At 34.9% G+C, this 72089-nt stretch overlaps 6 protein-coding genes across 7 annotated transcripts; 3 read left to right on the top strand and 3 right to left on the bottom strand.

Moving 5' to 3' along the window:
* Positions 1 to 779: 779 nt before the first annotated feature.
* Positions 780 to 2902, bottom strand: LOC137729188 (ubiquitin-NEDD8-like protein RUB2). The gene is made up of 3 exons (XM_068468043.1): positions 2679 to 2902; positions 1205 to 1464; positions 780 to 1029 (listed from the first exon to the last, which is right to left on the bottom strand). The coding sequence occupies exons 1-3, from the start codon at positions 2769 to 2771 to the stop codon at positions 918 to 920; spliced, it is 465 nt and encodes a 154-aa protein (XP_068324144.1). The 5' UTR covers positions 2772 to 2902; the 3' UTR covers positions 780 to 917.
* Positions 2903 to 11931: 9029 nt separating this feature from the next.
* On the top strand, positions 11932 to 13380 carry LOC137730109 (protein CURLY FLAG LEAF 1-like). Its single transcript, XM_068469174.1, has 2 exons — positions 11932 to 12194; positions 12742 to 13380. Exons 1-2 carry the CDS (start codon positions 11970 to 11972, stop codon positions 13279 to 13281), a joined length of 765 nt encoding a protein of 254 aa, XP_068325275.1. The 5' UTR covers positions 11932 to 11969; the 3' UTR covers positions 13282 to 13380.
* A 12908-nt stretch (positions 13381 to 26288) lies between these two features.
* Positions 26289 to 33514, top strand: LOC137729142 (nucleolar complex-associated protein 3-like). 2 transcript variants are annotated; one of them, XM_068467986.1, is made up of 13 exons: positions 26289 to 26518; positions 27006 to 27178; positions 27296 to 27483; positions 28034 to 28242; positions 28723 to 28825; positions 29063 to 29226; positions 29893 to 30031; positions 30445 to 30618; positions 30709 to 30842; positions 31531 to 31848; positions 32207 to 32346; positions 32427 to 32524; positions 32851 to 33514. In XM_068467986.1, exons 1-13 carry the CDS (start codon positions 26352 to 26354, stop codon positions 33358 to 33360), a joined length of 2517 nt encoding a protein of 838 aa, XP_068324087.1. In that variant the 5' UTR covers positions 26289 to 26351; the 3' UTR covers positions 33361 to 33514. The 2 variants fall into 2 exon arrangements, with proteins under 2 accessions (XP_068324087.1, XP_068324086.1); XM_068467985.1 differs by having other exon boundaries at positions 27293 to 27483.
* A 552-nt stretch (positions 33515 to 34066) lies between these two features.
* On the top strand, positions 34067 to 37027 carry LOC137728987 (sedoheptulose-1,7-bisphosphatase, chloroplastic-like). The gene is made up of 8 exons (XM_068467803.1): positions 34067 to 34256; positions 34560 to 34679; positions 34883 to 35068; positions 35325 to 35406; positions 35532 to 35753; positions 35964 to 36064; positions 36163 to 36234; positions 36483 to 37027. The coding sequence occupies exons 1-8, from the start codon at positions 34137 to 34139 to the stop codon at positions 36759 to 36761; spliced, it is 1182 nt and encodes a 393-aa protein (XP_068323904.1). The 5' UTR covers positions 34067 to 34136; the 3' UTR covers positions 36762 to 37027.
* A 15611-nt stretch (positions 37028 to 52638) lies between these two features.
* LOC137730204 (auxin-responsive protein SAUR71-like) lies at positions 52639 to 53309 on the bottom strand. The gene has a single exon (XM_068469275.1). It carries the CDS (start codon positions 53231 to 53233, stop codon positions 52814 to 52816), a length of 420 nt encoding a protein of 139 aa, XP_068325376.1. The 5' UTR covers positions 53234 to 53309; the 3' UTR covers positions 52639 to 52813.
* A 16227-nt stretch (positions 53310 to 69536) lies between these two features.
* Positions 69537 to 70320, bottom strand: LOC137727328 (uncharacterized). Its single transcript, XM_068466193.1, has one exon. The coding sequence runs from the start codon at positions 70278 to 70280 to the stop codon at positions 69672 to 69674; it is 609 nt and encodes a 202-aa protein (XP_068322294.1). The 5' UTR covers positions 70281 to 70320; the 3' UTR covers positions 69537 to 69671.
* Positions 70321 to 72089: the final 1769 nt, after the last annotated feature.

The raw sequence follows: 72089 nt of genomic DNA, 5'->3' as shown, positions 1-72089 counted from the left end.
AATCATATTATTGCTAGCCCATTGTGTGCTTAAACCCACCTCCCCTCCTCCTTAGTGTAGATAATATTGTTTGTTAAAAAAAAAAAAATCATTTGACAACTAATTTAATCACATTATTATCCGCGTGCGGAAGACCTTTTTTATAACTGATATTAAAATGACAAAAATACCCCTGTCTTGTTTGATGCACTATTTTGTGATGCTTTTGAAGTTTTTTGGCTTGAGGGCATTTTTATCCAAATTTTTTTGTTGAAACTTGGTGACACCAAAATCAATATTCCATTTTCCAATCGCTTTATATATAGAAGGTAGATATCATCATTGCATTCGAGTGAGTCGATCTTAAGACCACAACTCCCCACTAGCAACAATTGTTGTCTATAGAATTTGAATTCTTGAGCTCCTTTCGTAAGCGAAAATTGAGAGACATTGGACCAAATTATTATTTGCTTCAAGCGCGATAGTTTATCAACTATTGAAGTCACGTTCAAGTTGGAATGGCAACGGTTCAAATTGGGATCTCGAATGTGTCATATCCATTTCATGGCCAAAAATTGTCCATAACATTAAGCACAATTTTTTTTTTTTTTTTTTGGTAAAAGACTTTTACCATCGCATACTGCGAATAATCATATTTCAAATAATATTAAATTTCTTTTCTGAATACACCCCAATCATTTATAACGTTAAATAACCTACATTAAGATTGTTTTATTCAAGTTATCAAGCCTACTCTCGCTCTCTATTGTAGAACAAAACCCTCCTAGAGGCACAAACACATTGATGAAAAATGCTTATTTTTCACAAATGGAACATGAAATTGACTGTTTGAAGGCTTCAAAAGGTTTGGCTTCATTTTTGACACATAAATTTTTAGGGCCTCCGATTCGAAACCATAGGGCCTTTTGTGCCTTCTGTTAATGACTGCCACCCCTAAGTGCAAGCACCAGGTGAAGCACAGAGCCACCCTCAATGTTGTAGTCTTTAGCTGTTCTGTCATCTCCAAGCTGCTTGCCAGCATAAATAAGCCTGCAAACAATTGTAAATCCACACACGTAAATGAAACGGCAACAGACAATAATTACTCGAAATTGGCCAGTACCCCATAGCTAGAATACCGGTTAACCATCAGAAATTACTTTGAGTGAAGTGTTCAACTTATTAGCAGTTAAAAGCTAGCATAGCCCGGAAAAATAAAAAGTACCTTTGTTGCACAGGGGGAATTCCCTCTTTCTCCTCAACCCTTTCCTTGATCCGGTCAATGGTATCAGTTGGTTCAATATCGATCTCAATTTCTTTTCCAGTCAGAGTCTTCACCTTAATCATAGTTCCTCCCCTCAGCCTCAAAACCAGGTGAAGTGTTGACTCCTTTTGGATGTTATAATCTGCAAGAGTTCGGCCATCTTCCAATTGCTTACCAGCAAAAATCAATCTCCGTTGATCAGGAGGGATGCCTTCTTTATCCTGAAAACAATTATGTAGAGTAACCATGACATCCCATAACAACAATTACAACTTATACTCCCCTCGAAGCATGGAAGGTAAAAATAATTGCAAACAAAAGCCTACATGTAAACTTTGTGGAGCTTTTCATGATGTATAGTTTTTTTTTCGATAAATAACAAAAAAAAAAAAATATATATATATATATTAATCGTGTACCACTTATAAGCCTTTCTTTAAAATTATGTATACTAGTCAGTTCTCCAATCAGAAGAAATTCTACGCAATAACACAGACGCCATAGTCTCAATTGCTTTATCAAAAGCTGCTTTTGTTGAGACACCTCACTGGTTTACCACACAAGCCTCGATAAGAAACCTTTTAAGTTTCTTGAGCTCTGTTAACCATTGATTTTCACCACCTCCACGCTTGTATGATTGTATCTCTTCTTTTCTACGATTACATTCCACATATTGAGTCCTAGATCTGCTTATCTTGATCCTTTCTTATTGTATATTTTCTATCCACAACTATATATATCACTAAACTCCTCAAATCGCATCAATAAAAAGTAAACCACCCGATAATAGCATACACCAATGAAAATCATTACGTGCTAATGCTAATTTGGATGAGGGACTATAAAGTACCAAGAAACTTTAGACTCGAGTATTAAAATGCACTACAAGAACACTGCCAATGAAAATCAAGCTCTGCAAAACTACAAAGCTATTACTAAAACACAACAAATGGACACTAAACAAAGGATATATTGCACCTACTCATTTTCAAATCCCGCTATCTAATTTTCGTAGTTCATTCCTGACAGATTGTCTTAAATTCCATGGAACTTTAAAGTCCCCCGTCCAAACGCACCAAAAGTGTTGATCAAAAACCAAAATCACAACATTCAAAATCAAAATTTCCCTTTTCTCTCTGCAACCAAAAGTATTTAACCACTAAACAGACCATCATCTCCTAATCACATTGATGCTCTTATGCTGTACATACTTATACCCACTAAGCCAAATAACTCTTAACACAAAATACTAATTAAAGATTATCACAAACCCACCAATTCAACAGATACCTAATTTTTATACAAAATCCAGCCATAATAATACTTTATACAAATTTTTCCCTTAAATTACAGATTTTCCTACCAATAAAACAAATAAATAAACAAATAAGCTGAAAATCCACTATTATAATAAAGAGGGAGAGAGAAAGAGTACCTGGATCTTGGCTTTGACATTGTCGACGGTGTCGCTGCTCTCGACCTCCAAAGTGATGGTCTTTCCGGTTAGGGTTTTCACGAAAATCTGCATTTTTTCTCTCTCTGGTTTTGGGTCTCCTCTGAGAGTGAAGGTTTTGTATTTACTTGATAAAAAATTCTTCCTTTTTCTCCACCGATGCCCCCGAAGTATTTCGCGATTATCAATTTGGTTCCCCAACTTTCAATTCCATCATTTTAGTGCCTGAATTATTGTATAGGAAAATCAACGTGGTTCTCCAAACGATATTACTACTTTGAACTACACTATAAGAGTGGGAGATAGTCTGAATTCGCGACGCAGCGAGTTGATGTGAAAAGCTTTATCCACTAGAAACTTATCTCATCCTAATGTTTGATTATGTTTCTTGCCCTATACAAGTGTCCGAGCACAAGACTCTTTCTCTCTTATGACATCATTATCTCATGTGTTATTTATGTCTTAATCATAATTTTTGAAATATTAAGTTTTAAAAAAATGTCGTAAAAGCTAATTAAGATTGAAAAAATTGAAAATTTCACTACCACATGCATTGTTTTCTAGTGAATAAGAGAAGTACATATTCACTACCATCCCAAATTGAAACTTTCATAACTTCTTTCGGTGTTGGGTGTACTTATCAAATGCGTGGGTGTAAATACCCAATTTTGGTGTACACTAGCCCAAATTTTCTAGCCCAAAAGAGGCCCAAGTTTTTAGGCTGGATTAGTTGTCAAACCAAAAGTCCTCCTATTCCTATTTTCCCATTGTACAAACCAACTCAGCAATTTGGTATTTCACATTATTATTGTTTTTGTTTTGTTTTTTCTGATAAATGGTATTTCACAAATGTATTATTAATTGCAGCATTGAAATTCATGTAAGAAAGGCTAAGGAGACTTTCTCAAAAGTGGAACTCTTGGTGTACTCTCTGTCATCTCATGTTTTTTGTACAATATTTATAATATTGTTATGGAAACTGATGTTAAACTGTGAGGTAGTAAAAAATTCATAGATAGCCCTACTTTTGAGATAGTCTCTTTAGCATTTCTTAATTCATATTTAATACTTGTACCTTCCTTTGCCTAAATACATAGACAACAATAAATGCGCTCCCTTGTATTTTTTTTTTCTTTTCTTTTAGGTTATGAAAATACGAAGCTCAAGCATTCAATTCAGTCATGTACTTGTCCACGCAATGCTCATTACTGCAGTGTGGTTTCTTTGTTTGTTACCATACATCATTTCCATTCAAAGCTTGATAATCTACATAAAGAAACCATAGGTTTTAGCTTAAATGGATACAAGATGATGAGTGTGGTGATAGTCGAAATCCTAGGTATCGAACTCATCACACATATAATATCGGTTAATCTAGCCAGATTAAACACGGTGGGAAGAATATCAAGTCTAATACGCTAAGGAAAGTGATTTTCACAAGTTTTTTTAGCCTTGTACACACTCATGTTTAATCATTGCCGTTGATTTTGTTTGATTTATTCAATCCAATAATTATAAATAAGAGGAGGGTGTGAGAAAATAAAAAGAGTGTGCGAAAATCACTTCTCGTATGCCAAATACTTACTTCGAATGATGCTTAACTTATCAAATTAATACAAAATTTTCTAAAATTACCAAAAGTATCATGTATTTAGAATATATGAAGAGATCCTCTTCCGATCTCTCCCACCAAAGCGACCCAATCCATTAATCTGGGCCATTAAAATTTGATTCAACGACTACAATTATTATAACTTTTAAAGAAACTTTCTGTTTGTAACTGTTGGATCAAATTTTAATGACACGGATTAATGAATTGGATGGATTTGGTGGGAGAGATCCGAAGAGGATCTCTTCCCATAACTTAAAACAAACTTCATGCAAAACTACCTCCACAAGCACCTACCTACCAACTAGCTATTAGGAGATTTTCGTTGACGTCTACACCCAAAACCCAATATCTTATTTGTTTTTTTTTTTTTTTAACAAACAATATTATCTACATTAAAAGGAAGGGGGTTAGTTAAGCTTTACAATAAGCTAGCAATAATGTGGTTCAAATTTTCTTTTGAAGAAAGTCGAACTTAAGACCTCATTTATTTGTTGACATCTGACCATTGATTTAAACCTCACTTAACAGTTAACTCTCCAAATTATTTCCTCAATAAAAAAATTAAAAACTAAAGATAAATTAAGTTAAAATGACTTGAACTCGCGAATATATGTCTACCAATATTTCATGGCATTCAATGTTATTATTGCTTGCATGCCCCCTGTCTCTTTGTTCTTTGAATATCTCTCCTAACTCATTAAATAAACCAAAATGCATTTAACGGAACAATCAATCTTGTAGCTAATCACACTTAACTCCTAATTATATCACAAGCCTTGAAATTATCAACCAACTAATCTTTACAACTTTAATTAACGTCGTGATCAACCACCGCGAAGCCCTAACTCAGAAGCTTCGTGGTCGAGCACGCGTACGGCCACGAGGAATAATAAATTTACTTTTTCTTGTGCGAGAAGAAATATTTTTTTTTTTCATTTTACCTTTTCTTGGACAATCTTGTTTAGGGTTTTGGTAATCACCGTCTTCACGTAAATCTTAATTAATTATCAACGTACGTAGTGAAATAAACATCAGCCATACACATAAACGAACAGTTAAGATTCGTATATGTCACTTACCCATTAACAAACGGTTGTCATTTGTCTGCGTACGTGACAATAGTTAGACTTTCTCAATTTCTGGTATTTTTATTTATAAATGTTATTTGTCATAATTCTTGTTTTCTTTTGTTGATGCACTCCTCCCTCCACTTCACATGCCATGCACCTTCAAAACTGATTACGAGATAAAAATTCTGAGGTCAAAAGAAACTGGAATTATAATTTCCCAAGGAAAATGATTTGATTCCATTTGCCTTCAATAACCGCACCTAAATTCCTAATTATTCATTTCAGTGCCCAACAAAACAAATAGATTTTATTTTTCCATCGATATATAAAAGAAAATTCAAATCTCATAGCATGATCAGTGCCCGACAAAACAAATAGACTCTTTTGTGCAAATACACAAGAATATTATTTCTTAACAGAAGCGATAAAGTGTTTCTTTTGTTGGAAAAATAGTTCTAGTATTATTGTTATTTTATTGATTTTCTTTTGTCGGTTAAGTTTATTATTTCTTGCATTGTTTGCTTTCATTTTCTCTATAAATAAGATAAGATGCCTTGTAACTCGTATCATACAATTCAATACAATGTAGTCCTCTAATTTGTAACCCCCATAGAATTTGAATTCTTGAGCTCCTTTCGTAAGCGAAAATTGAGAGACATTGGACCAAATTATTATTTGCTTGAAGCGCGATAGTTTATCAACTATTGAAGTCACGTTTATGTTGGAATGGCAACGGTTCAAATTGGGATCTCGAATGTGTCATATCCATTTCATAGCCAAAAATTGTCCATAACATTAAGCACAATTTTTTTTTTTTTGGTAAAAGACTTTAACCATCGCATACTGCGAATAATCATATTTCATATAATATTTTATAATTTTAGCACAAAAGCTAACATTAAACTTTGAGGCAACAAATAGTTCATAAAGAGTCTGGCATTGAATGAGTCTCATTAGCATTTCTCTAATCATATATACCCTGTAATGGTCTCTCCATTGGATAACGTGTCTATTTCACCAATAAATAAAAAAAATCATATTATTGTAAAAATTCGGAAAACAAAAATGAATGAAATTTGGTTTGATCAAATCATGTCAAGCAACATAAAAAACTAGGGATTAGAAGAAAAAGTATTATAAAAAAATCTAACCATAAAATGTCCACATACAAAATAAAAAAGTTGGATCAGAAAGTATAGAGCGGGATCCTATAAACATATTCAAAACTTGTTTAGAGTAATGAATTCCACGTCAGGAAATAAGATAATTTTACATGTGTTTATAAGTAATTATGTTAGTGTACTTTTCATTTTACCAATTGGTTTTATGGTTAAACTATAATTTTTTTATGGTATCAAAGTAGATTGTCTCATTTGTGAAGATCAAGTACCACCTTTGCTCCACTTCACCAAATATGTTGTCCACGTGCTAGGTTTAAAAATTTGTCACACGTAAAAGAACATGTTTAGAGTATTATTCCTACATTTGAGAAAGAATGAACCTTACATGTAATTATAAGTAATTAAGCTATTTATATTGTCAATTAATTTTACGATAGATACTCGATCTTTTTTCAAAACTGCTTCGAAAAATTTCAGTTTTTCCATATCCATCCCCATATCCAAATTTTCTCAAACAGACGAGCAAATGCGTAGATCGAATGTCGCGGATAAAATTGCCATCCCATTGATGTTAAGATAGATTATTGATCAAACTCCCAATTGAACTAAATATGTAAACAAAGGGGAAGCTAGAGCTTCTGAAAATAGCAAATATATTTTCAGAGAAGGCATCGAATTTGACTATTGAATGTCGCGGATAAAATTGCCATCCCGTTGCTGTTAAGTTTGTCTTGGTTTGGTCATCTAAAGAGGCTTCCCCCTTATTAAATGTTGACTTCGAAAACTACATGCTTTACTTGTGCGACTTCTATGCCCAAAAGAACAATAATAATATAAGGGAAATATTAAGGAGACTATTTTAAAAGTGAAATTCTAATAGACTCTGTTATATTACAGTTTAATTTTAATTTTCATGTCAATATTTTAAAGGTAAATTACAAAAAATTACCTGAACTATGAGTCGAATGACACTTTCATACCTCATGTTTTAAAAATGACAATGTCATACCTCATTTTATGAATTTGTTCCAATATCAGACATGCGTCAGTTTTGCTTTTAATTTCTCTGTTAAGTGCTGACGTGGTAAGAGACGATACCCACTCACTAATCCAATTAGATTAAAAAATTAAAAATAAAATTAATTTTTTTATATAAAATTGTGGGATCCACCCTCTTTCTCTCTCCTCTCTTTCTCTGAACACCTGCATCCCTTTAACCCAAAACCCTTCTCACCCGTCCCTCCAACCTTCCTACACCATCCTGCCTCTCTCGCCTCTCTCTCTTCTCTCTTTCTGGCAACCTTTATCTCCAAAATCCCAAAACCCAGAATCTCATTACAAATCTAAAAATCCAAAATCCCATCAAAGCCCCAATTGGTATCCCTCTCCTCCTTCCTCACCAATCTCATTAGAGCCAAGCAAGAACATAATAAATCAAGGGAGAAAATGCTTACCCGGAATTACTTTAGCGATTGCGAGCTTGAAATTGGCATGGAAGCAAGATTTCAACCCAAATGAATACTGCAGCAAAGTTTCATTCGATTTGAGTATTAGACGTGAAATGCACTTCAAAGTTCAAAGAGTGATAGAGATATCAAGTGAGAGCAGATCATTTACCCATATCCAGAAAATCTACATAATTTGGAATGCGTTCTGCATGTACCAGAAAACTGATTAGACGATTAGTAAAATAAAATATGAGAGAAATCCACACACAACACTCAGAAATTGATACAAATTCAGAAGTTGGTCGATATGCAGGACGGATACAAGATTTACAGAGCGGAGAGGGAGGAGAGGGATACCAATTGGGGCTCTGTGAGCTTTGGGAGGTTTGATGGGATTTTGGGTTTTTAGATTAGTAATGGGATTCTGGGTTTTATGATTTTGGGGATGCAGAAAGAGAGAGAGGGAGAGAGAGAGAGAGAGAGAATCCCATAATTTTATATATAAAAAAAAAATTATTTTTAATTATTTTAATTATTAAAAATATATTTAATTATTTTTTAATCCATTTGGATTAGTAAGTGGGTCTCCTCTTTAGCCACGTCAACACTTAACAGAGAAATTAACAGATAAACTGACGGATGTCTGACATTGGAACAAATTTGTAAGATGAGGTATAACATTGTTATTTTTCAAAGATGAGGTATGAAAGTGTCGTTCGACCCATAGTTAAGGTAATTTTTTATAATTTACCCATAAAATATTGTGAAAAAACATAAGGTTACAAATAATCTATGAAATGTCTCACTTTAAAAGTGTCAATTTCTCGTAATATAAACACAAATGTCAAAATGCAATGTTGCATACTACATATTCTGGTATGGAACTTATTAATCATTGAATACAATTAGACCAATAATTAAAAGAATAATACACTATGAAATGAACCTTAGTCTTTGATGCCAGCTACTCTGCTGCTAAGTAATTTCTTAATTATATAGAGATTTTTGCTTACAATCCTTAAGTAATGGTAATACTCACTGTATCATTAACTACCCCTATATGAGTTTGAGAGTTAAACTCATCTAACGACAAATCAATTGGGAGATAAATACCAATTACGGTGATCACAAATATTTCCCCTTATGTATATTCATGCACACCAACTAAAATTCATTTAACCACTACAAAATGGCCCAGTAGTTGGGACGAATTTCATATCCATATTTCACACGATGATGGTCAAGGAAGACTGAAATGTATATGTGAGTTTTTCCAACCTTCGAAAAAATGGATTGTCGTGCTTGCGTTGGCAACCAGTTGATCCCTTTTTAAGAAAAAAAAGCTAAAACTCATTTAATTTCTTTATCATCATCTAAGTTTAAGTGGTCAAATAATTCTTTCTGTTTCGTTGTAAATTTGTAACAATTATAGCACATAACAACCTCTTTCATATCAATCTATGTGCTACTTTTTACTCCTTTTACTCTTTTAAATATTTTCTAATTTCTAGAATATGGATTATTATTTTTTAATTAATGTTCTTTTGGCTCTAAAGTGTAAGGTGAGTTGTTTTGTTGCTTGTTACACCCACATATTCGCCAATATTGTGGCTATTAGATTGGCTAATTCACCAATTTTTTTTGCTTTGGCTTTTTTTCGTTTGTTTGAATGACCCTCATATTTAATTAAGTATGTCTTCTTTGAAATTTTTACTTTCACTAACGTTCTAATAAAACCGTTATCGTTTCACTAGAAAAATCACAATACATCAAAGATACGCACAAACACAAATCTTGACATGATTGCAAAAAACAAACTTACTTTTGATCTAGTGGTATATCTCTTTACTTAAACATTTTATTTCTAAAGAACATATTTCAAGGAACAATTATCATTCTCATTTATGTCATATCTCGTATGTTTACTAACCACCAATGCTAACAAATTCAGTCTCACATTGATTTTGGGTAATTGAAAGTAAGTAAAAGCTCTATTAGTTTAAGACGGACTCAGTTTTGTGCTACACAAATGATGAGGATAACATAATGAATTCGATATCTTATTGTGCCAAGTCAAATTGTGACCCTATAATCTTATTGTGGCACTATGAGTGCATTATGAAAGTCTTATAAAGATTCTACCATTTACTTTGACCTTATATAATTTCAATTGTTGTGGATTCACTCATGTGGTTAGAGCCATGGTTTGTTAATTAATAAGATATAAATTATGAAATCTTAACAAGTTTCAGTTATAAAGATTGGATAATAGTAGGGAGACCATCTATTTAAATCAAAATTTGTAAACTATATGGCGTGGCTGTTAGTGATTGAATTATTACTTAATTGTTAATTACCGTGCTTATTTCTTATTTGTGACTCATCACATAGTTTACAATTTTGGTCTAAAAACTTGGTCTAGCTATCATTATTCATAAAGATATATATGTTATCTAAGCATAGGGAGTAGTATTATATCTCCCCTCTAGATCTTCTCCCCCTCCCTCTCCTCCTCACTAACTATAAATAAGTCGCCACTCAATACTACGCTTTCGTGGTATTCCTCTTCACTTGGAAGTGAGAGATCTTAGGTTCGAATCTCATAAATGACGAATTTGAAACCAAATTAGGTTGTCTGTTGTGTGGCTTAGCCAAAATCCCCCTCTCTTTAGTGTAAAAATATCGATGTACTAAAAATAAAAAAATATATATAAATAATTCAAGATGTTGACATGATTTAACTCTGACCATTCAAATAAAAGGGACTAGAGGGAGGGGAATTTAAAAACAATGTGTTTAGAACACGGAAAGAAAGTTGAACACATGAAGATTTCTCACCCTCCCAAAGCTTTCTCTCTAACTAATCACAGTTAGCTAACAAAGGTTTTGATGGGATCTCTGCCACCCGATGAATGTCCTGAAAAGTGCAGATAGCGTTAGCAAGAGTAATGTGAGGCCTACGAACTCCTATTATTCTATTGATTAAATCATCCCAACTATTAGATGGAATGCTCCTAAATTCAGTGCTCTCAAAGTCAATTTTGATGTCTCGGTTGAACAGAAAAATTTAGAAGTAGGGAATTATACTGAACGAGTTGATTCTCTCCTCCGTTTGTTTCAGCAACTTTCGGTCATAGAATGCTTTTCGAAATAGCACTTATCAGATGCTTCATCATGATGTATTTTCAAGTATCTTCTTTCTTTTTTTTTTTTTTTTTTTTTTTAAGAATACGTAAAAGAAATGCAAATTTAGTTTTTATTATTTACATTTTTCGATAAAGATGGCAAATTTATATTCTGCCATTAGAGAATTTTCTAATAAAGAAAGGATGTAAAATGCCTTAAAATGGTCATTTTGCATCTCCCATAGGAGATGCCTTTACAAACGCTTATGAGTAGAAATACTTCATATAAAAGCAATCTCAAACAAGCTTTATAAAATAGAAAAATATTAAGGGAATTCTCTCAAACGTGAAACTCTTTATGAACTCTCTAACACTTTATATTTTTTAGACAATATTTTATACTGTTGAAACTGAAATTAATATCAATTTATAAAATAACAGAAAATTTCACTTTTAAAAGAATCTTCCCAATATTTCTCAAGAAAAAAATAAAAATAAAAATAAAAAGAAGAGAGCCTATTCCAAAAGCATTTAATGCCTACCATAACTTTAGGTGCCTCCTTTCCTTGAATTCTCCTCCCACCCCTTCCACAACCCCATCAATTAATATCCCAAACAATAAATGAAGGCATTAACCAAATTCAATTAGATTTATTATTAGCTTAATTCAAATTCAAACTAATATTAATAATAGCAAATAAAATTAGCAATCAATAAATAACATAAATGTATTTTCTAATTTATTTCCAATTTATTTTTTAAATATTACATAACGGGCTATATTTATTTACTACCATATACAGTTGGGCTCTATAAAATCCCAAAGACCCCCTCCTCTCTCTCTCTCTCTCTCCTCTCTCTCTCTCTCAGAAAACGAAGCTCTGTAAGGCCCCAGTAATGGCTGCTGATGTTAGCTCTCTGTTTCGGGTTCTTAGTGGGTACAGCGACGACCAACATCTGAGCGTTGGGAGTGATTCTAGTGGTGAGGAATCAACGGCTCTGATTACAAGAGACTTGCTTGGTGGTAGTGGGTCGTCTTCTTCCAAGCTTCCCAACGACTCCCAGGAACTGGACCTCGACTTGCAGGTCCCCAATGGCTGGGAAAAGCGCTTGGACTTGAAGGTTGGTCGATTTTCTCATCTGGGTCATGTTTGTTTCCAGAGAATCAATCAAACAGTGTGTTTTTACATTTCTTGGTGGGAAAAACTTGGGAACTTGATTCTGATGTGGTTTTGTGTTCTTGTTTTCTTGTTTTCGATTAGGTTGCTTTGAATTCTGATTTCATGACATTCAATTCTGTTTCTTTGATGAATTTAACTGATATTGTCTGTATGTGATGTGTTTTCTTTTGCATAATTCATTGATTTGGAAATATCTGTTTGGTTGCTGAGAAAGTCGTTACAATCTTTTGTAATTATTTATTGATATTGTTTCAACAAAAAAAAATATTTTCAAAAGGGTGTGTAATTAATAGGATGAGGATATATTTCTGTACTTAATCAATTAATTTGGTGATGTTCTTCAATGCTCTGCAAGTTTTAATCCCATTTTACTTTCTTTAAAAGCTATATCTTTATGTCAGTAAATTGATTAATTGTAAGTATTCAACTCACCTTTTTATTATTATTTATTTATGTACTTAATATATTTGTATATTGATTGTTTGCAGTCAGGGAAAGTGTATCTTCAAAGGTGCAGTGCCCAAAATTCACATTCAAACTCAGATCAAAAGAGCCAAACCAATCGAACAGTTCCAAAGATGCAAGATTTGAACTTCCCTCCATCGGCGTCGTCGAAAATCCCGCTAAATCTCTTTGATGAAACCAGCACTAACCTTGATTTGAAGTTAGTTTCATCATCACCACCACCCTCATGCAATTACCAGAGCCTATGCACTTTGGACAAGGTAAAATCCGCCCTCGAAAGAGCAGAGAAGGAGCCGATCAAGAGGCGGTCTTCGTCCATGTTGAAGTCATCGATGTCATCTTCGCCAACTTACTCATCGTCGTCGTCACCCATCAAAGAAACTCAGGAGGAGGACAGTGACAGTGAGGACAAGCAATTTGCATCACCATTTGCAGCAGGGTGCCCTGGTTGCTTATCTTATGTACTCACCATGAGAAATAACCCTAAATGTCCTCGGTGCAATTCGGTTGTTCCGCTACCAACGGTGAAGAAACCTCGGATCGATCTCAACAGATCAAATTGAGAGGAAGAGAAGACTTGTTCATCGTGATTGATATGATAGTCCTATAGAAGAATTAGATCTGTTAGTCCTATAGAAGAGTATATGTACATTCAAAAGGTTGGTTGCTTTTTCTAGCATAATTTTCAAGACTTGCATCAGTTTATGCCTTCATTGTTTTTCCCAAATTTGATTTGCTTGTGTATTATTGATTTTATTTTTGATAAACGGTAGATAATTTACATTAAATTCATCATATAAACACGAGAAAGAATATTTGGAATCGGATGCATAGTGAATGGCACACTAGCTCGGGTACAAAGCTAATATTAAATCCGTGTTGAGGTACAAAAAGTTTTATGAAATTTGGTTTCCGCATTAATGTTGTTGCTTTTGTGGCAAGTTATTGGCAGCATGCTATATATACATCATACATGGCTGTTGGACCACAATGGTATGCCAAAAAGAGGAAGTGTTTTATGTCTAGCATATTTTGCAGAACTTGAATGTATTTTAGCATATCTGTTGGCAAAGAAAAGCAAAGTAATGTTCTCGAGTGATATTCTAATTTATTTAAATTGAGACATAAATTTAGGATTGAGTACAGTATTTTAGCCAACTTAACTACGTCTGCAATCACCTATTCTATTATAGAATTGGATCCCATAAGGATCCACTTTGTGGGATTCCTAGTTTTAACCATCCATCGTGTATATTGCGATCTTAAATCATTTAACTTTTTTTATTTAAAATTAAACAGAAATATAATTTGATGAAAACTAATCGCACGATGTACGATAAACGATTATGATGTGGGGATCCTAGGAATCCCAACAAAGTGGATCCGAATAGGATCATTTTCCTTCTATTATGACACATATAATGTCATAATCAGCTGCAGTAAATGCACTTTAAGTTTGAATAATTAAAATCTGATTTAATGAACCTTAAGTGAGGATGCTTTACAGTTGCCACCGCCCCAAGAAAAATACCATTCACTTCCATCCACCCTGTTTTTTCAAATTTCCTATTAACCAAACTTGGTAGTAGTTTTCAACTTCCATATGATCAAATCAAAAGCCTTAAACTCTTTTCTTTTTTATTTGAAAGTGAGTGCGATATGCATTTGATGAAAAATATATTTGTACGAGGAGAACAACTTATAACGTGTTTATCACAATTGTGGCTTTCAGGTCTAATAATGCAAGGTTTTGTGCAAAGAAACTTCACATGCCATTGTATTTTTAAACTGAAATGGTAGAATGTCACGGTGATGACAAACTTGTTTTACTTAAGTCCTTCTTTGATATAAGAGAATATGGTATGATAATGTTGTCTCGTTAAAACTTTGTGGAGATTTCAGCATAATATATGAATAATAGTTCCACACACTAAAATAGATAGATCAAATATTGAGTAATATTACACCTATCCTCAGGCAAAAACATCGGCAATGAAATCAGGTGGGTCTTCAAACCATGTAATAGATCACGAATATGTATTGCAAAACAAGCATGATGATTATTTTTGGTTGAACGTTATTGGGGGAGGAGAGATTCGAATGTAAAACCTCGAATGTAGTGGCAGAGCAAACATAGGGTCATTGGTTGCTCATGACTCCAATAGCTTCACAACTTCAAGTATATTTATCTGTATACTTGTGTATGAACCCTAAACATAACTATGACCAACTAAAAGAATGAGTCAAAAAACATTAAATTACAAACCGTTGCTTCTTTTGTGCAACCCCATGTATTGTTACTTGTAGATTTTCTTCTTTCTTACCTTTGTCTTTCTTCTCATATTTCTCGTGTTGATGAAAACCTTGACTCGATAGGCCTCGAAAAAATTGACATGATGCAGCAAAACTCGGCAGGTACTCACTAGAAGCTCAACAAAATGATCCAATGATATTTTTCGCTAAATTATATGACCCTATTACCATAAAATTCTGGCTCCCCCACTGCTCGAATGCATAAATAAACACTCATAATAACTTAAGCAACAAGCCTCTTACAATCAGACTAATTTTACTCACCATAATCTTATCTTTGTGGGGGCAAAATATGTGTTCTTCATCAAAATAAAACCCATGATTTTGTTTTTTGTTTTATTTTTTTCCATCTAATTGTAATGAATCTAATGAGTTTTAAGGTTCCTTGTTGAGTGTTGCCATCATCACAATAAGTCCCCCCGGCCGTTTCAACTATTTAAACACGCATCACCAAATTCCCAACCAAAATTTGACCTCAAGGGTTTGCACCACAATATCTACATATGTTTTTTGGTCTTGTTTTGAAAGAAGAGTAGCATTGGGTTCTCACCTACTATGGCGCCCCTTCTTAATTTGATTATAATTCAGAAAGGAAATAATGCTAGTAAAAACTCTTCCCAAAATTAATCAAGGGGAAAGAGGATCATGAGCTACAAATTCAGGAGAAATTTTTCCGTGTGTTGGAAGTACGGCCCGATAAATCAAGTGTTATAATACAAATGGTCGAAAATTTCTTTTTCAAGTATCCAACCACTTGTGCTGTGACATTTGGTATACTGGATCGTATTTCCGACACGCTGAAAAACCTCTCCAAATTCAGGTTAGGCCTATAAATGCTCATGCTAGCATTCATGCCTTATTAAATACACACCCTCCTCTTCCTGACTGTCCTCTCTTGGTATATTTTATCCAAATAATCCTCATCAATACTCATCTACATGTACTTATATTGTATATGTATCATATACCGTATAATAGGGTCATTCATGTACGGGACTCCATTTTGACGAACCCGATTCGATTTTAGTAGACAAGAGACGAGCGGTCGACCATCAACACACCACGGGGGACTGGCAACATGCCGGATCAATCGGTTGCCTATATGTGTATGTGTGTATATCATGTATGTATACATGAAGTCATCATAATACAAGCACATACATAAAGTGTACATAGATAAGTACATACTTTTGTGTAGTTATGTCACCTATGAAAATGTAGCGAGGACCTGCCTAATTAAGGAAACTCATTAATCTCTGATTGGGACTTGTATCCATGTATTTTGAACATTTAAATGTTTCAACACATCGGCCATCCTTCGCATTAAATCACATGAATAGGGAATGTACTGGTGTTTTTTTCTCTCTCCATCATCCTATCGAGAGCACACTGCTACAATAGAGTTTTGTGTCAATGTTATAAAGATGTGTTAATTTATCTTGTATTATTAACACAAGATACCACTGTAATGGTGTATCCATACAATACAAATTGCTCTTTGTAAAGAGAGTAGAGAGATATTTGATGCCGGGGGCGTGTATGTAACTAAAGTAAGGAATAAACTGTCGTTTGACCATCTAAATTACTATCTTAGTTGAAATTGACTCTATGAACTATTTTTTTGGAAAATTAACTTTCTGATCTATTTGAAATCAGTCAATTAACTCCTCACTTTCAAATTTGATGAAAATGCATCCACTTTACCATCAAATACTAGCACACGACGACACGTGATTCACTCTAGAGGGTAAAATTGTCCCAGTATTTGACGATAAAGTTGATGAAATTTTATAAAATCTAATGATTATGGGTTAATGAGCTGATTTCAAATAGTTCAAGAGGGTATTTACAAATAAAAATATTCCAAGGGTAAATTTTCAACGAGGATAAGAGTTTCAGGGTCAAACGGCTATTAAAATAAGGGATAGTGATGTCAAAAAAATATGGTTGTATCCCATAAATGTTTGAAAATAGCATTCAACTACAATTTGTCAAAGTGATATCGTTTAATGGCTTCCTGCGTGGAGCTAATTATGTGCATTTAGTAGACCAATTCATTAATATACCTAACAGACATTCAATGAGAATTTAATTTCGTCACACTCCTTCAAGTTTTGCCTACCAACCTTCTTGTCACAATTTATTTTAATTATTTTATTTATTCATTTTCTCATGCTACATGTTTTGCATGGATAATTCCAAAGTTATCATCTCACTTATTGGCATTATATATAGTATAATATACACATATTACACACATGGATGCAACTATTTGAGATATGTACTTCACATCCAGATAACTAGTTCTTTTTGTGGAGAAAACAGTGTGCCGGAAACATCGTCGAGTATCATACTCTAAGTGTAATAATACAATTGGTTGGAAACTTAAATTTTTTTTTTCAACCACTTGTACTATAACACTTGGTATTTTGAGTTGTATTCTCAGCACATTAAAAAATTTCTCCTTTTTGTTGGGTTGAAACTTGAAACCCTAGCCCATCTTTCTTAGGGGAAGAAATTAAATTATGGCCCAACGTGACAGCAAAAGTGATTCAAATTTAGGTGCAAAAATTCGAATATGGTCCGGCTAGGTTAGAATTGAGACATCTTCCATACAAATACATTTTGTTGGTAGGATTACATAAATATATTGACTATTTATAATAAGTGGGAGTCATTTGGGATTCATGTGAATCCTTATATTGTCGTGAGTGCATTTCAACTTTGAGTGATATATATAGCTAGTTGTACCTAACCCAACCAACTAATCCTAGTTCTCTTTGAGGATAAGAGATTTTTCAGCGTACTCGGAACATAAGATGATACAATATGTGTCATAATATAAGTGGAAATGCATTAAGAAATATATCCTAAAAGTTGGATACAACAACAATATCGTTCACTTAATATAAACCGCCAAATAACCCTCACGTAGTTTGTATCTTTTTTAGAATTATAATGCTTGTGTTCTTTCATGGGAACCTACTTGTCTCATGTATTTTCACCGTACGAACATTGTAACATGAACTGTTTATTATCTTTATTATCATTGAAAGATCATAAGCAAAAAATTATTCAAACAATAGGACTTTTTTCTTTCATTAAGAAGGAATTCTTTTTTTTCCAGATAGACTGACGTATTAGAGCGTCTCTAAAGGAAAAGTCAAAAAGTTCACATCAACAATAACAGTAAAAAAATACAACACTAGTGTATTCCAACAGAAATGTAAATTCATATGTGGTATGATGTGGATTGACAACAACTTCAAATCTATTTGTAGTGATTAATAAATAATTTTTCTTATTATTTTTTTGTTCTAAAAATACTTATTACAATAATGAAAAGTAAATATGTAATAAATAATAGTTTAATTTAACATATTCGGTGGAGAATAAAATTAAAAAACAAAGATGAAACTGCCACATAAATTTTAAGTTTAAGTATATTTAAAATTTGAGATCTCCTTTAAAGATGTTCTTATATTTTTAGATTGTTAAAAATGTTGTTCGTAGATTGTTTATCTAAACTATTGTAGAGTAGAATTGTAAGTTTGAATGCGTGCGTCATATTAAATCTGATAACAAGGCATGCGTAATATTTGATAATTGAGAAACCCCTTCTAGCTCGAGGAAGGGGAAGAGCAAATACATAACCACGATAATGCATGTTGTGTTGAAAAATATTATTATTTAGGATTACTTACTGTTTGGTTTTTTGGGCTTAGTTCGTTAGTATTAGGGTTTTGATTTTTATTTTATTTTTATATTTTAGGGTTAGGGTTAGTTTATTATAAATAGCATACATGTTATTCAGTTGAGAATATCGCAATGTAGTCTTTACGGTTCATGTAGCCTTCTTGGCAATTTCCTATTTCTTTGTTTAATAAAGATTTTTTTTTTTATATTCAGTTAGTTTGTTGCGTATTCTGATATTCAACTTGTTGAGGTTATAAATGAGAAAAGTAAGACTATAATAGTAATCCAACTCTTAAACTAGTGTAGTTTGGCTTGCCTAATTCTTCGATGCCTCGTAGTTTTGTCTACATTTTTCTCTTTACAATGCGGTAGGAAAATAGGATAGGTAAGTGGTGAAATAGCACTATAATATACGTCAGAGTTGGAAAAATATATGACATGGGAGAGTTTCTATTAAATTTATTAATAAATAAAAATAAAACTAATTAAACTCATGAGTTGATGGACTCATTTGATTATTGGCCAACTGAGCTTCTGTTTTTTAGTTTCACATACGATGCTTGGAGAATGGCGTGAATGTCCGTTGTTTAAAAGGAGACCACAAAACTTACCTAAATACGAACTACAACGTAAAACTCACGCAGAGTTTCTAAAATTATTAGAAATTAAAAAGAAGATAATGCTTGTATTCTCTCTATGGGAAACCTAATTATCCCTTATTTATGATTAACGTATTTTTATCGTGCAAACATTATAATTGCAACTGTTCATTCTCTTTATCATCATGTAAAAATCATATATGCAAAATCATTCAATTGGAAAACCGTTTAGTCATCCATACGTGTCAAACCAATCAACAAATTTAGTAACAAGAGTAGAGCTCTTTTGGATGTGCTTTTAAAATAATTGAAAACACTTTTGGTAAATATATTTTTGGAAACAATTCTTAGGCAAAATGCTAGTAAATCTTGGAAAAACACTTAGAGCAACTCCAGCGTTGGAGCCCTCCCCCCTGGCAATACACTATTCAATCCACCTAATGAACAGTAATTGCCCTTAATGAACAGTAAGTAGCCCTAGCAATAGAATTTGCATCTCCACCGTTACACTTCAATAGCCCTGGCAATAGGCAATAAAATATTAGTATTTTTTTAATTTATAAAATTAATACAAAATAATTTTAATTGTAATATCGGATAAGATTTTTAATCGTTCTCGTTGCGCCACGTGTCATTATCCGAAGTATTATTAAATAATACAAAATAATACAAATAAATAATTATAATGAAAATAAGTAACTAGCAAATATATACATACATATATATATATATATATATATATATATATATATAAGTAACAAATATAATGAAAATAAGTAAGAAGGCTTCAAGTTTAGTAAATAATGAAAATAAGTAACAAATAAATAATTATAATGAAAATAAGTAACTAGCAAATATTATAATAAATAATTATCATGCAAATGTATACCTAGCAAATATATATATATATGTCATGTTAATCATAACATGGGGCTAGAGTTCCAAGTTTAGTAAATAATTTTAACCTTAAATATACACATTTTTTTTTCTTAATGTAAGTGATATTATACATTAATTTTAATGAAAATAAGTAAAAAATAAATAATACAAACAACATAACAAATAAATGTAACAAATAAGTAACAAATAAGGCAGATGATAATGAGAAGGTATTTATAGAAAAGTAAAAACAATTTTTTTTACAATTTTTTTCAGATTTTTCAGATATTTTTTTGAATTTTTTTGAATTTTTTACAATTTTTTTTTAAATTTTTATTCAATTAATTAATCTCTGCCGTTGGATATAAAAAAATTTGAATTCTAACACTCCAGATTGTGCCACGTGTCACAACGGTAACTTTTCAGATTTTTAAAACTATTTTTTCATTTATTTTGTAATTTATAAAGCATTTTAATATCCACCGTTGATCTCAGATCGAACGGTGGATATTAAATCTGACTTCTTTTTTTTTTACCGTTGAGATCTAACGGTCCACATTAACTGATCGTTAAGATCTAACGCACCGTGGGAAGCCACGTGGCTTCCCAACGGTAACTGACACTTTATTTTTTTAATTTTTTTTGTGTCGGCGACGCGCCCCCACGCGCGGGTGGGGTGCACGCGGCTGACACAAAAAAAATTAAATAATGCGCTGACGCCACCCTGGCGTCAGCATTGCGTCACCCCCACCTCGGGCTCAAGGCCTGGCAATCCCTCACGGGCCTGGCCCTCGGGCCTCCCCCTTCCATCCGGCTCCCCCACGCTGGAGCCAAGCCACCGGCCCTCGGGCCATTGTTTTGGACCCCTTCCCCCGAGCAAAACCCCACGCTGGGGATGCTCTTAAAGTGCTTCTTTGAAGAACCATATAGCTGGTGCTTCATGTAGAAAGCACTTAAAAGTGCTTTTGGAACCAAAAAACATTTTCTCTAAAAGCGCTTTCAATCATTTTAAAAGCACATTAAAACAAGTGGGTAGTATCCTCATGATGAACCGTCTATTTGTTTTATGCATACGAATGACTAAACAATTTGACGAATGTCAAGTATTGCTAGAGAGACCAAATTTGTACACTAAATGATGTGTTACTAATAAGAAACAAACACGTTAATCGACACTTAGTTAATAATCAAATCATCTACAACCACATCATTTGGTTTTAAAAAATTGGTCTTATTACCCTTAAACAATTATTTGGTGATCCATAAAATCTTGTATCGAATGCAACTTAAAAACACATTGAATTAGTTCGTGAATAGTACTTGCATTCCCCCTTAGAGCAGTTCCACCAAGGAACTGATAGGCCAGCACCCAACCAAAAAACCAGCCCAGCATTTTGACTGGCACCCAGCCCAAGCCAGGTAAGAGACTGACCTAAAATTGATAGACCCACATGCCGGGCCATCTGATGTCAGTCGGGCCATCAACCTCCCGCACAATCAACGCGTCGCAGAGAGATCTTGGTGCAGAGCTCCTCGAGGCTGAGGTTGATTCCGGGTTCTTGGTGCAGAGCTCCTCGGGGCTGAGGTTGATTCTGGGGCGGAGGGAGATTCTGAGTTCTTGGTGCAGAGCTCCTCCAAATCCGAATGGGGAGGTTGATTTCGGGTTCTTGGTGCAGATATCCTCGGGGCTGAGGTTGATTCCGAGCTTACACTTGCAACACGGTGGAGGCACAAAACATGGTGCCTTGGGAGTTTCCGACAACAACCAATGCACAATCGCTAGCAACAGCAACGGCGTGGCTATGAGCCCCCAATTGATCTCAAATTTTGGGGTTTCAACATCAAAGGAGATCAAAGACAACAGAAGAAGAAGCATAGCGACCACCGCCAAGAAAACTAGAACCGGGTATGAGAATGGGGCTTTTCTTCTGCAATAGTAATGATGTCTCATCAAAGATTCAATGGCCTTTCTCAATAGAAGTTGATGTTTCTGCAGAGAAACAAAATGGATGGAATTTGAAATTTGAAACCCAATTGACATATAAACAAGGACTTGTGTATATCAGGGAAGAAAAAGAAGGAGTCCAGAGAGACCCTTTTGAGAAAAGTGGGAAGAAGAATTAAAAATTAAATTATTATTTTATAATAACAATTAATAATATTTTAATAAAATTGATTAGGCTATTTAGTTTTAGGGATGGGGATGCATTTGGCCTATTACTATTCATTGGGGTCTATGACCGTTCACTACGTGAATAAATGCGTTGAGTGCTGGCACTTTTGTGTTATGGGTGGAATTGCTCTTAAGTGATAAGCTCATTCCCCCTTATGAGTAATGTATTTTTACCAAACAAATTTTATAATTGGAACATTTCAAATTTATTAATTTTCATTTGAATATCACCATACAAAAAATTATTTCAATCGACAAATCATTTAATCATTCAACCGTATAGAACAAATCGACGGTGTAAGTACCATCCACTTATTTGAAACATTTGGATAATTGAATAATTCTGAATTTGAACAATTTTTATAGGATTGATCTTCAAATGAAGATTAATAAATTGAACAATTCTGATTGTTGATTTTATATATTATTTGCAAATGGGAAAATTGAGTATTTTTTTTCTTTTTTCCCCCACATAGAAATTCAAGTATTCACACGCGAGTGCGCACACATCAAAAAGTTAATAAGCCCTCATCAAAGTTATCATCAAATCAAACCTTAAAGAATTGGCATAGGGAGCACTTCAAACAGGCTTCGAGACTGATTGAATTATCTTACGTGGGCGGATGGGTAGAAAGAGGCGTCTTACGACACTTAACAGGGAGAAACTTTCCACTTCAAATAGGCTTCCGGACCCCATCCGACAATAATTAGCCATGGGGAGCACTTCAAACAGGCTTCCGGATCCCCCCACCCCACTCCCCCCAAAGAAAAAAGGGGGCTTTACGTATTCTGTTCAGGGGACAAAAGGCAAAGAAAAAGATCCGAGAACTTTATGATCGTAGAAAAATGAAGGAGACGACTGACCAAATTCACATCAGAAATTAACAACATCAACAAAAACAAAAATACAAGGGCTTAAATTAAAGAGCTCGGGTGGCAGCGAGAGTTTCTAACTCGAGTTCAATATCTCTGATTCTAATCCGACCGACTAGATCTGGTCGCATGAACAAAGAACTATTCATGAAGAATTGAATATAGTTTTAGTGTGTCAGCATCAACATTATTGGATTAGTTCAACCAAAAAAACCTTCCACATTAATGAGACTTGGAATTTATGGTTACAATCTATAAAAGAGGGAGGGCAAGAGTTGAAAGGTCAAAACACAACATTAAATCTGAATGAATGAAGAAATGGACCACAACAGACAACACAACCCAAAGCCTTCTTCTTTCATGTCAATATGTGGTGGTGTTTAAACACACTTTTTGTTCAAGAAAATGCACGTGTGGGTGCGCGCGCCAACGAAATGGACAAGTCAAAGGTTAAGTACCTAGTTGCAGCGATGAAAACTTTTGTTACCTGGAAATTGCAAACAACATGGGAGTTTACTTTTTGACATTAAGTTCTAAATTCAAATTTCATGAATAATATCTGTTAAACGATTTATCTTCTTTGGAGTTCTTCACTCCTTGTGTTGTGTCTATATATAATAAACCTCATATCTTTAGTTAAATAATAATAAAAAAACTAGTCTGATAGTGACACCCCAAAATGAAAAAATATAGGGTCTCGAATCATTCCTACCCAAGAAATAGTAGATTGTCATGACTTCGTCATTAGCTGGTTCATTTTTAAAGGATTTTTATCACAAATGGTTCATGAGATTGATCAAACTTATTATTTTGGTCCCTCACTTTCAAATCAATCAATGTCATCCCTAACATTCACTGCCGCACATCAATTTGGTCATTTCGACTATTATGTAGGTTTTGTATGTGGGACCCACGAATCCAATGAAATAGTGACACGTGGATTACACAAAATAAAGATTTTTATCGCAAATGATCCCTGACATTGATCCAACTCCTCATTTTGGTCTGTGAGTTTCAAAAATCAATAAATTTGGTCCCTAACTTTCAATACCGCACGTTAATTTAATCCTTCCGTTAAAGTATCGTCTATATTTTTTATCCCACTAATCCAATCATATAGCGCCACGTGGATTAGTTACAAGAAGCTTTTTTTTTAATATTTTTTTAGAAATTTAAAACTAAAAGTAAAATAAAAAACTAAAGACCAACACTAAAAGAAAAAAAAAATCATCGTCGTCTACATCATGGTATGCTCAAAAAGAAAGGGAAGACACCATGACACTACTAAAGTACTTGGCCTTCTAAACTCACTCCTCATTCTCTCTAATTTGTTATAATCTTATCAAACTTGAATTGAATTTGGATTCGATTTTATCAAATTTAGATTGAATTTTTATATTTTTCCCCAATTTGGGTTGTGGGATGCGAGAAAATGTCAACGCGGAATACTCGTCTGTTGGTTCACTCTTAAAAAAAAAAAGGTTTCTTATAGTTAATCCACATGAAGCCATATGATTGGACTAGTTGGACCACATCAGCACATAAAGGAAAAATATTGATGAAATTTTAACGGAATGACTAAATTGATGTGTGGTAATGAAAGTCAGGAACCAAATTTATCAAATTTTGAAACTCAGGGACTAAAATGAGGAGTTGGATCAACGTCAGAGATCATTTGTGATAAAATCCCTTATTTTGTGTAATCCACGTGTCACCATTTCTTTGATTCATGGGTTCTACATACAAACTAACAAAATAGTTGACGGAATCTTAATATAAGGACCAAATTAATGTGGGGTGGTGAATGTCAGGGACGACGTTGATTGATTTTGTAAGTGACTAAAATAATGAGTTTGATCAATCTCAATGATCATTTGTAATAAAAACCCTTTAAAAAAAAAAATCTCATTTTGTTTAGTCAAAAGGAAATTTAGCAACCTTTATTAGTTGTTTTTTAAATGCAGCAAACCTCGTTCATTTTACTTGAGCTCAAAATCTCTTCTAAATTAAATGAATACAAAGTTAACTAGATTAAACGGTCATTATTACAAAAAATTCTACTCAGCATTAATTTTTATCATCTTTTTATATCTTACATTACCCTGTCCAATGCAAAACTATCCAGTTCTTCGTTTTAATTTTCAATACGGTTCGAGTTAGCTCCATCTTGTGTAAAACCATGTCCATATTTCTTATATGCGGGTAACCGGGCCCATATCTTTTAAGGATAAGCACTAAGCAAACTGTTCAGATTAGCAAAAGACTAAAACTAAGTTTTCCCATAACAATGTTTCCACTGGGGGTTTTGGGAATACCATGATCTGTAGCCTGCTACTGCTACCGTCGAAATTCAATTTTCCTTTTCCTTTCAAAATATTTGTATTTAGTAGTGTTACTATCACTATCATTAACTATTTAGATTCCTACTTTGCTATCAAATATCATGATCACTGATCCAGTATATTGCTAATTTCTCTAGCCTCATTTTTATATTGTTTTTTTTTATGCTAATTTCATCGAACGCCCCATCTGTTTTGACCCCTTAAAAGCTACAATAATTTTTGGCCGTTGGATGAAATTTGAAAGGCCCGAATCACTTCATCCGATGACCTTGGTGGAAGAGATCCGAAGAGGTTCTCTTTCCACATATGATTGAAAACAGATCTGTTCGACTATAGCAACAAGACCGTATCAAACAAATCCAATGAACTGGTTCCATTTACAAAAATACATAAAGTCAGACCAACTGGGACTCGATTACAAAAAACAAGTTGAGTCAGAATCCATCATACCAAAAATCCTAGCTCGACCCGCACCCACCCTACAGATGACCACCAAAAATTTGGCCATATCACATACTCTACAACCTAAAAGCCCATATCTTCAAATGTACTAAAATTCCAATGGACCCTTTTTAGTGGGCTGAAGGTATAGGAAATGGGCTGACAAGTACCAAAATTGGGCCCACAGTTTAGCCAGCTGAGATTTCATCTTCACCTTCTCTATCTCTGAGACTGTCTAAAACCCTACTGATAAACACAAAACCCTAATCCCCAAAATAATCGACCAGGAAGCAGGCAGTTAGGGTTTTAGGTACAGAATGGGGGCGAAGAGGAAGCAAAAGCAGAAAATCATTCTACCTCCTGATCTCCCACCGGAGGTCTCAGAGGACGAAATTGAAATCTCCGACGAGGACAAGGACTTCGTCGACAAGAACAAAGAATACGCTGGCTTCCTCTCCACCTTGGACACCCAATCCATTACCAAGTTCGTTCCTTTTATCTTATTAACTGGTTAATTTCCTTTGATTACTTTTCTTTGTGTATACATTTATGATGGTATATTATATGGAATTTTATTGAATGGGTCTATATTTTGAAAATTTTAGTTTCATTTTTGTTCGTAGCAACAGAGGTGTTCTTTTCGTTGTTAATTTGGTTATGTGAATGATAATGTTGGTTCTGTTACTAAGTTTTGAATTGGTAAATAACCAGTTGAATTGGGTTTCTTTTATTGGTTCTGCGAAGTGGAGCTTTACAATTGTAGCATATTTCGATTCAAAAATGGGTTTTAACTTACAACTGGAATGATTGAGAAAAGGACTTTGTTTTTTGGTTGCAACTTGCAAGTTATGTCAATCTTTTCATACTTGGCAGTGAAGGCGTTTTGTGGTTACATTCTGTTGATTCTTCTATCTTGATTTCTAATTTTGTGTTCGTTATAGCATCTGATCGACATTTGTGTTTGTACAAAGGCATGTTACCCGGGTTGCCGATGTGAAGGAGGATGCTTTGGAAGCTTTTTATGAAAAGCGCTTAAAAAGGAAATCCTTGCAGAAAGAAAAAGAGGAGGATACTGAGCTTCAAGTTGATCGTGTAGATGCCCTTCCTGTTAAAACCTTAGATGGACAACTCTACTATCGAACAGGTTCGTTATTAGTATTTTCTTTTTTCTAGTTCGGAAAAATGTGAAGTGGGGCAGTTGTCTTTGAATGGTGTTTGGATGTATACTGAGTGTGATTTGTTCAAATTCGTGGTGCAGCAGCAAAGACACCAAAATTATCCGGGAATGATCCCACTGAAGAGGAAACCAGTGGCGCTGCAGATAAAGGCATAGTTAAGTTGACAAAGGCTGAAAGGAGGGCAAAGCTCAAGAAAAGTAAGAAAGAGGCGAAAAAACAAGGGAAGGATGCTGAACCTGAAGTCGAACAAACTCTGCAAGAAGCAGTGCTGGTATCATCTGATTGGACTAGCTATTCTTCTATTATGTTCCTGATGTTTTTAAGGATATACATATAGCATCAACTGTCTTGATAATACATTGTTCAATGAATAACCTGAAATAGTAGAACTTATATTTCAAAAGAAAAGGGGAAATAATCCAATACATCCCAAGAAATGGTGATGCTCTGTAAGTTTATGTTACAATATGTGACATTAATCAAGATAATCACGTGTGACAAAGTAATGATGTACATCTACCGGGGTTGTCCATTTACCAATTTCTGTATAGATTTCTACATGCTCATCAAATATGCATTCAAATTTCAAGTTTCATTCAATGAATAAATAATAAGGCATGAAAGAAAGAAGTTACGAGTTGTGTATTGTCAGCCTCAAAGGACTAGAGTTGGTAATAGTGAATGAAGTTATTTGTTTATTAATTATATCTGCTTATTTTGAATATAAGGTCCATCTGATAATGTGGTATGGAGGATATAACTTAATTCTCTTCAGCTTCTTTTATGTGTTTCATGTAAAGTAACCTTTCTTCTTCGTTCAGGCTGAGGTTAAACAAGATCTTACAGCTGAAGAAGCATTTGAAAGTAAGAAGAATAAACTTGCAGAGCTGGGAATGGCGCTGCTTTCTGATCCAGAGTCTAATATAAAATCTTTGAAGGAGGTGTTACAAATGTGTAAAGATAATAATCATGCAATAGTCAAACTTGGACTCCTATCTTTGTTGGCTGTGTTTAAAGACATTATTCCTGGGTAGGACCACTGTTCTGTTCAATGATGTACATTTGATCTTGTATGAGTTGTTGAAATGTTGCTTTGCATAAAAGTTGTTGCCGATCAATTTCTAACACTCCCTTGTCCTTGGGGGAAACTGCCTTCAGAGAAAAGCAACTGTTATTTTATTGATTTCTCTTGAGAAACTTATATAGGGTTGATGTTTTTGTTTACTATGTTGGTTTTTATTGTTTTCTGTTCTTTTCATATTTTTCTTCACTGGAAGAATATTGTTTTATTGAATATACATTAATTTGTCCTAATATTTAAAATTAAAAATACATACTTGTACTATATGTCTGGGTGTTATTTTTGGACACTCCGTGTTTGTGTTGAAGCATGAAACTCGGGTTGCAAACTATTGTGCTTGTTTTACTCATGATCAACATCTTTTCTATCTGCATTCCAATTTTGGATTTGAACTTGATTTTTTTTTTTTTTTTTTTTCATGTATTGCAGATACCGGATTAGGCTTCCTACTGAGAAGGAGCTGGAAATGAAGGTTTCAAAGGATGTTAAGAAAATGCGGCTGTATGAATCAACACTGCTATCTGTGTACAAGGTTGGCAATATTTTCTATGGAGTCCTGATGGAAAATTAGCATTTGAATGTTGTTATGATTTCTGTTTCTTAATTCTGTTTTTCTAGTGGATATGCTATGCCTTTGTTTAAGCTAGTGAAACCTGATTGTATGCTTAAGTGTACTGGTTCAATATTCTGTGATAGTGTATGGTAGCAACTAAACAAGTTATACTTATGAATCATGTTATTTTTCTTCTCCTTTAATGCACATTCTCAGGCGTACCTGCAGAAGTTGGCAGCATTAGAAAAACAGCCCTCTTTTCAACATGTTGCATTTCGCTGTATCTGTACATTGCTTGAGGCAGCACCCCACTTCAACTTCCGGGAGAGCTTGTTAGGTGTTGTAATCAGAAACGTAGGCTCCCCAGATGATGTTGTAAGGTTTTGCTCTATCTTTACTCTTTAATCCCTAATTTGGCCTTTGTTTAATTAAACTTACAAGGTGCCTTTGATGGTTGACACAAGAATTTGGAAAATGAGTGTCTTAAAGTTGGAATCCACTTATGAGCTCTAGAATTGAGCATCAGAAGCGTTTATTATACTTTAGGATTAAGAAAAGGTTTTGAGTGGAAACGAGTTCTTTGTTTTAGATTTTCAATTTTACTTTTATTTGAAAAAACCATAAAGGTTTGTAAGCTTGCGGTTAAGGACTTGTGACAAAACCATGGGTGTTGAAACACCTTCATTCACTTAGTAATAAGAGTTTAAAATTGTAAAGGGTATTAATCAATTTTGTCAATATATATAAAGATATGATTCTTATTTCATAATTATATTAATGACCATGGTGTGGTTCTCATGGAAAGATACATTTGAATGCAAAAATATACATATGTAGGCATAGAAAAGATTCAGATGTATGGATGTGTTGTAGTTTTCATAATGAAGTTGAGAGAATACCTCGTCGCTGATTCCAGTCTACACATTTTGCTCATGTCTGGGTCGATGCATGGCGCTTATTTACTCACATGATAAGTGTGTCAACATTCATACCCAAATTTCTTTTTCACTCTTTCATCCATCTAATTGTGAACTACTTGATAACAGGAAACTATGTTGTTCAACCGTAAAGTCACTTTTTACAAATGAGGGAAAACATAATGGCGAAGCTACTGTGGAGGCTGTTCGATTAATTGCAAATCATGTGAAAGCTCAGAATTGCCAAATGCACCCTGATTCATTGGAGGCATGCGATAGCTTTTCTAATTGTTAATTATGTTTCTGTTTATGCAAATTTTTTTGGCTGATTGACTCCTGATTGACTCAATTCTGGATTGTTTTGCTTTTCCTAAAGAGAAATATGATCAATGCTGTAGTTTCATAACAATAACCTTGAACTTAGCCATAAAAATGTTTATGAATTTGTGATTGTACGGATTTAAGATATGAGTGTTAGTTCCATTGTTATGGCTGTCATCTACTCTTGGACTCCATGTTCAGACAACTAGATGGCAGATTTATTTATTTATTTTTGTTTAAATGGAGCTTTACTTTTTTACGTTAGCAAATGTAGAGGGCCTTTCCATGCTTATTGGTAATTTTTCTTTACATGATGCATGTTGTCAATTTCCATGCTTATTGTTTTGAATACTTGTGCAGGTTTTCTTGTCTCTGTCATTTGATGAGGATCTTGGGAGGGCTGCAAGAGATGAGAAATTTAAACCCCAAAGCAAGAAAAGTAAGAAAAAGAAGCATTATGAGGAGGCTCGTCAACAGAAGGAAAATGAAAAGAAACGGAGTAGGCAAGAATTATTGGCGAAGACAAGAGAGGAGGTGTTTTATTTGTTCCATTGACTTATTGATTTTGTGCTTGTTTCAGTGTTTTTGCTCCTCAACATGTTGACGTTTGTAATGTATACATAGGTTGTTGCCGATTACAAGGCTGTTGCTTTTGCCCCAGATGTTATGGAGCGGAGAGGAATGCAGACAGAGACACTTTCTGCTGTATTTGAAATATATTTTCGTATATTGAAACATACAATGCAATCAGCTACCAGGTTTGTTACGCATCATGATTTTCTAATAACTTTCAATATGAAATATCCTATGAGATTAATTTAGCTTAAAAAACAAACTAGAGCAAGAAATAGCAGATTGCTCATAATATATGGAACCTATGTACTCATATACATATCATAGCAGAACCGACAGCATTTCCTTGACAAGAAATAAGTTGCATTCAACGCAAAAGTCCCAGCCAATGTAGATGATTTTGAAATGTATATGCCTTAAGTGCTTAGCAAAGCCCATAAAGGAGCTTGGTATCTGATTCTGTCCTTCATAAGATCCATCTCCTCTGCTTGTCATTAATACTGCTGTTATTTTGAAGCTATTTATTGTTAAAGTAATCTAGTTATTGTTGATCGTATTCGTGTATCATAATTTTTCTACCTGTTGGTAAACATGAATGTTCTTCTATGTTAATTTGTAGACGGCATGAATGAGCTTCTTTATGAATACGCTGAATGCATGTGCTTTACTTTGATGAACTAGATATTCACAAGCAGTAATGGTTGCTTTGAGAGTGATATTTGAAATTGGAGATGTATTCAGTTTTTGAGTCTTTCATTAATATGAAAGTGGCAAGCATTTATAATTTGCTTTTGGGTAGTTGATGACATTTTTACTTCCTCAATATTTAGGATTTCAAATGAATTGATCAATTTCCTGTTTTTATCCACTCAGATCTGAAGCAAATGCTGGTTCATCTACGAGTACACCTGAGCCCCATCCTTTACTTGCTCCGTGTCTGAAAGGACTAGGAAAGTTCTCGCATCTAATTGACTTGGATTTCATGGGCGATCTTATAAACTATCTGAAAAAGCTAGCTTCTGCTGGTAGTGATTCTGAGAATACATCAAAATGCTTGACTGTATCTGAACGCCTCCGCTGCTGCATTGTTGCATTTAAAGTGATGAGGAGCAATCTTGATGCCTTAAATGTTGATCTTCAGGACTTCTTTGTCCAGCTTTACAATATTATACTTGAATATAGGCCTGGAAGGTATGTACCAAACTTAAAATCCCAAAATTTGCTATGGTAAAACATTTCTCTACCACATTTTAGATGAAGTAGATAAACATCCCCAGATTCCTAGACCCATATATGCTGGAGTTATGAAACTAAGTTTGCATCTTTCTACTGAAATATTTGTTGTGATAAGCTTGTTTCCCGTGATGGTTTATTGATTTTTCACCTTAGTATAAGTGCATGCTTTCTAGGTCAAATTTACACACTCTCTCTCTCTCTCTCTGGGGCACACACACACATCTTTTTCTGGGTTTCTGTGTGGTTTATGTTTTATGATCATTGTAATGACTTAGCTAAACATTTTTTCTACTGTTTGTATTTATGGAAACAGAGATCAGGGCGAAGTATTAGCTGAAGCTTTGAAGATGATGCTGTGTGATGATAGACAACATGACATGCAGAAGGCTGCTGCATTTGTAAAGCGTTTGGCTACATTCTCATTATGTTCGGGATCTGCTGAGTCCATGGCTGGTATGTTATTGTTAAGCAATGAAGCTAATCAATGCCTTGTCATGGATTGCTTATCCATGTTCCCTTCTGATCTTTTGCAGCTTTGGTTACTTTAAAACATCTTCTTCTGAAGAATGTCAAGTGCCGGAATCTGTTAGAAAATGATGCTGGAGGTGGCTCAGTGTCCGGTTCCGTTGCAGTAAGCTCTCATGCTACTCTTGTTTGTCCGTTAATCATGCTTCATGATATTTAATAAATTGGAGCCAAGATTTGTCTGCTATTCAACATAGCTTTTATCTAAATTCTGATCCACGGTAAAGAGGCACAAACCATCATTAAAGTGTTTAATTCAAAAAGCAATCTTCATTAAAGTGATTTATATAGTGGTTTCCTTTTATTTATAAATGATTTTTTATTATATGTGCTGTTGGTTTGGTACATTTGGAATTATTACGCTAATAATCTCGTTATATTGATTGATCCAACTCTTCTGCTCTCTCGTCCTCTCTCCCTCCCAATACACAGAAATATCACCCAGATGCTTCAGACCCCAACTTAAGTGGCGCTCTTGCTTCAGTTCTTTGGGAACTCAATCTTCTCGCCCAGCATTATCATCCAGCTATCTCAAATATGGCTTCCAGTATATCAACCATGAACACTGCTCATAACCAGGTTTATCTCTCTACCATTTCTCCTCAACAAGCTTTCATGGATTATTCCTTGGAGAGGCAGGAGTCTTTCAACCCACCAAATGACATCAAAAAATCAACTAACAAGAGAAAAAGAGGAAGTGGGTCTTCATTATTAGCTGGGATAGAACCGTCTGCAGATACAAGTCCAATTGATGAAGATGATGTGAGACAGAAACTGTCTGCTCATTTTACGCTTCTTCGTGACATTAAGGAGAATCAGAGTTTGAGGGCTAAGCTAGATAGTACCACATCATCCATACAGTTATATGAAGAGTATAAGCAGCAGAAGAAGGCTAAAAAGCCGAAAACCAAGATAAGGAAAACTTCGTTAACTGTCAAATGACGTTGTTGGTCTTGAAAATTTTGTATTCAGGCAAATGTACGAGCTTATTGTTCACTATATGTTCTTTCCATTTTGGAATCATGTGTAATATTCTTCTCATTCTAATTAATATTTCGGCTTTTTTGTTAACAAAGTTTATCCATCTCACTTTTTATCATTTACTCTTGCTAAAAAATGATATAGAAGGTTGAAATGTTACTGGAATATATAGACATGTGAATTTAGACCAACTTGTTATCCTAAATTCTAGGTCTTAACTAATGTTAGTGTTCATTAATGCTCCAATGATTCCTTCATTCACTGTCTAACGCCAATGATTTAAGGAAGACGTCTAAGCTACTTTTTTTTTGCTACAATCAATAGTGTTGAACTCAAGACCTCGAGTACAAAAATGAATGCTCTCAACTGATTGAGTCGTTGAACTCCAAATTTGCTTATGCCCATCAACTAGTAAAGTACACAAACAAAATGAAGAGTGGAGCTCCCATGAAGTTAACACATTTCTTGTAAGTGGGGTCTCAAGTCTCAACCGTATCCTTTCATGGGGACCATAGCATAGCCACAGATATTTGAGTGATGCTAATTAACTCACCCCAAGCCACTTTCTCAGCTTACCAAATTTAGCATGTGCCACGTGGCAAAACACTATTAGCTGGTTATATATCCACAATCCCAACTCATCATTCCAAGTTTCCAAGCCCCAAGGAAGAACCCTTGAGCAAAGAAGGCATACTGGCAGGGGTAGACTTGCTTGATTCGAAGCTCAATATTCAAACATGGAGACCAGTGTTGCATGCTATGCCAGGGGAGCTTTTCCAGTGCGGAATAATGTCTCATCTCAGCATTCAAGCTCTCTTTTCTCTCCTGCTTCCATCTATCCATCCTTCAATTCCAAGGTATTAATTGTTTGGTGTTTTCAGCCATTAATATAATAGACGTACATAAATGCTTGCACATATTTTGGCATGTGAATGCAAGTAACTTCTATCCAGACCTAGGTTAAGTTAGTTGGTTAGGACAGTGTACCTGTCGCCTTTCACCCAAGTTCGAATTCCTCTTTAGAATATTGTCTTATAAAAAAATAGATGCATATGACGTCTATTTAATAGATTTGGTTTTTTGACATGTGCTCAAATGGCGCTCAAATGAAAATAGTGAGTGAAGTTAACTAAAGGGTTTGTTTTGTGAATGCATGGCAGGTGTTGAGAACAAGCTCTCTATTTGGGGAATCATTGCGGATGGTGCCAAAGTCATCCCTAAAAGTTTTGAAGACAAAGAACACTTCAATTGTTCCCAAATGTGCAATTGGTGATAGCTTGGTAAGACAAAAAAGAACTTTGTGATTTGTTATTGTTATTTCCTAAAAGTAAAAAAAAAGAACTTTGTGAGTTGTTATTGTTATTTCCTAAAAGTTAAAAGCGGCTTTAGAGAAAAGAGCTTAACAACCAGTTTAGGCAAAAAGGTTTTTTTAATTGGAGCTTTAAGAGGAATTATTTGTTAATTAACTTATTTGTGGTTGTAGGAGGAATTCTTAACCAAGGCAACCCCAGATAAGAAATTGATCACATTGTTGATATCAATGGGGGAAGCATTGAGGACCATTGGATATAAAGTGAGGACAGCATCTTGTGGAGGAACAGCATGTGTGAATTCTTTTGGAGATGAGCAGCTTGCTGTGGATATGGTTGCTGATAAGCTTCTTTTTGAGGTCAGACTCAATCTTTGTATATATTATAATGTTGAAGAATATAAAGTCAAGTCACACATTAGAAAGTTACATGAAGAAATTCAATACAACTTATATTGAATGATGTTACAAGCTTATAATTGCATCATCGAGACAATTCTCTCTGAAATCTTGACATGGTATCAGAATGACAGATATATGGGATGATTTGAAATTCGCAGAAAAGAAGCCGCTTCTCTTCTATTGTGAAAACTGATTTATGTGTTTGAACATGTAGGCCTTAACTTACTCACATGTCTGCAAATATGCTTGTTCTGAAGAAGTTCCAGAGCTCCAAGACATGGGAGGCCCAGTTGAAGGTCTGCTACTCTTATTTCGACTCATATATTCATATCGAGCACACAATATTTGAACATTGCAGATTTTAAAAGGGATGACTGAGAGTCTGAGAAGGTTACTTACAAGTTAAACATAACATAAACAGGTGGATTCAGTGTTGCTTTTGATCCTTTGGATGGATCCAGCATCGTCGACACGAACTTCACAGTGGGCACAATTTTCGGGGTGTGGCCAGGAGATAAGTTAACTGGGGTAACAGGAAGAGATCAGGTTGCTGCAGCCATGGGAATTTATGGGCCTCGAACGACATATGTTCTTGCTGTTAAAGGCTTCCCCGGCACCCACGAATTCCTTCTTCTTGATGAAGGTTAGTTTTCAGATCATAGAATTAAATTCCATGTAAATTTGTTCTCGAACAATAATTTGATAGCTGACTTCTGTTATAAACTTTGAACTTAATGCATGGATTCCCACATACTTTTCCTGTACCTATAATACAAAAGATGAAAAACTAAAACGAAATAGTTATCAAACGGACCTTAAATTTTTCTCATTTCTTTATAAATGCATTGGTCAGGAAAATGGCAACATGTTAAGGAGACCACAGAAATTGGTGAAGGAAAGCTCTTCTCTCCTGGAAACTTGAGAGCTACCTTTGACAACCCTGACTACAGCAAGGTCATTTCCTATTTCTTTTATTTTATTTTACAGTTGTTTTAGAGGACTGTTAAAATTTTTTGACTGATGGGGCAATTTCTTGAATTTTCATCTACCAGTTGATTGACTACTATTTGAAAGAAAAGTACACGTTGAGATACACTGGAGGAATGGTTCCAGATGTTAACCAGGTCTTTACTTACATCAACTGCCATGTTTGAGTTTAGTTAAAATTTTCTCTTCATACATGCGTTATTCTATTTTACATTAATCTAAATTGAGAAGGAGGATTTGGACTTGGGTGCATAGGAGAGCACAATCACTCCAATATGACACATCGACTATTTTTTTTGGAGTCGGACACATCTACTATTAATTTATACTTACTAAGCTACTATTGCATCGATCTAAAAAGTTAAAACATAATTTCGGTCTGCAGATTATTGTAAAGGAGAAGGGTATCTTCACTAATGTGATATCTCCAACTACCAAGGCTAAGCTAAGACTGTTGTTTGAGGTTGCTCCATTAGGGTTGTTGGTTGAGAATGCTGGAGGGTTCAGCAGTGACGGACATCAGTCCGTACTCGATAAAATAGTCGTTAACCTTGACGATCGAACTCAAGTTGCTTATGGATCGAAGAACGAGATTATCCGCTTTGAAGAAACTTTGTATGGATCATCCCGGCTCAAGGGAGTGCCTGTTGGAGCTGCTGCTTAGTAGAACTTTTACATTGTTCATTATTTCAACATTTTTTTTTTTTTTTTGGTTATGTTCTTTTTTTGTTGTAAAAAATGAAGCTATATATATCAACTAGTTATTGTGAAATTAGAGACACAAGGTTTGGATTTGTATTGAGAAGTAAAAATTGTTGAAAACATTCTATGAACTCATTACTCTCTGAGAATTATGGAAGTAGATTACAGTAAGTGGATTTATCTGCAGAAATTAAAAGATCTACAAAGAGTTACTACCCCAATTATGTATTGACAATGTTTTTCTTAATAACTAAGACGATATATTTACCACCCATTGAGTGAATGCACGAAAACAAAACCGTCTGTCTCTACCTTGTGCAGACACAAAAAATGTCACCCAAAAAACCTTTGCAAAAGTTGGAAAAGGTCACAAAGCAATGTACTTTTCATGCAAAATAACAATATAACAGAAATGTTGGATTATTTTAATTGGTCTCGAACCAACTTTTAGGCCCAATATGCAATGCCCTAGTCCATAATTTTGTTTTTCCAACCATATCATGATTCGTGACGCATCAAACTAAACATGTTTACTACAAATTGGAAACAGTGGAGATTGAACAGAGAGATATGATGGTGGTTTGATTCTATATGTAGCACCCCGGTACCTACTTTTATTTGGTGGTTTAGTTAGTTCATAGCTCACCGAAATATCAGGGAAAAAAAATAGTCGGGTAGGAAATAGACACCGACAAATACATGGAGGAGCCGCCGGAAGGAGAGAGAACAGTTGAGAAAAAACCGAGTCTGAATAAAATTTTACTTTGTATATTTAGTAAAAGTATTAAGAGTTATTTGCCATATTAGTAGGGATTTTGCACAATTTGCAAGACTATTAAGATCAAATTGCAATATCAGAAGTTAACCAGAACAACTAGATACCATATGCTTATATTTAAGCTAGCACGTACTTGTGTGGAAGTCGGACTTGTGGTCAGGAAGAGGCTAAAATGCATCCGTAAGTCTTCCCGGTCCTCGAAAGCAATGGATAATCGTAGCTTGCCACCAGTTGTCCCCCTCTCCCCCCTCCTTCTCTCCCCCCCCCCGGCCCTCTTTTTTTTTTTTACTTTAAAAAAAGAAAAAAAGAAAAAAAAGCCAGCACGTACCTCGTTAGAAGGAACCCTAAGCTGTAGAAAATGATACCTCATGTTTAGAAGCTGAGTCTTTATATTTCCAACTCCTATTTGTTTCAACTCATGCTTTCATTTCTCAAAACAAAACTTAGAGATTACTTTCAATTTACACTGAAAATTATAGCGTTGGGAAAATTCATAGTTTTAGTCTTTTCGTTCAGGCAAGTTCCTACCATGGTATTTGATTTGTTGTGCTTCGATCCTTCTAAACCTTTGAACTCTTTATTATATAGGGCTACTATTTATACTAAATTATGTGTATTGTTTCCTATGATAATGGAATATTTTTAATTTCTCTTTCAATTTGGTACTATACACGCGTTATTTTTTTTTATTAAAGGGAAGAGAATATGAAATACAAGATATCAGATGCATAAATAATACTCTAATTACTGTACATTTGAGCCACAACCCTTAGCAGTTATACATGTGATTGTATATTCATTCCCTAAAATCTGGATCCAATAGATTAATGGCGCCATGCATGGTTCGTAAGGAACTTTAACGAAAAGTTTATGATATTGTTCATTTTAATGAAAAACCACATTTTTACACTAAAAAGTCAATCCTGGTACTATTCACTTTACCCTTTATTTTGTCATTTTTGTTAAAATTCAAAGTTTTCAAATAATTTTCATAAGTTTTCCTCAGTTAGTAAGGTTTTTCCACTCTGCATATGGAAAACCAACTCCCTTAATTAGTAACATGTGCCACAACCACTTCCTATATAGCTATACAAAACAAAATTATCGACATTATTAGCAAATTCAAATGATTTTTGTTCTTCTTCTGTTGAGAGATTGAAAAGCCTTAGCCTTCAAGGATTATAGAGATGCCATCTCTTAAGGGAAGTGTTATTGGCACTTCAAAAATCTCATTCTACACTTCTCACAAGTGTATTTAATTTTCCTAATATAGAAAGTTTGGAGTGTAGAATGAGATTTTTGAAGTGCTAATAACAATTCCCTCTCTTAATTATAATTAAACAACTGTGATTTAAGCATACAAAAATTGTACTATATCTGCATGTCAGCTTGCATGTGATGATCAAGTGATTGTTTCCAAAAACATTTTGTTCACTCATGTTCCATAATATTAATCAAAATTCTGAATCCCACATCAGAACATCTTATTAATCAAAATTCTGAATCCCACATCAGAATACCTTGGCTTTACTTGAATTTTTTTTTTTAATCTTATACAATTATAAGTAATTACATGCAGGTCAATCAAACATGCATGTGCTTCTTCTTCTCCATCATTAGTACGTACCACTTGACTATGACTTACGATCGATCTTGAACATGACTGCGGCTGCTAAAATTCATACCGTATATATTGTACTTAATTATAATTGTCAAGGTTCCATGTGCAGCAACTTCCCAAACCGATCGATATTATTAAGACGCCATGCAGTTTCCGAGTTAAGCTAATTAATTTTTTCAAGTATTATTTTTGTTATATATCCTCTATTATTTGATCCTCCTAGGGGTCTTCGGCGAGGTGATCCTCTGTCTCCATATCTATTTATTTTGGTTGGGGAGGTTCTCTCAAGATTGATTCAGAGGGCGGTAGACATTAAGCAGCTGGAGGGCGTGCAGATTGGTGCCTTGGGCCCAGTCATTTCACATTTATTCTTTGCCTATGATACCTTAATCTTTTTGAGAGCTGATGTGCAAAATTGTAGGAATCTGGTGCACATACTTGAGAGGTATTGTGATGCTTCGGAACAGAAAGTGAATATGCAGAAATCAAGTGTCTTCTTCGGGGAAAATATTCCAAATGGGGTTTCGGTTGAACTGGGTAACATTCTTGGTATTCCTGTGGTGGATAATCCGGGCACTTATTGGGTGTTCCTACTATATGGGGACGTTCGAAGAAATGTGGCCTTGCCTATGTGAAGGGGAGGATATTGGGGAAGCTGCAAGGTTGGAAATAGAGTACTTTATCAAGAGCGGGGAAAGAAGTCTTGATTGAGGCAGTGGTCCAGGTTATTCCCGCCTACCCTATGAGTATTTTTAAATTCCCCGCTATTGTTTGTCAAGAGTTAGATGCCTTGGTTGCGGGCTTTTGGTGGGGAAGTAAGGGGGAGCTGCGGAAGATCCATTGGGTGTCAAAGGAGGTCTTAGGCCTTCCTAAAGATATGGGTGGATTGGGCTTCAGGAACTTTCAAGAGTTTAATGATGCTTTACTTGCCAAACAGTGTTGGCGTTTGATTTCTAAGCCAAATTCGCTTTGTGCACAAGTGATCGAGGCTAGTTATTTCTCACATTGTTCCATTTGGGAGGCCAAAAAAGCTTCCTGGGCCTGGACGAGTCTTCTCTCGGGTAGGGAGTTGCTTCGAAATGGCTCCCATTGGCAAATTATGAGGGGCGAAGATGTGCGAGTGTAGGTGGATCGGTGGCTGCCATCGTTACCTTCGGGACACCCTATGCCACTTGGAGAGGTTAGGGTCACTAAAAACTTGCGTGTCAACTCTCTTATATGCCCAGTTTCAAGGCAGTGGGATTTAAGCTTTCTGCAGCCTTTCCTCTCTGCGATGGATCAAGAGGCGATTAGAGACACTCCAATCGACGACCCGAGTAGGAAAGATCGGTTAGTTTGGGCTACTAGTAGGGATGGCAAGTACTCAGTCAAGTCTGGATATCGATAGATCTAATTGAGGATGCTAAGGTTGAGGGATCATCGTCAGTTTATTGCTCGTTTACTCATAAAGGAATGTTGGAAAGGTATCTGGCAGCTGTAGGTGTCTCTAAAGATCTGGCATTTCCTTTGGATCTCGATGCACAATGGCCTGGCAACTAGAGCTGCTCTCTTTAAACGATGGTCATCCCCTTCCCAATTGTGTCATATTTGTCATTGCCAAGATGAATCAATTGAGCATCTTTCCTTCTCTGTACATGGGTGGAACCTATTTGGTTTGGAGGTGCTCTAAACTATAAAGTGGATCGTGCAGGTATTCATTCTTGGGTGATATGGTTGCAAGCAATTTTGTTTTCTAATCTTGGGTCCGCAGCTAATAGAAAGTGGGTTCAATCTTATGTTGCGTTGACTTGTTGGTTTATTTGGAAAGCCCGCTATAATTTTGTGTTTAATCAAGTACCAATTAATCCTACCAGGGTGCTTATGGCTTTAACCAATGCAATGGGTTCCTTTTTGGATGCGGTGAAGGGCTCGAGGATCAGAGGGGCAATGGTGAATGCACAGGAGGGCCAAGTTTCAAGGTGGTGTTCTCCTATCTCTCCTTTTTCAAAAATCAATGTGGATGCTAGCTGGTCTAATGTGTCTAAGTTGGGCTTCACTGGGGAGGTGATAAAGGCAGCAGGTGGTAGGTTTTTGGCAGCAGTGAGGTACTCTCTAAGGGCTCTCAATGCTACAGCGGCGGAAGTTGTGGCACAGCTTCGTGGCTGTGAATTGGGTGCTTCTTTGGGTATTGGTTTTGTTATTCTCAAGTCAGACTCTCTAGAAGTTGTTTCTTGTTTATGTCATTCTCTTGACAATGGCAGTTGTGAGCTTATCTTATCTTGGCAAGGGCCAATAAGATGGGTGGGGCTTTCCAGAACTGTCGCTGGTCTTGGGTGCCAAGATCAGCCAATATGGCGGCGCATGTTATTGCGTTGGTTGGTTTTCCAAAGATGAGTGAATCTGTTTGGGTCGATAGGCTCCCATCTTTGCTGGTTCATGTGTTGAACAATGATGGTCTTCTGTGTCCTCATTAATTTTGCTTTGATAGTGTTTGGGGTGACGCTTTCACTTGGTTGAAGTGTCTTATGGTTGTATCCCCTTGCACTACTTCTATCATGGTCTGTCTCTCTTGGTGTTTGCCTCTTGGTAGGCTTCCTTGTACCTCTATGGCTTCTTAGCCCTGGAATGGTATTCCTAGTTTCCAAAAAAAGAAGTATACAAGGCCTGCAGCACCTGCAGGCTAATCATAAGCTGCCAGGCCGGAATTTATTTTCATATATTACCTGCAGCAGCCACAGTATTTTATTTTATATTTAACTCAAATAATACTATATATTTCGTTGATGAATGGCCAATTCAAGAATCGAACTGTTTGACTAAAAGATTTGTTAATTTTTTGTTTGGCGTGTGAATTAAACAAGATATGTTCGCATTGGAATTTGAACTACGAATCAATGAGTCAAATATTATCATAAACTCCAAGTCGATCGAAGGTGTGTTTTGCCCACTTTCTTGGAAGTTATTATTAATCATACAATTGAGGTTATGACTTCCATATATATATATATATATATATATATAAAAAATCCTTTCATTTTAATTCATTTTTCCTCTTATTTTAAGATATAAATTTCTTGTTCATTACTTTAAATGAGAACAACTTTCAAGTATATATATACTCGTATATATGATTTGTTAATTGGCGTATTATCCATTTGCTAATTATTGGCTTGGTGATCGGCTAATTGAGATTTCTTCTTCTAATTGTTTAAAACATGTTGGAGGATTGGGGAATCACACTCTTGTTTATCATGTGGAGACCAATTTGGGTTAATGTGTTACTACCAACTTTCCAAAGACTTGGAGAAAGAGACTTACGTACATGTAGAGGTAAGCTCTACTATATTGTAGCTACAATCTCCGCTATTGGCCAATTAATTAAGTTTATAGTGTTAACACATAGCCACCCTCACTCCAAGCACTGCCTCAGGGTTAGCCCTGAGGATAGCCCAAGTAGGTGCCCGCTTAGGGCCTCCACTTCGGAGGGGATCCCAAATTTTTTTTACATCCTGAGGGTAGCCCAAGTTGATGTAGTGGAAATGTTCGACTTCCCTTTTCTTTGGGGTGTGAGTTCGAAACATGGAGCTGCCTCTTTAGTCACTAGTTTTTTTTTTTTTTTTTCCTTCAAATTTACTCCCAATCCATATGTCTAAATGCATATAAAGTTATAAAACTCAAGTCCCCTTGCAATTTTTTTCTCTTTCTACTTCTCAATCTCTCCATTTCTATCGAATGTTTAAACCAACTATCACATAGTCTTAAAGATTGTATTTTGAGGTAATCAAAACTTTAAATTAATATTTTGCTTTTCAATGATTTTTTATTTAATGAATTATTTTAATATTCGATTCGTTAGTGTAATGTTGATTTTAGGGAAAAAAAAAAAAACACAAGAGAAACAATTGGCGTTGCTGAGTTTATTATACTTGTCAATCAAGTTTTATTGTTCTTTACTGTCTTGATCATCAAGTTTTATTGTTCTTCACTTTCAATTTTAGACTCTTGACTGCAAACATTTTGTACGTTTATGTCTAAAAACGTGGGACGTGTAATGTTTGTATATTTATCTTCTTTTGATATTAATTTTTAATGATATTTGATGTGAAAATATAATTTTTTATGTATTTAGCAAATTCTTTTTTTTACATATTAATGTACAAAGAACCAGGGATCAGAGGACTTTAGGGTCTCACTTCGAAGGCTTGCCTAGGGCCTCCAAATTCTCAAGGCCGTCCTTGCACTGCCTCCCTCCTTGCCCAAGAACCTTAGATCTGCAGCAACTATCCCATCTTTTCTTTCTCCTAGCTCTTCATTCCTTCCTTTCCCATCTTTCCTCAACATTCTTTCCTCTCTGTGATTCCGTTTTTCCTGCCCTCTTGGCACTTCTTTATGCCTTCCTTCTCCCCTCTTAGCGGATCTTTGTCAGAAATTCAGAGGGATGGACCAGTGATCCATTCCTCCACATTGATACCATCTCAACTTAACCATCTCTTACTCAGTATTGAGTTTTATCACAAAAGCCCTTAATGTTATTAGGGGTGGAACAACACATTTGTATATTGTATTTTATTTTCTCAATTCCCAATGTGGGACTTATATTCAACACACACCCCACGTGAGACAACGCATGGCATTACATTAAACCTAGTAACTTGGGCACAACAAAAACGATGTTATATAAAACTGGTAACTCATGCACAATATGGACCCATAAGACCTACAATCGAACCTGCTCTGATACCATGTCAGAAATTCGTAGAGATATGCTACTGGTCTAGTCCCTTGCCTTCTCTCAAGGTCTTATTCCTTGACTTAAGCTTAATTCATGGTTTTGGGTTAGATTCGTTGTCATTGGAGGGTCGAATCCACTTCAAACCACTTGAATTCATGGTGGTGACACTCTCCCCACTATCGTGTGGTTGCACAGCCTTAGGGCCCAGATCTGTGGCGAATCTGTTGGCTTGGCATGTGGAAGTTATGGATCCAACTAGTGTGGTGAAGTTGCAGGTGGTTTTGCCTAGAGTGTCATAGTCCTCCATTGAGACTAGCTGACTGGTGGACTCTTTTTTTAGATTAGTGTAGGTTTTGTTTGTGTCACAGTAGGTAATGTGGTATCGCCTTTGAGTGATGACTTGATATGGTCTCACCTTCGAGCGACGATTCTACGTGGTCTCACCTTCAAACGATGATTCTATGTAATCTTGCCTTTTAGTGGTGACTTTATGTGTCCTCTGTCTCCAGAGACGACTTTGTGTAGCATTGCTCATCAGCGAAGATAGGTGTGTGCACTAGTATAGGTTTGTTCCATTTATTGTTCTTGTGACATTCTATATTGGTGCACCTATACTTGTGGTCGCCATGTAGGGGTTTTGATTAATTGCTTGTTTGTGCAAATCCTCTCCAAATAAATGTATTGGTCACTGGAGCAATGTACCTAGTTAACACTCTTGTATTTGATTATGATGATCAATGAAATCCCGCTATTATTTCTTGTAAAAAACAAATATGGTACAACAAATAAAATTTGATTTCATATTTCACATGTATAAAACACAAACCATATTTCATTCTAATACTTACGATTTTGTTAACTACATTTATTTAATTCTTCTTGGATTCTGTACAATTAAACAGAGTAATTTGGATTATTTTTTGTATTAGCTATGCTGAAGAAGTTACGCACTAATGATTTGATCTAGTGGGTTCTAAACAAGATTGAAAGGGTAAAAATAGTTCACGAAATTTAAGAATTAATTGAGTTTTGATACGATGAATGCAAATACGATACAATGGGTTCTATTAAAGCCAAACGTATTATGTCAGACGTACTGAAGAATAACTCAAACTTAAGTGTTAGTATTTCTCATTCAAAATCCTAGCCACCCTTTACGCTCCCAAATCCAGATCCGAAACCATTTTAGCCGTCGGTTCCTTGCTTTGGCTTGGGGCTACTGGCAACCACTATCACCCTTTCGATAATTCTGATTTCGGGGTGTAACACAATCCTCAACTGGTTTTGCGGCTATGCCACCTTGTTCACTCAAAAATGACGGAGACGCCTCCTTGGGCAATCTAATTTGGCGATTAGACCGCTTAGGCTGATCTTGCAGCTGCGCCATTTGAGTGATCAGATTTGGTGGCTCCGCTGCTTAGCACGCTAAAAATTTGGCGGCTTCACCGCCTCCTTTGACACGTGAACACTGTGGATTCCGCTTGAACGTTGTTGGTGCAGGTTTCCTTGGTCAGAGAGTCACAGCCCTCCATGGGAATGGGCCGGGCAGTGCATCTTTGCTCAGAGTAGTGTAGTTTGCTGTCTCGTCTAACGAGTAACGTGGTCGGTCTTTAGCAATGGCTGTATGTGGTTTTCATCTTTTAAGAGATGAGTTATGTGGCCTTATTTTTCAACGATGACTTTAAGTGGTCTCGCTCTTCGGTGATCACTTTATGTGGCCTCGCTATTCATCAACGACCAGTGTGTATGCCGATCCGAATATGTTGCCTCTATCATGTTTTGTGATAGATTTCCATTGTTGTTGTTTGTAGTTTGGGCATGTGGTAGACGTTTAAGGGTTTTGCTTTTATTGTGTGCTTGTGCAAATTCATTAAGATCAATTTCTCAGTCACTAGAGCCATCTTATCCATTTGGCACCTCTGTATTTGTTATCTATTGGCACCTTTGTATTTGCTTGTGATGATGAATGAAATACAACTTTATCGTTTCTTGTCAAAAAAAAAAAAAGAAACATAGATGCTAGCTTAAGTGCTTGCGTCATCTTCATACAACAAGGTGAGCATGTGTAGGAACCTGCTGGGGATGTATATGATCAGTTAGTAGCTATCTATAGCTAGAGGAAAGGTAACGTCAATGGACAACAATAACAAGATTGCTGCTAGAAGACATTACTAATATGGTAGGTTGCCCTACATACATATAATATAAAAATCGAGAAGAAGCTCGTCAATAATGTAAAAGTGCAGTCCTGCATACAATCTATGAAATTATCCAATTTTAGCTTCATTATCTAGCAAGCTATACATATATAACCAATAGATGTCATGCGACTTGTATCACTAGTAGCTTTCATCACATTTGACATTTCACTCAATGGTTGATTTGATAGTTGAAAGAGGCATGAAACTATTATCCAAATTACAGAGAAGAAGAAGATGAAGTTTTTAGAAGGAAATCAAAGCTTGTATTAATAGTTGAATAGATTACAGAAAATGAGAGAAAGTTTACAATTTATACTAACCTACAAACTAACTCTAACCTGTAAGAATCCTACTTAGATTTAACAAGTTGTGATAAAAGAGGGTTACATGTTGATAATATAATTCTATAGAGTTTGAATATGTGGAATAGTTAACATCATATTTTTGTGGAAGCACATTCAGAATGCTTTGAAATAATCACTTAAGGTATTTTACCACTAATCCAGTACTCCATTTAAACCGAGATTTGGTTCAAAGGGACAATAGATGGAAGTTGGCTGCCATTGCCACAATAAATGTAGGAATTCCCTGCTCACAGAAAAAACGTTCTAAGAAAATGGTTCCATCACCATAAGAACATAAAGGCTTCAAGTGAGTAGAAGACTTTCTTTGGACGATTACTTGCAGACTAGGGTTCTCTCGTTCATCCAACTCAATGTCGTCTTCAGGTATCCTCAAAAGCTTTACCTGATTGTATAGCATTAACCTTGCACGCGTGCATGTGTGTGTAATGGCGCAATGGTATGTGGTTAACACGAAACACATACATATTGATCTTGTTTTAAATAGCATGTAATGCTTGTATAGAGCTAACCTTAATTTTTAGTTCTAACATAACCTTCTAACAAACTCTTCCTAGACCAATCTGCACCATTCAATCATAAATCAATCTCCACCATACATTTGTTCATACTTTCAACATTAATTTCAAATTGTTTAACGATCGGTGGTTAACTTCGAACATTATTCTAGGAATATCATGCATATATAAATTACGGTTTATGTATCGATAGTCACACAGTTCATACCAATCTCGAATATTGGCTTCATTAAACTCACAAGTCCTTCCGAACTGTCACGCGTAGTATCTTTGATCTAACATGATTCTTTTAAATATATTGAAATATATGTTCATATATTTTTAAAGGGAAGTGCTGAAGATTGAAGAAGAATATATATATTTATATATATACACACACATCAACTGTCACCGAATTTCTTTGTATCCAATCATGAAGTCCACGTCGAACCTGTGTTTTTTTATATACAATAATATATATATATATATATATATATATATATATATATATATATATTTATGTGTGTGAGTGTGTGTGTAAAACTCATGCAGCTGGCTGGCAACATAAGTCAAGTACGTAGCCTGGCATAAAATGGGGTTATGCCATTAATTATACATACATATACATACACACACATACATACATATACATACATACATACATACATATACATACATACATATATATATATAAAGCTGTAAAGCCCTCGTGGAGCCACCAGGCCCACCACCTCCAATGCTCCAGTTAAATTATTCCCTCGGAAATGGCTACGGTTTTGTTCCTTCTGGATTAGCACACAATAAGCCTTAATGAGCGCCTGCAATCCGACTTCACTCTGATTAAGTACTCGATCTATAATTCCAATTTAGCTAGAGATGATGTCAAAATCTTAATTATTATTTTTTAACGTGTCAGTAAATTTGTTAGCATTTTATTCTTTTATTAAATTTATATTGTTTGACTGTGATATTCTCTTATTATTTTTTTAATAAGAATCAATATGATTAATGTACATCATGGTTCATGATCTAGTATGATAATATTTCTCTACATATGTGGCCTTTTTTCTTATACACAAAGGCAGGAATTACTTTCCCTAATTATCGGGTTAATGTACTAATCGGGGTAAGGGTCAAAGGTCAAATTAGCACAGCCTAGTTGGTAAACATATGAATCTCTAAAAACAGAATACTAGCTAGCATCAAAGTAAATATTATAGAATCATCCGAGCTTATTCTCTAATATTCTACTTCAGTATAGCAATCTTGGATTCTAAAATGATAAAGATTTGTAGAAATACAGATAAGCAGAAAATCCTCAATGATATTATTCTTTTCACTTTTATATGTATTTTGACACATATTTTTATGAGGTCCACTTCGTAATGTATTTCAATGATCCAAACGTCTATCTTTAAGGTCTTTCCTCAAGAATCATGTCTATCAAAATACCCAAATCTTAAACCATATGACCGTGTGGGATTAAGGATTTGAGGTTTCTTTGTAGAACCATGTTCGTCCATTTTCTTCACTACAAATAAATGTTTTAATGGTGATTTTGTATTTGTCTAATTTTTTGTAAGAATTATCTATGAATAATGTTCTACAAAATAAACAATTCAAATCGTTAAATACGTTACGGAGTAAGCCTGCAAAACATGTGTAAAAAAATTGGGTAAATACTCTTTACAGATTTCACACTTAGATACTGCACCTCTTGATCATATTATTTTGAACAACATATATATAGAGAACATCCATCGAGCGCTCTTTTAAGGATATATATGATCTGGTAAAGTATTGAAAAGTTGTTGGTCACACATTTCAGCCAATAAAACATATGATCATGTCACTCGTATGGTTGAGCTTAATTTCGGATAAGGTTAAAATTGATTCCGAATTAAGAAAGCTAATTAACAATAATTAATCAAGTGAATGGTGTAAAAAATACGTCTTTGTGACGCCTCTATTGCACTTGAGGTAGCCAAGCATGCAGGGCCCCGTCCTTCACTTCATGATCAGTTTTGCATTTGTCACCATATACATTTGGTACCTTATCCTTTTCAATTACTTGTCCATTTCTGCTTGTTTTGTTTCAAGCTGGATCCTATTCGGGTCCACAATTAATCCACATTTCACTTGATTGACTACATAATCAAATCAAAATTTCTTATTTATTCTTCTTCTTCTTCTTCACACTCCACATTATTTTTATTTAGATAATGCTAGAGAGATTAAATTGTGAAACTAAATTTACAAACCAAATGATGTGTCACCAATAATCACGTTAAGCACGTTAATCTAATTATCAACAACCACATCATTTGATTTACAAAATTTGATTTAAAATTTTGATCTCAGTATTATCGTTTTTATTTTTATTTTTATAAAGTAATGTTCAAAATTGAAATAATTTTTTTGTGGGGTCTTGAACATAATATATTCTGCCACCATTTTCCATGATTTCTTGTTTGAGACCACCTTAGCCTACTCATATGTCATTACAAATTACATAGTCATCGGAATATCAGATTTGTATATATCATATTCATAGGCAAATGGGCTCCCCTAAAAAATAATCCTCTCTTTCTATTTTTATTTTTATTTTTTGGTCGTGAAATTGATATATGCAAATCTGATATATAAAGTAAGGTCATGTTTGTTAATTGCACTTTCAAAAATATATCATGGATTATAAAGACAGATTGACTGCACCAATCCTTGATTTTTATGTATTAATTAGGAATACCAAACATATATAAGTAAGTTTAAGGGCTGCATTTAAAACGACTGAAACCGTTTTTAGCGAAAATATTTTAGAGTTCTAAAATCATTTAATTAAGTGTTTCCTAAAACAACTGGTGCTTCTTGCATGAAGCACTTTAATTATTTTCTGGATTCACTTGCATTTTTATCAATGATTGGTTCGGAAAATGTTTTCACCAGAAGCGCTTTCAGCCATTTTAGAAGCACTTCCAAATAAGCCACTATGTTTAATTTGGCCCGGCGCGCATAATGCATTTAGATTTGAGGTTAGGACACAAACTACCTCATTTCAGTAATGCCCCTAGCATTTGGTGTAATCCTTGCCCATTAGAATTTTGCTATTTTTCAGCTCCATATAAAGCAGACTTTTTAAAATCTTATGTTCCATATATGTATTTTTCCATCCTTTGGGAGCAAGAGGAGTTAGGAGAACCTGCATACTAAAAGGACGAAAGTTTTTCGTCTTTGCATTATGCAATGCACGAGCTCTAACTAACAAGATTTGACATAGAACTCATTAATGATATACCGTAAACACTATACAAAAGTCAGAAAACTGATGCCGAACAAAACTTACATTGAACGGGTTCGAATCCTTATCTTATTATAAATCTAACTCGTTACGCCGTCGTTCCTGAAGATGTTAGTGTTACTAGCTAGTTCAAAGACCATGCATGGATCTTAAGCTAGTTATAGTTATGATCAATGTTTAGAGCTTAGTATTAAAGAGAGGCAGCTAGGTAGACTTTGTATTTTCCGTTCATGTTTGTGCTCCAATTAGGGTTTTTGTTTTTTACGCAGAAAAACAAATAATTAACACTTATTTCTTATCAAAATGTTAAAATTAAATTAAATTAATCAAATCCTTGATATATACTAGCGTATAAATATAAGTGACACAAGCATATCACCTACTCAAGATAAATTTTGAAGTAATAATATTGGTACATTTGCTTGAAAAGATCGATAAAAAAAACCCACCTACCTAGAAATCTTTGACAAGTTAGAGGCATGCCACCAAAACATCTTTGACAAGTTTCAGTGATATGTATCGATTGCATGGTAATCAATCTACATTTCAACTAATTAATATGAGATCAAGTTATAAGCTCTCTATCCCTCTAGCTACCTAATCAATAATGTTACTAATTAAGTCTCTAATTAGTACGTAATTACCATTTAGAAATTTTAGCAGTGACTTCCTGAACTGTGCAGTATTGCTATGCAGACTTAAGGGTAATGCTATGGAGACTAAATTTGTAGACAAAATTTACAAACTAATGATGTGTCACTAATAGATAAGTACGTTTATCAACGTTTAAGTAATAAATCAATCATCAACCTTTATGTCATTTAGTTTTTAAAATTTTGTCTACAAATTTAATCCTCATAACATTACTCAATCCTTATTCATATTAGGTGGCAAATGTATTAAGGAATTAGTCATGGTGTCATTGCTTTAGGTGGACATGCAATTTATGCCTTGATTTGTGTATCTAGACTTATCTAATTTGGACTCTAAATCGTTGGTGCGTTGAATGAGATTTGTTTTGACAGTTTCTTTTAATCATTGAGTTTAGGCAAGATTAACTGCCGGACTATGTGCATGTTCGGCCATAGTTGGTATATATAATTTGCTGTTTTTCTTTTTGTTCCCTCTAAAATATTACTGCTGTACTAAGCAAGGTTGTAAGTTGTAACTACACCCACATTCTTGGTAGAAGGATGTTTTAGTCAGTTTATACGATGCGTGGGTTAATTTAGTCTGGTGATGCATTATGAATTATGTGTACATCAACAATCAGATCATTCTTGTTGGATTTCACTGACTTGATTGACACCTTTAAAACTCACAAGGTATCAACGATCAATATCATCTCTATCTTACCTACTACTAACTTAACTGAAGCCTTTTAAATCCACAATGTATCAACAGTCTATATTACCTCGACTCCACCCTCGCTCTAATTTGATTGACATCTTTAAAACCCAAAGTATCACCTCTGTCTGACTTACCTAATAGTAACTTACCTAAGAGTGCGTCAACGATCAGTAAATAAATTTATTCACACATGACATTCTGTTCTAATAACTTAGTGTCACGTGGAAAAAAAACTTAAATGTAACATTGTATTATTGAATCGAAACCACATATATAACTTGATTGACTACTTTACTCTTGTAGTGATTTTAAATACAATTTTTGAAATTAAACTACAAGGATGACACTCTACTTTTTTTCTAAGATGCTTGCTTGTGCTTCAGCCCTTCATCTACCACGGTCAAAACTTCATAATCAACCGAAACCATCATCCACGCGAATTGACCAAAAACACCCTTCACCAGAAATCCAGACAGACAAAGTCATCCCTAAACTCAAACAGCCACCAACAAACACGCAAATTACGGAAAAGACACCATTTTCAACTCGGTCGTATGGCATCAAAACTTTTTCCAGATCCGTTTGGGACGTTACAACCCCCGACATTAACACAGTCCCAGTTCCGTGATTTGGTCCCAACTTCGTGTCCTGGTTCCGTGCCGCCCTCATTTTCCCGGAAAACTCTGCCCCGTTTGGACTCCCAGAAAATGCAAAACACTGTCTGGAAATACAACTCACTATTCGCTAACCCCAAAACAAATGAATAATTTCTTCATCCAATTTTCCACGAATCCAAGTTTTAATACTAGCAATAATCTACTCTAACACATGAAAGATTCGAAATTCAGTGCAGAGGAAAAACATACTAATACCGCCAATTTAAGCACAGGTATGCGGAATCTCAACTGTAGAGCTACATGATTTCTTTTCTTTACCATTTTCCATCCCATATTTTCTTGGGAAACAAGCAGAAAATTAAGACAAGAAGAAACAGAACATAGAATTTGGGACAAAAAAGTACAAATATTTTCCGTTCTGCTACGACTGTAATTTCTAGCATTTCACCAGTATTTCTTCCCTTTACAACAACACCCCACCCCACAAAAAATAAAATAAAAAACGTGTCGCTTCGCGTCGCTTCGTTTTAATCGATGTATTTACATAAAAGGCCAAAAGATTTCCCTGAATTACCAAATCTACCAGGATCTCAGGTCGACGGAGTCCGAGTTGAGAAGGTCGTGCAGGTCGCACGACGGGGCCTGTCCGAGGCGGAGCGCCTCGAGCACGCGCTCGAAGACGATCACGTGGCATGGGATCCGGAGGACTCCCTTCTGCTCGTAGCCGTACTCCTGTGCCGACTTGTTGAGGAGCTCGACGAAGACCGGGTGGTTCAGGAGCTCGGCACTGACCACGAACCACTCCATCTCCTCGCCGACATAGACCGGGACGTGGCCCTCGGGGACCACCGGCTCGCCAGAGGATGATGTCCGGCGCCGGAGCTTTACACGGAAGGACTCGTTTCTGCGCGGGCGGGCGGAGGCGTCGGCCGGGGAGGGCAGGAGGCAGTACTGCGATGAGTCGGCGACGCGGGAGAGTCGGCGGATCAGCTGCTTCATGGTGATGTACGGACGGCGTAAGGAGATGAAGAGAGAGAATTGAAGAGTTTTTCAGAGAGAGAAAGAATTGGAGAAGTGGGTGTGAGGGGTGTGAGGGGTGTGAGGAGGGGAAGGGAATATATAAAGGGCTAGAGAGAGAAAGAATAAAAGAAAGAGCGGAGGAGAGAGAGAATGTCATAGTGAAATGTTAAGACATGGAAAGGCGATGATGAGAGAACGTTGGGAGGTACAATTAGGTGTACTTGGCAGGTACAATAAGTGAGAGAGACTGTTCTTTTCTTTTTTTTCCCTTCAATTTTTTAATTATTCTTAAACAAAACTATTAAATATCATGGATCATTTTTTATTTCTTGATTGCAGAATTATAATTAAATTACCGTACTGTCTTTCTTCTTTTGTTTTAGATTTTTGGTGGGCACCATCATTCGCACTTGCAGGTAGACTGCAGGTTTGGCATTCATCTTTTAATCTCATTTGTTTTTCTATCTTTAAGAAATGCTAACGAGATTTTTTTCAAAGTAAAACTCTCTATTAAATTCTTCGTCATTTTATGTTTTGATACAATATTTTACAATGTTGGCATGAATATTATGCAAAAAACATAAGATGGCGAAGAATTCATAGAAAATATTACTTTTGAAAAAGTCTCTTTTGCATTTCCCTTCTATCTGTATATTAAGTGAGAAAGGTAAATAACCAGATATAAAAAGCGAGTAAAATTGTAAAAACAAGAACAATTAAAAGAGAGTGAAAACAACTACGCTTCCTTTAATTTTCTTCACATTGTAGCTAACGTTGTAGTTACGCTTTCGATGTAGACAGCAACAAGTGTTGTGCTTTCCACTTTTTCTCTACCCGCTACTTGCACTTACCAAATTAATCGGCACTTGCTCGATGAAGGATGGTAATCCATGCTTGCTAACCATTTGCCCCTTCGCCTATCCATCCTCCTTTGGGCAAGTGACGATTCTTTTGGTTTGGTAAGTGCAAGCAGTGAGTAGAGAAAAGTGGAAAGCACAATACTCGTTGCTAATTGCATCAAAAGAGAGATACGTTCGAGAAGAAAAGACATCGGCAGTTCCGTCTCCTTCGAGTAACTGTAACGTCAATGTTTGTGAACGTTGGAATGTGGAGAAAATTAGGGAAGCGCAGTTACTTTCATTCTCTTTTAACTGTTTAGTTTTTGTAATTTTACAGATGAAAGTTTCAAGGATTTTAAAAGTTTCACCATTTTTGCTAGAGTGATACACAGCAAGTTGCTATTGAAACTTTGCATGTTCCAATCATTTCTTGCCACAAAATCGGTGTTTTTTTTATAGATATAAATACATTCGAAAGAACATGCAGAAAGAAACATTCCAAAACCATTTCACAAAAAAGCAAACTGTCACGGGATGATATTACTACATGCATGTATGCCATCTGCTCAAAGAAATCAGAGCAAACAAAATTTGGAAACTGCCTCAAAGTTGACACTTTAAAAGTACCACATTACCTTTTTTTCCTTATTTTTTTGGTTTTATTTTTTCTCTCATGTATGGATAACAATCCTAAAGAATTCGTTCTAAACCACTTGTAGTCAGAATCAGATGCATACTGGGATCTAGATGGTCTTAGAACCACCTAAAGTTTTGAAAATATAGATGTGAAGATCTCTAAAGGACTTTTCGAATGTTTTATACGGGTCCCATTGTGCTTATCAAGTATTTGATGTAATACATGTCAGACATATCTTAATGGGTTGAGTGGACAACATCGGACAAACTCTCTCAATATCATTGATTAAGCGTTTGACGAAATGCCTCAATAAATTGATTTTTTTTTCGCGTTTTGCACTTTATTTTTATAAAATTATAAAAATAAAAAAATAATTAAAAAAAAGTTGAATTTTAACCGATCACCTAAATTCAAATGCTGGATTTCCCACCGCTTGTAGTTGCCATAATGTCATCATTTCTTTCTTCTTCTTTTTTTATTTTTATTTTTATTTTTATTTTTATTTTATATATGATCGATTTTGTCACCATGGGAATCGAAATTCTATGAAAAAGACAAGATTTTCTAATCCATGATAATAATATCAATATGCGTGGATTATGTTCTTCAATTGAAGGGACTCAATAGTCAATCCCTTGATATAAGCCTAATTCTACATCATTAACGCATAAACTCTCGCCATCACTTGGATTACTTTTTATTATAAATTGGTTTTGCATAAAATTCCAAGTTCATTCGTAGTATTGCAGTCAACGTTTGCTCACATGTAAAGTAACTGGCTACACATGTTTCGCACGTCTGACTTGTGTATCAATACGACTGAAGAATGAGGTATATATGAGGATTTGAAAAGTCTATATTAAAAAGTTGTCTTTTTGCACATTGAAGAGTAGATATTAATAAGGAAAAATTAATGAAAATCTTTCGGTGCTATTTATTTTAACGAAAAAATTATATTTTTATTCTAAAAAGTCATTCATGGTACTATTTACTTACAACACATTTTTATCATTTTCGTTAAAACTCTAAGTTTTCAAACTTTTTTTTATTAGTTTTCCTTATTAATAATCAATTACTTCCTCCACTTTACTTGGAGGGGTTGTTATAATTAAAATAAAATCCAGAAAGTGGAAAATTGCGTTCTAAGATAGTACTAGTACATGTCATGATACAACATCTACAAGTCACTAATCCATGTGTGAACTTTGTAATACAAAATATAAATATATATACACATATAGACATATCATGAAATTTAATTCGGTCAAATAAACTTGGTAATAAAATTATTCCATTCAGATGAAATGAATTCTAATATTAATTAAGTTGATTTCTCATTAGAAATTTCCATGAGGGCCATATGATAAAGAGCAATATTTCTTATTTGCGTCCAAACTACACATTAATTCCAGGACTTGTTACTCATCCATAACACAAGCAATTACTTCACTTAGACTTACCTATTGAAATAATGAAAAGTGTTTTTCATAACACCTGGCTCTAAAAACCAACACCACAATCAGTGACAAATTCAAGATTAGAATCTTGTGGGGTTCCGGTGTTAAAAACATGTTTTTAGATAGAAACAGTGTGAAGCGCTCAAAAAAATCATATTCACTAAGGCATTTCGTTGAACACTTGATGAACTTGTTATCGTCAAACCAAATCATGTTTCGCACACGTCATCACACATGTCAACATACATCGACATGTGTCGAATCAATCTGATAAGTGATATAGAGATAATTTGTCGAGTGCTGTTGACGCATCTAATCGAGATATAGCTAGCAAGCATTCATCAAATACCTCGGAAGAACTTCACATGTATATTTTTCGGACCCCGAATGATCCTGAGACTACCTTAGTCTCAGAGTCCATCCGCCTTTGACCACAATTAAATTTGTGTGTATAGTCTGACAAATCAAATTCTCTATGACCTAAACCATAGGCTCAACCTTGGTTATTTTCCCTTTAAAGTTTTTTCATATTTACCTTCTATTTTCTAGTTGAAATGCTAGTAAAAAAAGGTAAAACAAAGGGAGCTTTATATATAGAGACAAAAAATTTAACTATATTTCAAGAAACTTCAATGGTTTTTAAACATGTCAATGAGAGACAAAAATATAAAAATAACTAAAGCCCAACCCAAAAATATGGAAACAATGTTTTAAAATACCAGTCTTACCCCTAAGGCTTTAGGGCAGCTAATAGAACCCAACCCTCACAACTCCAACAAAATTAATATGTGTCATAAGCTTAACCCATCCTCGACTATTTCTGCAGAATTAGTTTTGAAATTATATGTAGAGTCAATTTGTATCCTTTATTACCATAATCAATTCAACTCGTCCTCAACCATTTTTGCAGAATCAGTTGAACCCGTTTTTTACCATTTTTACAGAATCAGTTCAATCAATCCTTACCCACTTTTGCGAAATCAGTTTAATCAGTCCTCGATCTTTTTTGTAGAATCAGTTTAACCCATCTTTGACAATTTTTACAAAATCAGTTAAACCCGCCCCTTCCAATTATCTTCTCCACTTCAACTTGTTTATCTTTAAGATTAATTCCCATGGGTTTGAGAACCTTGCATGGCAGCATTACCAGTCCCTTCACCAATAAAACTCAAAAGTATCTTGGAAAAACCCAGAACCTGTACTCCTTCTGCAACTCGCGAAGGACCAAGCTCCAGTCCACTGCAACTTTAACAATCCAAGGCCCTATGCAACGCTCCTCAAGCTCGCTGCCACACTGTTCTTCGCACCGCAGCCTGCATCGTTAGCCTTGCGTCTGCCCAATTTGGGAACTGCAAACAACACGGTTTCAGCAATCCACAGCTTCAGGGGCTAAAGATTTGGGCTTCGAATTTTTGGGATCTGTGGGATTGGTGAGAACCGGAGACGGAGCGAAACCAAATATGAACCCAAATTGTTGAAGCAAATTAAAAAATAAAAAGAAAAAAAATGGGAATGAAATTGAACGGAGACGAAACAAAATGGAATGAAAGATCAACTTCTTGCCGTCAGTAGCTATTTGGTCACTTAACACAAGTGCATTAAAATTTCTCTCTCCTTGAAATAATTAAAAACCATTGACTCAATTCAAGATTAAAGTTTAAACGTACTAAACCTTAGGTGTAATTTTTCCTAAAAGAAAATCAACCCAAAAAAAATAAAGCCTTAATGAAACAATCATAATACTATTCACTTTTAACGTTAATAACATTTTTAGTCTAAAATGTTATTCATAGTACTATTCACTTTACCATTTATTTTGTTATTTTGATTAAAACTAAAGTTTTAAGAATTTTTCATGAATTTTCTTAAAAAAAAATAAATAAATAAATAAAGAAGAAGAAAAAGTAAAAGATGAAGAATATTGAATACAATGCAAACAAAAGTAAGGGAAAAAAGGCGGGGACTCGGCGAAAGCGAAAAGATGGCAGCGTAATTAGCAGTTTCCAAACGGGTCGTCTTTCTGTAGTCCATTGCAGGAATGAGGTTCTTCTCTTGATACTTTTTGTGAAGATTTTAAGAATTTTTAAATCGTGTTTGTTCATTGTACATCATGTCATCATAAATTATTTTAAATTAAATATAAATAATACTTGACGAAATTAACTAGACAATATACGATAATCGGACACGATTTAAAGATTTCTATAATTCTAAATGAATCCAAAGAGGATCCTTCTGGCTGTTGCAGGTAAGGTTCCGTGACTTTGAATCACGCTTTTCCACGCAATTCTTTTCTTACGTGTCACGTTCCCTTGCCTTCACTCGCCACTCATCAATTTCGATTAACTGCGCCGACTGTGTCCACACCAACCCCCCCCCCCCCCCAAAAAAACAAAAAACTCCCCCTCCACACGAAACCCCTCCACTTAACAAAAAATAAATAAATAAATAAAAATAATAATAATTGTTTGAAAACTTTGAATTTAACTTTGAATTTCAAATTTTTCGTTAAAATTTTCAAAAAAAAAATTCAATTTTATTGTTTGCTTTTTGAAGCCGGGATAAAATGGGAATTTTCGTGTTCGTCCTTCTTGGTATAACGTAATATGTGGTTTCACCTTAACCTTTTAACCTTCTAATCCGTTGAACTTTAACTTCAGATCATGGTGATCCAAAAGAAAAATCAAAATTTTAGCTTTTAAGTGTGACGAATAATCTGCATTTGAAAACCCAAGATTTGAACTAAGTGTTGCCCAATTGTTGGAAAAGAATTTCATGTCTGTATTCTATACAGTATGTCATGAATTCAATTATTGACGCTGGTGTGATACACAATAGTTGCTAAGAGGAAGCTGAAATATTTATACAAGTCTTCTCAACATGTGAAATAGCGGTTTTATTTCTATAAGTCTTCTCAACATGGAAAAATATAACGTCAAAAATAGCGGTTTCATTCGAATTTAAAAAAAAAACAGAAAAAGAAAAAAAAAAAGTGTGAGATTGCCACGTGCATCACTTTATTTTGTGGGGACGTGTCTGTACTGGACGACTATATCATACTTTTAACCTTATCGTTTATATTTGAGTGCTTAAACCAAAAAATAAATAGACAAAACAAAACAAACCTGTTAACTCAATTTTATAGGGTTACAAAAGAACTTGAATTATATGTTTTAGCTTTAACTGTTGGAACTTTAAAGGCTAGCTACAACACATGAAACAAGTGAAGTACATAGTATGAATCAAAACAAACATGATGAAGACATTACTGAATGATCGGGGAGAAGTCTTCTACTCAATGGAAATCTTATGTTCTCATTAGAATATGGCTAGTTACATAAAAAGAATGTGTACCTCTTGAGCAGGGACTAAACTATTTTATAGACGTGAAATCACAACCGTTTCTTCCTATCATAGAAACAGTTTGGCAAAAACTGCACGTCCACTAAATGCCAACGTGGGATATAAACTGTTAGTGTTGGACCACATTGTCCTACTTTAAAGGAAAAAACATTTGTTCAAATATCAACTCTAACTGATTTCAGTTTCCACTAAACTTAAACCCTTATGTGATAAGTTTAGAGTCCAATAGGGTTTTAATCGGCTATATTTTATGATCAGATTGCAAAGTGTGAGCATTAAAATGCATGCGTTACGTACTTGTCTATGTTTGTAAAAGGCTAATATTCAACACTAAAAGAGAAGGAGAATAGAGTATCACATTGCAAATATAACAAAATAGTATTTAGTTTATATTTTAGAGGTTCACTACTAATATTAGCACAATATTTTGTGGTAAAACTTTACACAAAATAATAAATTACTTTTTTAATTGAAAAAATATCAATGAAGTTAGCGATGACCATGCCGAATTTGTCAAAAGCTTCTTTAATTTCATTTGCGTGATGCACGCACACCAATTTCTACATTCACTACTACATTTCATTTGCGTGATGCACGTGTGAACAAAATTATGGAAAAGGCAATACTATTTTTTTTGACAATGTAACCAACAAGAGTTTACAATTAATTAAGAATGCCTTTTTTTTTGTTGAAAATGTGATTAAATTGCCTAATGTTTGCATTAGTTCCTAATAAGTACCTTTTTGTTGCCCTAGCTAGGTCCCGCGTATATATGCCCCACTCAAGGATAGCGAAGTGCAACTAGTTATATTTCAAATTTAGGGTTTACACAACCCAATCCAAGTATAAAGTAATGAACTAACTAGCTAGGGAGGGCCATGGAGATTTTCACAAAGCTTACTTGTTGTCTAGTTGGAAAGCCATCCTTGCTGACCAAAAAGAAAAGGAGCGAGTACTGAGTACCCGTCTGCATGCACTTTATACACCAGCAGATATTGATATAATCAATATATGCCTAAGTTCGTGATCAATCCAAACTCCTCTTTTAAACAAATAATTTAGCATAATTGAAGAAGCACGAGAATTATTTTGGCATATTGTATAAGCCAATGATGAAATCATAATAACATTATTCAATACATACGTAAACAGATATTGGAAAAATCAATGCCGTGGTGCATATATACATTCTGCATAGATTTAAGGACAGAGATTTAGTTCAATTATAATCGCAATGAATAGACTAAATTAATTGACCTAAAAAAAATCATAATGTTCGCCATGTGAGAAATAAGATTTAGTAGATGAAAGTTTTGCCAAGAAATTTCAAGTACTATTATTAGCAAGGATGAATGACCTAAATATGAACGATTTGGATTATGAGGTTAAATTGTGTAAATGCCTAAACAAGTAGTTAGTTTCGTATTAACTTAATAATTGGTAAGCGCTACTATATAAATTGACTTGATTTGAACTGACACAAATACATGTGCCAGTTAGTAGGTATAGTCGTCCCACATAATTTTTTTTTCTTTTCCATACTGAGAATTATTCACAGTTATATTGCATGATTAGACTGGTAAAATTTAGTTAAACTCCGACACTCTAATCATATCATGTACATAAGAACATGTTGTGACTATGTTGAACATGCTAATTCCATCTGTTTTTTAATCTATACCTCCGAATGATTGGATCATCAATTTGTTGATATTCAATGCTAGCTGGGGATTCATGTTTGGAGATGAAGGGCAAAGCATTTGAGAATATAAGGTGGCCGAATGTGAACTCAATTTGGATCTTCATTGTCATCCAATCAACTACCTACATTTGGTAATGTAGACTAATTTTGTAACCACAGAGTCCCTTTAACTTGTTTACTACCCCTTGTTCTTTATAAAATTAACTAACCAACTGTAACATATATGCTTATTTAAATAAGAACCTCCGGAAGCCATGTTGATGCCATCACGGTGCACCGCAGAATAATAAATATTCATTTTAATTTTCAAAATCCAGTAATATATAAGTTAATCGTTGAACTATGTGTGAACAGAGAGACCAGCTTGAACAAAAGTCATCCGTAATCATTCGCAGGCAGCTCATCACAAAACCCTAGCTATCACCGTTTTCCACACCGCGTGGATATAGCGTGTTCTAATTATTACCGATCATGCATGCAAACCTAGTTGTTATTATTTTAAAATTCCACGACTCTGACGAACCTTCCAAACATATTTAATGAACAAGCAAGGAACAGCGGAAATTCTCATTGATTGTGAGGAGGCTGCAGGAATGGAGGTCCATAAGCTTTACTGCATCAGGATTCAGGAATACCAGGGCTGACTCACCGTCCTTGATTCTTTATGTATTTAAGGTCTGTCTTAGCTTTGCTAATCTAAATTTGTGGAAAATCCACAGTACTACGTTATTTTAATGTAATGTGAAATATGAATGGGTGAGATTTAAAGAAATAAATCATATATAGTCATCACCGTTCATCTATCCTATTAATATTCCGGTGCAATTAATTAAAGCCACATAATATTGTAGCCACGCTTCTAACTTTGTTCATAACATTGGATTCTAGCAGAATTCTCAGGGCAAGATTTAGGAAAACTCCAAATCCAGGGGTATGAACTTTGAAATGCGATATAATTATGGAGGAGGACAATTAATCATTTTTTAATTAGAGAAGTACCCAACATTCAAAAAGCACTAGTATTAGTTCAACTATATGGTTGTCTAAACAATGACGTTTGGTTTGGGCTGTACTCGAAAGCTGCAAAGAGATTATTTCTTGCAAGATACATATATTGCCTTTGATCAAGGAGACAAGCCACCCCCATTTTCACGCATATATTTGCTAGCTTTTAAGAGTTTTAAGTTTCTTCTTCTTGTTGTTTGTCAATGAGATGGAATGGATAATACAAATTTATAAAGCCTTGTAGAACTCCCCGCTTTATTTTTTGAGTATCAAAATTTTTTCTGTCCATATTACATTTTATGTTTGTGCAAAAGAGTGAATTTTATATAATAGTGTCAAGAGAAATCAATAAGTTAGGATATTTTTGTTGTTTGGTAAAATTGGGGTAAAAATATACCGCACTTTACAAACACCCATAAGAATTAACTCGATCCAAGCATGCACAAGTGACGAGTGCCATAGGAAACAAAGCTAACGAGATTCATATTAAAACTTCAATTCGCTAACTGATCAACAATACCATTTTGTTCCAATAGTTAAGATCGATGTTGATACAAATGAAAAAGAAAACCCGCATAGGGTTGAAAAAGTTCAATGAGCTACGTGGAATCTAAAGTACCAGAAGAAAATACTTAACAAGGCAACAGATTCTTGAATTTTGATTAGTACTTCAATGAGTTTATTATAAAATACAAATTAATAGGGACCAACTACAAACAGACCAAGACAGATTAATTTCTACTAATGGCTACTAGAAACTCCGGACGATGACAAACAAATCAGGCTAACACTAATATTTACTAATATATTTCACATCTTTATCATCAAACGAACTAAACTAAGATGGTTTAGATACAATCGGGTCAGCAGTGAATTGATCGAAGTCACGATATTCAATGTCTTTTTTTCCTTCTAGCCATGCAATTGTCTTACTGTGGTTGGCTATCTGGAACCTAGCTTCAAGAAATATATGCTATCAAAAGGTAGTTAATTGCAACTTTAAGTATATTCTAATTTCAACAAGATTTATTGGATTAATCGATATATTCCATAAGATTTCCTCACCATCTAATATATATGCCCCTAATTTGAAGGCACAAAGGTTATTTTCTCCATTCCCATCTAAAAAGTACTTATCAAAGACATAACATACAATGGTATTGTTGGATAAATATCACCAATCAATGATAAATTTATATATGCTAATAGATTATAAATGCGAATAAATAATTTAACAGAGTATGAACAAAACAAAATAATATTAAACAGACAAATTGAATATCGAGGCTTGCGTATCGCAATGTACTTGAAACAAAAATTTCGTCTCTACTCAGTGCTTGTAGTTCTACGGATGTTTGCTTCACTAGGATTCAACGATCCAAGTCAGAATTCCAACACCAGAAAACTTGACTTATGGCAAATTTCTTTGTGATTCTCTCAATAAGAATGTTTGGGATTGTAGAAGAAGAATTTTATTTTTCTGTGTTTTAAATACCATGCAGATGGATGTATATATAATAGGTTTATGCCTATTCGCAACATGTATGAGAATGAGATGCGTCTGTCAGGAGACATCTTCTCGTAGGGGTGCCTTGCTCTCTGGTGTTCTTTCATCACTTCAGACTTCATCTGAAAAATGACTGTGTGACATAAAAAATAATTAATTAATTAAATCCAAAATTAATTAAAAATAATTAATTAAAGAATTTAATTATTAGAGCCCGAGCCCGAGAGCCCAAAGGCCCATCTTTTGATACACCCCAAAACCCAACCCCAAGGTTAAGCCCAATTTTATTCTCCATGGTCCATCACTCTAATCAATTTCTATAAGGGACAAAACCTTATAAAGTGAGAGAACCTTTTGCTAACGACTAATGTGGGACAATGAAATTTCTACCCAAAATTTCCAATAAGTATAATAAATAGGTCGCTATCTAGATTAGTTTCGTTTGGTCATGCTACTAATTTGAGCCTTGGATCAAGCTAATCCGAAATGGTGGGACTTTGTTTGGTTCATTGTACAATTCTACACCTAAACCCTAAATAAAACCACACACATTGTCAATATACAACTTTAGACGTAAACCTGAAACAAAATCAGACATGGAGTTTAGATATAAATTCCAAACAAAATCACACACTATCGAGTTAACATTGTGTATGGTTTTGTTTCGGATTTGAGTCTAAGACTACGTATGTTAAATTAGTAGGACATTTTTGCATATACAAACAATATCACTCTTGATTTGGAGTAAGCAAGAAAACAGGGAAAACAAATTCAACTATTGTAGGCTAGTTTTTGTTTAAATTATTGGGAGACCATCGAAGAGCAATGTAGGTCCGGGTCCGGCTGGCAGCTTGAGTCTTGTAGAAGGAAGGGCAGAGAGAGTCCTACACGGCCCGTGGAAAAGGGCGCAGAATTTGGCAGTCTAGTCTCTATATATAATGAAATGATAAAGTGAAGTTGTTGCCAAAGTGCCGTACATGTCAGTCAGTCGGTATTGAACTCACCCAACGACCAACACCGAACGACACAAAATGCAGAGAGAAGACATTTATGTCATCACCAATAACCTTAACTATCCACTTGCGGCCTTCGGTTTCTCCTCCAATGTGCCTTTGACAGTGTTTAAACCTCTTTTATATTTTCGCACATTGCCTATTTGATCACATTGTACTGATTTTCTTAATAAAAATTTTCATTTTCCCCAACCTAACCATTACAATGTCTATTAACATTCCCAATGAGCTAGCATGCATAGGTAATATTTATTCATTATAAAAAAAAATTTCATTACGTTAATTGCTTAGGGCGTCGAGTTTAATTTACAAATTTTGACCACCTAAGCTTTAAGCTCCCTCCAATGACATTCCTAAACTCAAAATGATCAATTACAAACCTTGACGGACCTTCTTAATTTACTTGCGATATTTTACAAATTTCAATAGTAGATAAATATTTTTTGTTAAAGGGGGAACTAAACATGCGATAACACACAATTTAGTGCTCCTTAATTTATTGTTTGTTTAATGTTCTTTAATAAATAAAGGGAGCTTCTAGTCCCACCCAATGACCAACCCTATCACCCCAGCCACCTTATAATCTCACCCCCATGAAAACTTAAAAATTAAACAACACTATTTTTCCACCCACCATAATTCCTAAAGATTGTTCTTGTAAATAAAATAGTGTACTAACGTCGTACAATTGATTGTCACGTTAGCAAATATATGAGTCGGACATTTGTCACATCATAATTTAACGGTTAACTTAATAGAATCTCTAACGGTTGTACGACACTGGTACTAAATCGTGAGCGGTTGCATGAATTGAAAAAATTTTAAAATCCTTTATTTGAATTTAAAATTGAACAAAAATGAGAGAGGTCAAAATGTAATTTACCAATAATAGGATATTACAATAAGATAAAATACCTGGTCGAAAATTGACTGCCTCGATCCAATCCATCGATGGAGTAAGTTTCCTTTTCTAATTATGTTCTGCTTCTTTATTCTATTTCCTAGAAAACCAGAGTTTGAGTTGAACTTTGAAAATTGGCTGGCACTTGGCGTTCAATTGAAATTTGAAAACGATCCGAAACAATAGTCTAGTCTCCAAGTCAATCCGTACATGGGTGCAATAATCTTATCAGATTGGCCCCCATGGCTTATATATCCATGGTAGCACATTGGTAGTTGACTGGCTTTCATGTTGGGTCCCTTATCAATATGATAAAACGTATAGGCCACACTAATTCCCTACATACCTTGGATTTTCTTGACATATTTCAAGATTTGACCAAGAAAATTTGTAGAAAGTTCAAAAAAAATTGAAGGTTATTTTATTTGTATAAATGAAATACATACACATACAAATACTGAAAAATAATTAATTATTTACTGTCAACGATGTAGAACAATTACAAACAATCTAGAGAAAATCTAGAGAGAGAGAGAGAGATAAGAATCAAAGAGAGAGAACCTGGCAAATGTATTTTGAAATCTCAGTTAATAATTGTGTAATAATGACGGAGCTCATATTATTTATACAACATACACGGTAGATTAACTAAGTTAAGACAAATCCAATGGTATAATGACGCATGGGATATTTAACACTCTATCATCCTCATCAAGCTCATGCTTTGAACAAATAAATTAGGGAGAACACAATCCTTTTGTGAGTATACCTATACATACTGATCTGCAAAAGCCACATGCTGCAACATAATAGTTCCTTGTTGAACTCTTTCACGCACAAAATGATAGTCAGTCTCTATGCTTGGCCTTGGAATGCAATACAGGATTAGTGGCCAATGCCAGAAATGTAAGTCCTTGAGTAGCTGATGGAGGATCTACTTCTATGGAGGATCTACTAACAGTGTGTATTCTACTTCTATAGAGGATCTACTGATAGTGTGTTGCTTCTTAGAACTCCAAGAAATAGGATTGGAGCCAATAAATACTACAAAATTAGTATGTTACCCCTATGATACCTCAAAAACCTTTTGACTGCTGCAAAATGAGATTCGAGAGGTGAATGCATGAACTAACACACTTGGTTTACTATGAAAGCAATGTCTGGTCTAGTAAATATCAAATATTATAGAGCACCTACAATACTTTTGTAAAATGCAATATATGAAAAGAGAGCGCTTCAGGATTCAACAATTTCTGATTAGGATGATAAGAAGTAAGACAAGGTTTACAATCCAACATGTTGGCTTTGTTCAGTAAATCCTTCACATACTTCATTTGATGTACAAATAGCCCTTGTGACTGATAATAATTTGAAGTCCAAGGAAAATTGCAAAATACCCAAGTCTTTCAAATCAAATTTCCCTTGCCGATTGAGAAATCTTGAATTGCACCACCACTATCATCAGTGAGGATAATATCATCAACATATAATAGTAAGACAATAATAGACTTACCATCATACTTGACATACAAAGAAAGATCTTCATAAGAGGACTTCAATCCTAACTGAATCATAAACTTGGTGACCTTGTCGTTTCAGGCTCTAGGAGCCTGTTTTAACTTTTAAACCAGATAAAGAACTCTCCAACTTACAAACATAATTTGGGTGAGTACTATCACTGAACCCTTGGCGCTGAGCCATATAAACTCTCTCATCAAGAAACTCATTTAAGAATGCATTGTTTTTACATCTAATTGCTTAGTTTCCAGCTATGTGAGCAGCCAATGCTTTACCAATCTCACTGTGGTTGGTTTAACCACAAGACTAAAGGTCTCATGGTAGTCTAATCCAGCTTCCGGGGAAATCCATTGGCTACTAACCGTTCCTTGTATCTAGCAACTGATGTGTGAACTCGTAAAACGTGGCTGCACCTTCGCTTCAGTCAAGAAGCTGTGGTTTAGAAAGTAGAAGTTTGGCAGTTGGCATAAGGGATCCTCGGCTTTTCTGATGGTTAGGACTTGAGAAGTCATATTTTTGCTAGCAGAAACTTGAGTGCCAAGAACAATGAGTTCTCTACTTGGCTGAAAGAAGAGAGAGACGTGTTGTTCTCCGATCTTTCTTCAGATTCTGCAGGTCAACTAATTTTCAGACTTTGCCAAAGTTTGGAAAGAACAGAAGCTTGAACCCAAGTACTACCAGTGGATCACGCGTACGTGGAAAATTAAAGAGTGAAATGCAACCGCAGGGGTGGTTTCCTGACTAAACGTCGCAATATATATAGCTTATTTCCATATGTAATTTTCGTATTTGTAGATTGGTAAAACAAATTGATTTTCTATATATGAAATTTCAAATTTGTAAGATTAAATGGAAGGATTTCAGTTTCGGAATCAATGAATTACTCACACATTAGTGTTTAATTCCTTTGTTTAACTCCTTACCAAACAAGTTAGTGCAGAAGTTGCAATCTCCACCATCCTTCTTATTCCGGTAGTTAAAGTTATCGAACAGAGAGTAGTATCATCAGAAAATTACAGAAATCGGCGAAATAGAGACATTGTAGACTGCTTGTAAGGGTGGAATAACTAGCCATCTCCATTACAGTGGCCTATTTTTTCCCCTACCTTGAGAACCTCGCGGCCATTGTTGGCTCACTGTTTAATATTTTAGTTTCTTTCTTACTCCCCATGCATGTGCTATCTCAAATTTTCTTCTTCTTAGACCATCTCCAACACATGGGATAAAGTTTACAATATAAGCTTTAAAACTCCCTCAAACCATCTCCAACCATGGGCTAAAATAAGTCATGGGGAGAAAATATATCATTGGGCTAGATTCTTCTAGGATTTAAGTCTAATTTAAATTATTCTGGACCCACTAAACAGTCATATTTCAAACATTTTTTTTTTGTTTTTTACTTATAATATAACCGTTATAATCAAACGAGATCAAATCTAATAGTTAAAAAAAAAAAAAAAAGATTTGACGGCCCGAAATTAAATATAACGTTTAAAATAATTTAAGAAAAATATTTAAAATCAAATTTAACTTAAAACTTTATAAATACCTATGTATTTGTATGATTTTTAATTATTTATCGGAATTTAAATATTTTTAAATTAAAATGTTCATAAAAATCAATTAAGATAATCTACATAAATTTTATTTTAAAAATAATTACTAAAAACAAAAGTTAAGCTAAAATCATTATTTAATCATCATAAGCTAAAATTTTAAGCCACATTTCTGGCTTATGGCTTAAAATTTTAGACTTTAACCCCAAGGGTTGGAGATGGTCTTATGGAAGATGGAATTGCGAGGTTTTAGGCATTGTTGGTTTGGAACTTTAGCAGGTCTCTTGGGGACTTACTCTTCCGTTGCAGAACTTGTACAAAAGTATTGAAACGTTTTAAGGGTCTATTGTATTAATGCCTAGAGCAGTTAATGTTTGAGATTGATGTAGATCAAATGGCAAAGTAGATCTGTAATCAAATTAAAAGGTGTAGATCTGGCAACAAAGTTTAGCAGTGCACATTTGGGCTCTAGTACTTGATTTGGGCCCATGACAGCCGTTTTGGAGAGAACGGCATCACAAGTAAGAGTCGACACTTTACCCGACCCCACAAAGTTCTTCTCCCAAAGTTGCAAGTTTATGAAATTTTTCACTAATGACATCAACATCAAATAGTTAAAAAAAAACTACTCTTTTTATTACATTGTGAGAATTGCAGATAATGGCTTTGCTCCACACCAAAAAGACTTTTATTTGGGATTCTAATCAGTCAAATTACAGTTAATCAAATTACAAAAAAAAAAAAAAAAAAAACATATTAAGGCTAATATAAGCAGTCATCCAGATTTGTTTCATAACTATGCCAATGTAAATTCCCCGAAATACAAATAGCAGAACAAAGCATTCTGCAACCAATTTCTTCCCCCACCACTTATCCAAAACCCAATAATTAACCAATCTAATCCCCGATTTCGACCTTCCTAGTTACACAAAATAACTCTGGTGACAATGATCACAAAGCAAGACACAGTGAAGAAAAACAGTGTCACAAAATCCCTCGCATTCCACTTCCTCACCGCCTTTGCTTCGACTCTCAAACTCTTGGCCCTCCTCAGCGCGTCAACCTCCTTCAACAAATCGAACTCCAACCCCTTCTTCTTCAGCTCCTCAATGCACTTTCCCAGCAGGTTCTTATCCTCCTTTTCTCTCTCCAACAACTTCTCCAGGTGCCCCTCCGTGTCGCTTTTATACCTTATCGCCCAAATGATCCCCAGCGAGAAGCAGAGAGAGCAGAGCGACGGGATCCAGGACCTGCGGCACGCGAACCCGTGCGGGTCCCTCGACGAGGAACTGAAGAGAAGGGTGAGAGCCGTGGAGTGGAAGAGGAAGAAGAAGATGAAGAGCATCGTGATCTCCTTTCGAACTGAGTCGATTTGGGACTCCTTGAGAGAGACCCTGTTGAGGATTAGCTCTTCTTCTTTCAGCCATTGCTTCAGGAGAAGCTTGTGGCTCGGAGACTGAGCGATTTGGTGAAGTGGGTGTGAGAACTTCGGCTCCATGATCGATTTGTTTGTGCTCTCGTCGGCCATGGATTTTTGTGTCAGAGAAGGGGAGTGGGAGTTTCTGGGGCAAGTGGTGAGTGGGACTTTGAAACGGTCGCGAGGGTTTCGAGTGTTATAACGGTCAAATTTGGAATAATTTTAAAGTAGATTTCCGGAAGTACCCCTACCGTATGAGGGTATTCACGAGATCGCGAGCTTTTGTAACGGCTAGGATTATTCCAGATCATCAGATCTGTGATAGTGAAATTTCATGTTTGTCCCCTGAAGTGGCACGCTCCAACGGTCATGATGATTTAAATTAGTGCCAAAATATTTGCACGTTGATTTAGAAGTAAGTGTTTTTCTTTTTTTTACGAAAACTCGATATTTTATTGAATTCAAACCACTACATCAAATCCTGATTAAGGAGGTTCTAAATAAAATCAGAAGAGTCTTCTATCATACAATTTCATTGCCAATAGAAACGGTAAAATATTTGCATGTTGATTTTAGAAGTAAGTTACCTCTATTTTCTTTACCCAAAAAAAAAAGTTACCTCTATTTTCATAAACTTTTTACTTTATTTCTTTTCCTATAGTTTATACTATTATCATGTTTTCTATATTTACGCTCAAATCGTCATCAACGACTATTAGTATTTCGGCGTTAAAATTTTTGGTCGGCGCATATACAAAAGTTGCTCTTCACAACCTTCTTCGCGTAATTGTGTTAAATTTGACATTCATAAACGATTGAGCGTCAAAACCTCAAGGACGGAAACAGATGGTAAACTTTTAGAGGTAAATAAAGAAAAATGTTCATACAAGAGAGGTTTATAATAATTGCCCGATTTTATATTTAGGTACATTAATTGAGTCTTTCAAGTTTGAAGAATGTTAAATGAGATTAATATGTTAAAATCCTTTTCTTTTTCTGTCAAAAAATAAATTAAAATGTGTATATTAATAAATTCAAATATTTAATAGGAGACATTGAATAAAATATACATTAATTAATTTGAATTAAAAACGCATTAAAGGATTATAATCAATATGTAATCTAACACCATAGTTTTATTAAATTTCAATCTATTTCAAGGATTAAAGTTTAAAAAAAAAAACCAAAAAATAATACCTTGTTACAACTATGAAAGCAAATTATTATGATTTTTATATCAAACTCCATGGCTGACGACCGACGATCACAACCGTCCATGCCTTCGATCTCCCAAACCAGCGGTGGCGATCATCTCACCTTGACCCATTATATGCAGTGGTCTCTTGAAACCGGAGATAAACCAAGTTCCTGACCTCTTGCTTGCAACCAAAGGCAGATAATGCATGAAGGCTCTTCACTCTCTCAAAGAGTAAAAAGACATAAAGTGAAACCAAGAGAAGTAGAGCAAGAGTAAACATAACCCTAGATGCATTGAAGAAGATGCTATAGGCAGCCAAACACAGATAATACATTTTGTAACCCTTAAGCTCTTTTGTTTGGAGAGAGAGATTCTTGTTTCCGACCGGTCGTATGCCAAGACAAAAGCTTTCAGATGGGTGAGCCCTACTTGCAGGGGGTGTGGGGTGTTGGTCCGACGTCGACCGACCATCGGAACTTAGAGAGAGAGAGTGAGAGATGAATGAGAGAAGCTATATAATGGAAAAGTAACCCCAAAAACTTTGAAGGCAACAAAAGTGTGAGGTTGGACAGTTAGTTGGTGTTAGGCATTGATTTAAGGGAGTGATTTGCGGTCACACAATTAATTGATCACCAGGAAGTTAATGGCTTAAGCTATCAAATTTAAGTTTATAATGTCTATGTCGCAGCTCTGAGGCCACTCATTAATTCATGGCCTTCATT

Source organism: Pyrus communis, chromosome 3, assembly GCF_963583255.1.
Source record: "Pyrus communis chromosome 3, drPyrComm1.1, whole genome shotgun sequence".
Classification (NCBI taxonomy): domain Eukaryota; kingdom Viridiplantae; phylum Streptophyta; class Magnoliopsida; order Rosales; family Rosaceae; genus Pyrus; species Pyrus communis.
This window is presented reverse-complemented; position numbering and strand designations above follow the sequence as displayed.

Bases quoted from the DNA above. Each gene is read 5' to 3' on its own strand.
- LOC137729142 (XM_068467985.1), top strand. From the start codon at position 26,352: ATGGGGGCGAAGAGGAAGCAAAAGCAGAAAATCATTCTACCTCCTGAT. The intron at 28,243-28,722 runs GTAGGACCACTG...CATGTATTGCAG, and splicing joins TTTAAAGACATTATTCCTGG to ATACCGGATTAGGCTTCCTA. The intron at 28,826-29,062 runs GTTGGCAATATT...GCACATTCTCAG, and splicing joins CACTGCTATCTGTGTACAAG to GCGTACCTGCAGAAGTTGGC.
- LOC137728987 (XM_068467803.1), top strand. From the start codon at position 34,137: ATGGAGACCAGTGTTGCATGCTATGCCAGGGGAGCTTTTCCAGTGCGG. The intron at 35,069-35,324 runs GTCAGACTCAAT...TTGAACATGTAG, and splicing joins CTGATAAGCTTCTTTTTGAG to GCCTTAACTTACTCACATGT. The intron at 36,235-36,482 runs GTCTTTACTTAC...TTCGGTCTGCAG, and splicing joins TGGTTCCAGATGTTAACCAG to ATTATTGTAAAGGAGAAGGG.
- LOC137727328 (XM_068466193.1), bottom strand. From the start codon at position 70,280: ATGGCCGACGAGAGCACAAACAAATCGATCATGGAGCCGAAGTTCTCA.
- LOC137729188 (XM_068468043.1), bottom strand. From the start codon at position 2,771: ATGCAGATTTTCGTGAAAACCCTAACCGGAAAGACCATCACTTTGGAG. The intron at 1,465-2,678 runs GTACTCTTTCTC...AATTGTTTTCAG, and splicing joins ATGTCAAAGCCAAGATCCAG to GATAAAGAAGGCATCCCTCC. The intron at 1,030-1,204 runs GTACTTTTTATT...AATTGTTTGCAG, and splicing joins ATTCCCCCTGTGCAACAAAG to GCTTATTTATGCTGGCAAGC.
- LOC137730109 (XM_068469174.1), top strand. From the start codon at position 11,970: ATGGCTGCTGATGTTAGCTCTCTGTTTCGGGTTCTTAGTGGGTACAGC. The intron at 12,195-12,741 runs GTTGGTCGATTT...GATTGTTTGCAG, and splicing joins AAAAGCGCTTGGACTTGAAG to TCAGGGAAAGTGTATCTTCA.
- LOC137730204 (XM_068469275.1), bottom strand. From the start codon at position 53,233: ATGAAGCAGCTGATCCGCCGACTCTCCCGCGTCGCCGACTCATCGCAG.